This window comes from Mauremys mutica, chromosome 13 (assembly GCF_020497125.1).
Source record: "Mauremys mutica isolate MM-2020 ecotype Southern chromosome 13, ASM2049712v1, whole genome shotgun sequence".
NCBI lineage: Eukaryota > Metazoa > Chordata > Testudines > Geoemydidae > Mauremys > Mauremys mutica.
Window position 1 is genome coordinate 6,753,291 of NC_059084.1, and position 60,948 is coordinate 6,814,238.

The 60,948-nt window shown below is 44.6% G+C and overlaps 1 protein-coding gene across 1 annotated transcript; it reads right to left on the minus strand.

Moving 5' to 3' along the window:
* Nucleotides 1–25,884: 25,884 nt before the first annotated feature.
* On the minus strand, nucleotides 25,885–60,574 carry SLC17A9 (solute carrier family 17 member 9). The gene is made up of 13 exons (XM_044986663.1): nucleotides 60,185–60,574; nucleotides 47,324–47,521; nucleotides 45,070–45,209; nucleotides 43,466–43,565; nucleotides 41,970–42,100; nucleotides 40,481–40,577; nucleotides 39,223–39,319; nucleotides 36,327–36,414; nucleotides 35,799–35,833; nucleotides 33,898–34,013; nucleotides 31,906–31,961; nucleotides 30,329–30,358; nucleotides 25,885–30,207 (listed from the first exon to the last, which is right to left on the minus strand). Exons 1-13 carry the CDS (start codon nucleotides 60,340–60,342, stop codon nucleotides 30,044–30,046), a joined length of 1,410 nt encoding a protein of 469 aa, XP_044842598.1. The 5' UTR covers nucleotides 60,343–60,574; the 3' UTR covers nucleotides 25,885–30,043.
* Between the last annotated feature and the right edge of the window lie 374 nt (nucleotides 60,575–60,948).

A 60,948-nucleotide genomic window follows, 5' to 3' on the forward strand; every position in this document is an offset into this window, starting at 1 on the left:
TATAGGGCAAATTTCTAAGCTAGGATCCAAGGTGCTCAACACAGTGGCTCTTAAAGAGGAGGCTCATGTATGGATCTGTTAGGAGGCCAAATTCTGCATGTGACTGCATATGCCACTGATTTTATATGCTACCAAATATAGATAGATAAACCACCTAGGGGATGGATGATAACCACTGGTATTCTTAGTCCTTATATATATTGGTAAAATTCTAATCCCAGATGTACAAACTGGTTATAAAAAAGAGCTGTGATCACATATCTGAGAACAGAATTGGACCTTTTATTTGCATCAATGCTCGTCATACAACTAAAAGCCAGATTATTTACAAAATTAAGCAGTCACATATGTATGCAATTACATGCCTCATTTGCATACACAACACCTTGAATGTGCATGCAAATCAGGTAATTGAGCATGCAGATGAACAGTTAGATGCATTTGCAATTTCCAATTTGCCCAGTAGACAGTTTAAACTGCAAGCATTTGCGAGATTAGGCAAGCAGATAGATGCTAACTTCCTCAAAACTCCAGCCTTAAGAACAGAATTTGTCTGAAAGGATCTTCAAGTCTTTTGAAAAAGATCTCATTTCACTCTCTGTTTTGTGCCTGAAATTAGTATGGCATAATTAAAATTTTCTATGCCACTTCTTCCAGCTCTGTTTTGAACACTACAGCCATTTAAACAATTGATGCAGCCATTTAAACATCAGGACATATCGTTTTTGTCCTACATAATGAGTGCTTAGACATAAACTGTCCTGCAGCTATACACAGTAAAGTCAGAGTTTCTTTTAGTATCATATTTTTGCACCGAACGTACTTCTGCCTGAACCTGCATAAACATGTACACCCTCCTTGTTGGAAAAATAAGCATCGTTTTCCTATTGAATGTGTGTATTCTAGAAATGAGAAAAAAGACATTATTTTATTTTTGTCTGCCTTTTTACCCCTTTGAAACGTTCTTTTCTGCAGCTGTTTAACAAAGCGATAGTTCCGTCATGATATCTTATCAGAGCATGCCCCTTACAGAAATGCCCCAAGCAGATGTTTGTAAATAAGAGATCCCTATTTTTTAATAAAGATTTATATCCAGTCACTGAAATGTACTCCGTAACACTGTAGGATCTTCATAATGCGTCTCTGTAGTATATGTATGGTACATGGTATCTTGTTACCATCAACACCAGGAAGCTTACTGCATTATTAGAACCAGTCCTACAGAAGTAATACTGAGTAATTGGCAATAAGCACTACCTCCAAGAGGCAATCACGTTTTATGGCATCCCTGAAAAGAAGAGAGAGGCCGGAGAGATAGTGTCCAGAACTGGATCCAGATTAAGTCAGAATTTGGAGTGGATGGAGTGGAAATCCAGTGAGATAATTGATCCCTTCAAGGTGGGAGAAGTAAAATCTTTGATTGGACCAACCTTCTCTCTCGAAATCCATAACTGTAATGCAGTAACTTTTGCCCTTCTTCACCCATCCTTTGCTGATTGTTTGTTACTAGAGCTGGCCAGGAAATGATTTTCTCACCTCCACCCCACATTTTTTTTCCTTTAAAAACAACCAAAAAATAATTGTTGTCGATTTTTTTTTCCCAGCGAAAAATCAAAAACTGACGTTTTTCTACAAACCCAAATTTTTTTCAGGAATGTTTCCACTGAGAAAAATGTATTTTATGGAAATGTTCTGACTAGCTCTACAAGTTACTCTATCGTGTCTAACGCTAGACTGCAAGCTCTTCAAGGCACAGACCGGCTCTTTCTCTTTTCTTCTGTAAATGGTCTAGCATATCGGACCCTGTAATAATGAACACACCCTGTTCAGTATCCCCTGCTGCATCTTGGTGCCCATCTATGTTCTGGGTAGAGCCTGAGAACAATATTCTATGCTGTTAAATACACAGGGCCAGATTAATCCCTAATGTAATTGACTTCTTTGGGGCTACACCAGCCAGGAGCTCGGCCCTTTCTGTCTGACTCATACAATAAGAATGGTGAATTTTGTTCATTTCTGCAATATTTTAAACACGTTGAGTCTAATCCAAACCCCACTAAAGCCAACAGAAGTCTTTCCACTGGCTTCAGTAGGTGTTGGATCAGGCCCGTTGTCACATATATTTAAAACGTGTGCAACTGTTGATGAGGCATAATCAGTGAATAGCACTAAACCTTACGACTGGACTTTCTGAAACAAAAGCTTTAGTTCTCACTGTAGTTGATGGAGACTTTCCATAAAATCACTCAAGGGCCGGGCTGCGTTGTCTAATTGTACCGGGCTGTCATCCTCATAAATATTAAACATTGCTTCCAACTCAACTGTAACTGCAGCTCCTTTTATTGCACAAAGCATGGATATCCCAGCTGAAACCATTCTGCTTCATGGCTGGTGCCTGCTGAAAATGTGACTGTGGTTCAAAATATTTATCAATGCTTTGTTGTATTGGGAGAATGCTCAGTGACAGATGGACACTCTCTTTAAAACCTCAACGTATGCAAATCTCCATACAAAAGAGCCCAGGATGTTTTTAATATCACACAGTTGCCTCAGGACATGTTTTTAAATCCCCATTTACCAAGGGCCCTGGCTTTTTATCAGTCAAACGCCTTAAGCACTATGTCAACTTGGACATCTGGCCGCTTGTTTAAAAAAAATGTTATTTGCTAAAATATTTAGTGATGTGACAGGGGTTTTAACTGGGGACATTAGACCTAATGGCATATGTTTCAACCCAACTGCTCATAGAGGAAAAACTAACAAAGTAGTTATGGTGAGGCAGTTTACCATTTGGTGTATGTAGTAAGCCAAAAACAGCAACTGAGGGGACGGTAACATAGCCAGGCGGTGTCAAGAATGGGGATAAAATACATTGCAATAGCTCGCCATTCTTATTCTGATGCCTTTACGCCATTGTGTTGCTTTGACATGCAAGAAGGAGTCATATGAAATATGTGTGTGTATCAGAAGAACATCCCTGTCCTTTTAATACTGGCAAAGTTATCAAAGAGGGTGGGGTGGGGGAAACTGACCTACCTGAATCTTATTCACACCTGGAAGATCTTATCTTCTAAGATAACAAAGTGTTTGGGGTGGGTTGGTTGGTTTGTTTGGTGGAGGTCTTAATGCGGTGGAAGGCTGCCAACAAATGTGTGCAGGGTTAAGGAAAAGTAACTCCAAAAAAGTGACATGTGACTATATCAAATTTCTTGTAAACAAACAAGAGCAGAAGTTCCACTCCCCATTGCACGGTGGGTTTATCCTCATGCTTTCTGGTGATCTGTTAGAAAGACCACTGTAGTGATCTGTTGGTTTCTTGTATATAAGTTGTCTGTAAGGTTCCATTGTTGAAGTTGAGCATGGTATCCAGGAAGTTGATGTTAGTGTGGGAGTGTTGGATGGGTGGTGGTTGTTGAAGTTGTGGTGGAAATCTATGAGGGAGTTCAGGTTGTCTGTCCAGAGGATGAAAATATTATTGATTTATCTGAGATATATCATCCACCTTGTCTTGCTTATGGTTTTGTGGTACATTTGTTCAGAAATTCTTCCTCAAGACAGCCCGTGAAGAGGTTGGCATACTGGGGAGCCGTCCTAGTACCCATGGTTTGGACAAAGTGTTCATTGCTGAATGTAAAACTGTTATGGTTGAGGATCAAATGGATGAGTTTGGTGATGTGTTTGGGGTGGATATCTGAGTGTTGTCCATTGTCTTGTAAATATTTGAGGCAGGCAGCGATGTTGACATTGTGAGAGATGTTGATGTATAGGGAAGTGACATCCTTCGTGGCAAGGATGGTGTGCTGAGGGAGCTTATAGATGTTGCAGAGTTTTGGGATGAAGTTGTTTGTGTCCAGGAGGAAACTGGCCCCTTGTGTGGTGAGTGGTTTGAGGTTGGTTTCTATAAGTCCCCAGACTCCTACAATAAGAGTGCAATCGCATATGATGGGTCTACCTGAGTTCCCTTGTTTGTATATCTCGAGAAGCATGTAGAAGGTTCCAGTGGTGGGTTCTTGGGAGATGAGTTTGTAGAGTTTCTCTTGGAGTTGTTTGGGAGAAGGAGTTGATGATATCCTTAAATGCCTGGGTAAATTGTGGTGTGAAGTCTTCTCTGAGTTCTTTACGGTAGGTGGTGTCGGAGAGTTGTTGGTTGGCCTTGTTAAAGTAGTCATTAGAGTTGAACGCTTTTCACAAAATTATTGCTCTATATCTGACCTCTTAATCCTCATTCTCAAAGGAAATCTGCACAACGCCTTCAAAAGATGAGTCTGGGAGCTTAAATTTATAACTTTCCTAGACACTAAAAATCATGGACTGAATAGAGAGACTGGATTTATGGCTTATTAGAACAATCTATAACCCATTAACAACCCCCACCCCCAGCTGCCAATTCTTCCTCTCCCTTCCTTTCCCCCCAATGACTGGAGGGGTGTTAACGGGTCATTTCTCCTTAAATGGTCCCTTGAAATAAATGTTAACTACTTATGCTAAACAATCTGTTCCAGCTTGTATTTAGCTGTGACACTCTCTGAGTATGTTTCCCAGACCTGAAGAAGAGCTCTGTGTAAGCTTGAAAGCTTGTCTCTCTCACCAACATAAGTTGGTCCAGTAAAAGAGATTACCTCCCCCACCTTGTCCCACTAAGCTGAGGATCTGTTCTTTTAAAGGTCTCCACCATCCACAGGGGAAATGGAACTGTATCTCTCTTATGTCTTATGCCAAAAGTTTGGCGATGTTGAGATCATGAGGTGACGGTGAAATTAACCAAAAGGTATGCCGGAGGCTTGCCTTTAGAACATATCCCAAGGGGAATTGTTTCCTTGTGATGGGGTGTATACCCCACACAGGCCCTGACAGGGTTAATGTGGGCCTGAGAGGCCAATTAACATGCGTGGCAGCACCTGCGAGATACAAAGTTGGGCTTAACTAATAATGAAGCTGTAGCAGGCTGGTTAACCCGCTCCTGCCCTGAAGGGCTTAAAACAGCCCTGGGACAGGGCTGTGGCTGGGAGAAAGCAGGTACAAGGCTGTTTGGGGAAAGCAGCCTCAGCTGGGGGCCATGCCCCAATCAGGCCACAGCTGGCCTGTATAAAAAGGCTGTGAGCCAGAGGCCCAGAACTCTCTCTCCAGGGTGGGAGAGAGCAGGGCCTGGCTGCCTGCAGGAAGGGTACTGGGAGTGAAGCAGGGCTGGGGAACGGCCAGAGGAGCAGGGGAGCTCCAGGCTGGCAACTCCCCAGGCTGCAGGGCTTGGTCCAAGGCCACAGAGGTACGGGGAGGCAGAGGAAGGCAGCAGGTCTGAACCCCCTTGCCTATGATGAGTGGCTTTTACACTGCAGTCTGCCCCAGGGAGCGGGGGCTTGGTGATGACTGGCAGTAGCCCAGACTGAGGCAAGGTGGGGACTAGAGGGTTGGGGGGGGTTCCCAGAGAGGAGAGACCCATAGAGACTGGTGGGGGTACTGCCAGGGGGCAGCCCCAGGGTAGAGGGGCACCGGGGTCCGGGAGGGACACGGGGCCAGCGACAAGCAGGACACCGACCTGCAGAGGGCCCCCAGGCTGGAAAAGAGCTAATTCCCTGAGACGACCAGCAGGAGGCACTGCAGGGGTGAGTTAGCATCATAGAATCATAGAATATCAGGGTTGGAAGGGACCTCAGGAGATCATCTAGTCCAACCCCCTGCTCAAAGCAGGACAAATCCCCAGACAGTGGGGGGGGTTGTTTTGTTTTGTTTTGTTTTGTTGTTTGTTTGTTTTTTGCCGCACCTTTACAGAAGCCCAGCTCAGTAGGGGCTGGGCAGAGATTATAAAGCCAGGAAGTCTGTAGCAGCAGGGTCTGCAGGGAGAGAATCTGCTGTCACTCACTGGGAGATAGAAGAGGTAGGAAATGGTCCAGAGAGGCAGCACGGACTCTGAGGGAGTAAACGTTCGTGGCCAGCTACAGGATTCCTGGGCTGGCACCCAGAGCAGAGGGAGAGCCTGAGTTTCCCTACCAGCCACTGGGGAAGGTGGGGTGAAAGCCTCTGAGGGGTGTAGGGACCATGGAGCCCAGAAACAGATAGACAACCTGCTGCAAGGTCATTGGACTACAGCTTGATTCAGCTCTCTGTTACCTGAAGGGGTGGACTAAACCATGACCTGACCAGGGGGCCAAGTTGCGAGAAGAGAGACCACCGCAGTGACAGAGCAACCGTCATCAGGAGGTGCCATACGAGGAGACAGCCACTGCGCCATGCCTAACCACAAGGAGGCACTCCTGCAGGGAGTGAGCCCCTTACATTCCCCCAAAAGGGAGAAACGCCGGAGGGATTCTATGAAGTCCACTAGGGACTTTGTCATTGCTCTTGATTTTCCAGGAAAGTTGCCCAGATACTGCAACTTTGGAAGGCAGGATAAACCCCCAAGGTAGATAGAAAATAAACACTCCTCAGACATTCCCAATATTGTAGAAAACTCAGCTGCTTTATTGCATAAAATAAACTGGTAAAAGGAGAACGGCCATAAAGTTCGTCACTTGTCTGGGCAATTCCCTGTTCTGTTCCTTGTTTCTGATCCTTGTGCCTCACACTGCAAACTTCTTCAAAGCCTGCATTTATTCTTTTCTCAAGGAGACGGTCATTTTATTTTTCCTTTTCTGGAAATCCTTTCATGTAGTAGGCAAAATGTCAGAACTAGATCCAAAAAAGATCAAAACAAAGAAACCAACCCATGGTACACAGGAAATGCAATGCTATATTTACTGCTAATTATATTTTCAATATAATAAGTTGTTAAAGCTCTAATGTGGTTGAAAGTTTTTAGTTTGAAACCTAAATTCCCTTAATTTCTTCCTTTTAAAAAAAAAAGTTTATATTTTTTCCATTGCATTCATTATTTTCTTTGTGTCATGTGCTCATCTCTTCTGCATTTCTCCAGAGAGTAGCTGGTCACTCAGTTTCTATGAAGTATTAATACCCCACCAGTGATTTTTATGTACCCAGATCATTTCTTTTTTTTTTACCTTTAGATGTTCAACAGCATGAATATTCTTATTTTTTATTTAAAACTAATTTGGAGTTCTTGGCTCTCCAAGGGGTTTCTAATCACCAAAAAGTGCCTGAGGCTAAAACTGATTGACAGGAACACGTTGTGGCTTCTGAAAAGTAAATTGGCTATTGACAGAGCAGTATACAAAGGAAAATGCTAAATGCTTATTATTTATGAGCTATTAGGGAAAATGTTATTAGCATCTGTTTCCCACATGGGCAAAAACACCTGTCAGACATCAGGAAACTATAAAACGATGCACAGTTAATAGTTACTTTGTTTAAAAAGTCATTAAAAATGAATGTCAGTTAAAACTTAGGAAAACATTATTCTTCAAACAACTTTTAATCTTGCTGTTCAAAAAAAGAAAGGCCTCACCACAATTTCATTTCTGGAAGCCTAGAGGAAATAAGACATTTGATTTGACAATGATGAGGCAAATTGTAGTACACAACAAATAAGCTCTTTTGTTAAACAAAAGGAGAGAGAACTGGAAATGTATAATGAAGACAATATGGAGGGAGGTCAGACATTTTACAATGTTTTTCATTGCAGGGATGTTCATACCCCACTTATATCTGTAAGTGGAATATTTATTTAATTTGCTTTCTTGAGGTGCATTTCCCAGACACACTCAAAGGATATGACAATACCTTCTTCCATTCTGAGCCATTGCCCTCCCTTTCCACCCTCTTCCCCCTTCATCTGATCAGAAAAGAGGAACAGAGATTTCAGGCAGGTGACATACTGATGACTTTGGAAGCTCAAGTCCTTTACACACTTACAGATTAGCTGCAGCACCTGCAGTGGTGTAAGCTCCATCACCTAAAGCCTGTTCTGGAGGGATCACCCAGGCTCATAAGGAGTCTGATCTAAAGCCTATCCAAATCAATGGAAGTCTTTCCATTGACTTCAGTGGATATTAGATCAGGCCCTAAGGTCCTGATCCTTCAAAACTCTTCAGCATGTGCATAACTTTAAGCACATGAGTAGCCTCATTGATGTCAATGTGCTTCGACAGGACTCACATGCTTAAAGTTAGACACACGCTTAACTATTTTCCTTACTTAGGCCCTGATCCAGCAAAGTACTTATGCATGTACTTAACTTCAAGCACCTAAGCAGTCCTTTATGGTGAATTTCCACTGCCAGGGATGTGCGCCCAGGGAACGGATCAACCCCTGTATGTACTTGTACAGCAAATTCTACAATGGCATTGCATTCGAAACAAAAACTCCTGGCTTTCTTCATTTTGTTTGTTTGTTTTTGTTTTATATCTAATTTGATTTTTAACTAATCAACTCTCTCTAACAAACAAACAAATAAAACATTCTCTTAATAGCTAAGTTAAATGCCCACTGGGAATTGTCTTTGTAGCTCTAGTTGAGCTAAATCTCAAGTGTCACTTTATCCCTGGGGCTTCAGATGTTGCAATTTTAGTACTTAGATAGGTGTGCAAAAATATGGAGAACTCATTGAGATTGTTTCTTACATCTACCAGAATCCATTTTAACAGGGTGTTGGGTCCCCGGAAAAAATGAAGCAGGTTTCCCAACATGCCAAGACTCACCTATTCTTGAAAGCAACCTATCAGCTTCACAAGGCAGCAGGGCCCTAGAGACTAGCCAAAACTAGAACCCTTTATCTTGTATCCTTTTGGACCTAAACATGCCCCTATGATTTTTTATTCCAGGTAACATACAAAACCAGAAGGTCCTATTCTCCAATTCTGGCTTTGTTTGTGGTTGAAGTCTCCATAAGACTCCCAAAAGGTTTTGTCCCCAAATGACAGAAATCATGTGAGAACAGCTCAAGAGACTTCAGTGCCATCGTATCTGAACCTGAGCCCAAACCTATCGCTGATTCAGAGTCAAACCCAAACCACAAACTCTAATTTAATAATGTGAATCCACATCCAGATTGTAGTCTGACTGCTATGCCAGCAAGGATTAAAGCAGCCAACCCGGCACAACAGCGACCGTAGATATACTGAGCACTGTCTCCTAATCTCGTGTCTCATTTTAACTATGACCATCATTTTCATTGTAGAAAATTACCCCACCAAAAAGTGCACTGGCAAAAAAAAAGCAATGCAAAGTAATCATCTCTAGGAATATCTCAGTGCTATAAAGTAGATGCAACATAATAGAATTTGTGACAATTCTGATCATCCCACCTGTTACATGTCCAAAATAGTTAGATTCGGTCCCCCAGGACTAGAGCAACTCAGGAAATTACCGCCCACCTCCCCATAAAATTTGTTTACAAAAACAATTTTTTTTCATTTTCATTTCCAAATATTTGTTTAAAAAAAATTTCATCCATTTTTGGTTTTTCAGTTGCCAAAAATCCAAATATTGTTGTGCTTTTGGGTTTGTTTGTTTTTTACAAAAACCTGAATGGTCTTGACAAAAATGGACATTTTTCAACAAAAATTTCTGTTCCGTTGAAAAGCCCTTTTCCATTAAAAATGTTTTGGTGCAAATTTTTCCAGCAGCTCTACTCAGAACCCAGACCAAGTCTTCCTCTATGTTTTGGAGAGAGCTGAGTGCACTCACAATCGAGTAAACAAGAACAGTGGAGTTGAAGGTTTTTATGATAATTATATGTAAATTACATGTCAAGCACCAGGCTGTCCACTGAAGATATGCATCATTATCCTCTCCAAGTGGGCTACAGTATCAGCAAAGGTTATGAAACCAAGCCCAGTAGGAAAATTGAATCTATGTGGAGGTTGGAGATGTGAAAATTGACCCAAAATGTACACCTGATTTGTATTCCATTAGTACATTTGGCCACAGAAATCAGGTAATGGTGAACACAAGTACATTTTAGTGCAATTACCGAGCATGTATATGAAGGTTAGTTTTGCTCATGCAAACATACATTTGTGTGTGCACAGTTTGCACTCTCACTTCACTTGGGATTTAGGCCTGAGATTTTACTTAGTGAAACAGAAGTAAAGAATGTCTTTAAAACAAAGCATAAAAAAGTCCACACGTCATTTTTTCCTTTTAGTAAATAAGATCTTCCTGATATAGCAATCTATTATATGAGGACAAACCCATTGTGCCACCAGTAAAAATGCCAGAGAAATATGATATAAAATATTGCTTATCCATTTAAATTATGTAATGTTATTAACATTAATTACTATACTCCGATACTGTGAGTGAATCACATTTTCCATCCCCCAACTTCCCCAGCAAAGTTTAAGTCTTAATTAAACACACTGTGTTTTTCTCCATTCATTTCCTTAAAGGGACAGTACCAATCTGACAGAATGAAATATCAGCTGGACAAGGGCCTGGAACCAGTTCTTGCATTCTTGACTCTCATCCCACTATTTCAATTGAGTTTACCTAGAACTTTATTTCTCTGTGCAGTTTCCCTCTTCTACAACACAGACAACACAAGCCTGCAGTGGCACCCACAGCCTTACACACGTTATGCACGACGCATACCATTGGCAGAGATGTCAAGTCATCAGTGTTGGGCACTCCCAATGACAGTGTAATGAGGAGCAGTGCTGGCCGCCCTTCTGCCCACTCAGGTTTGACCCAACGGCCCCAAACCTGAGCAGCACTTGGGTGCCACCCCACTTGCTCAATTTTGGTAAGACCTCTTCTGGAATACTGTGTACAATGCTGGTCACTTATGTTCAAGAAAGTTTAATTCAGTCTGGACTAGGTATAGAGAAGAGCTACTAGAATGATTAGGGAACTGGAGGGCCTCTCTTGTGAGAAGAGACTAAAAGAGTTTGTCTTATTTAGCCTAACAAAATTAAGGCTGAGCGGGGGTATGATTGGTCTCTATAAAAACACCCAAGGAGTAAACACCATTGAAGGAGAAAAGCTACTTAAGCTGAAGGATAATGTTGGCACAAGAACAAATGGCAAAGAACAAAAATAAACTGGCCATGAACTAATCAAGACCGGAAATTAGAAAAAGGTTTCTAACCACCACAGGAGTAAAGTTCTGGAACAGCTTCCCACTAGGACTAATGGAGGGAAACAACCAACTAGTTTTAAAATGGAGCTTGCTAAGTTTATGAACAGGATTTTATAATGGGGTTGCCTAAAATAGCAGGGGACTGGACTCAGGGATCCAAGTCCTCAAACCCATATCACACTCACAAGGAACAGCCATCAGATTGTAACAAATGTGGTCACTGTTGAGCTGGGCTGGGTGTGAACTGGAGACCTGGAGACAAATGGTACTAGCCTACCATGAGTTATCTGGACCAGCCATTTCACTGGAATATTGTTATTTTGAATGCATGTTTGCCCTCTGAAGGACTTTGGAAGGGCACACGTAAGATGTTAGAAGGACAGAGATTAAAGTCTAACACTCTTCAAAGGATTCCAGCACTCCTCTATAATAAGAATGACAATATTTTAGTTCCAAAACATGAGTTTCTTAAACCCTTTCAAGCTGGTGGGCTCTGAAACTTGGCAAAAATGTTCATAGTTTCTGGTACAGCACACGGAATAGCAGGACATCGGCTATGTCTGACTACCCTAGAGAGTCGCACATCCCCAGAGTACGACAAGCCCACAAAGGCAGCTCTTATTGTCCGTTTAGTGCCAGCGTTGTGGGGGACAGGCACTATACAATGTACACCAATAAGAAGAAGCTTACAATCTAAAATAGGCTCCCAGAAGACCTCCCGCGAATCCAGAGCTGGGGAGGAAATAGTGGATTCTTCTCTTTGTTTGCAGTTCTAAAATTCGGTTCTAGGGTGGGTCAATATTTTTCAAAATTGTTGAAATTTCAGCAAAAAATGGCAATGACTTTTTTAAAATTTTGGGTTTTTTGGCTATTTTTCAACCAGCGCTGCTCATTTCTTGTGGGAATCCCGGGAGAAGGATATTTGTAAGAGAGGTTTGAATGAGTAGGGGCAGTGGCTTAGTGAAGCAGGGAGAGAAAGGTATTTCATCCACATGTGGTAGTGTGGAAAATATCACAGACACAGGAGTGGGAAAAGGACATGAACAGGGTAACAGGCCTGGTGTGGTTGGTGAGCAGAGGGATCAAGGAGGGGACAGATATGACAATCATCCCAGCACCTTATTGATCTGAATGGGCTGCTGAACCTTCTGGTGAGACCTTGTCTTGGAACCTTGAAATTCGAACATAAGAACGACCATATTGGGTCAGACCAAAGGTCCATCCAGCCCAATACCCTGTCTTCCAACAGTGGCCAATGCCAGGTGCCCCAGAGGGAATGAACAGAACAGGTAATGATCAGGTGATCCATCCCCTGTCGCTCATTCCAGCTTCTGGCAAACAGAGGCTAGGGACACTGTCCCTGCCCATCCTGGCTAATAGCCATTGATAGACCTATTCTCCATGAATTTATCTAGTTCTTTTTTGAACCCTTTTACAGTCTTGGCCTTCACAACATCCTCTGGCAAGGAGTTCCACAGGTTGACTGTGCGTTGTGGGAAAAAATACTTCCTTTTGTTTGTTTTAAACCTGCTGTTTATTAATTTCATTTGGTGATCCCTAGTTCTTGTGTTATGAGAAGGAATAAATAACACTTTCTTATTTACTTTCTCCACACCAGTCATGATTTTATAGAACTCAGTCATATCCCCCCTTACTTGTCTTTTTTCCAAGCTGAAAAGTCCCAGTTTTATTAATCTCTCCTCAGATGGCAGACGCTCCAAACCTCTAGTCATGTTTGTTGCCATTTTCTGAACCTTTTCTAATTCCAATATATCTTTTTTGAGATGGGGTGACCACATCTGCATGCACTATTCAAGATGTGGGCATCCCATGGATTTATATAGAGACAATATGATATTTTCTGTCTTATTATCTATCCCTTTCTTAATGATTCCCAACATTCTCTTCGCTTTTTTGACTGCCGCTGCACATTGTGCATAGTTCTCTGAAAACATCCACTCAGTGGCTCCAAGATCTCTTTCTTGAGTGGTAACAGCTAATTTAGACCTCATCATTTTATACGTATCATTGGGATGATGTTTTCCAATGGGCATTATTGATCAACATTGAATTTCATCTGCTCCTTTGTTGCCCAGTCACCCAGTTTTGAGAGATCCTTTTGTAGCTCTTTGCAGTCTGCCTGGAACTTAACTATCTTGGGTAGTTTTGTATCATCTGCAAATTTTGCCACCTCACTGTTTACCCCTTTTTCCAGATCGTTTATGAATATGTTAAATAGGACTGGGCCCAGTACAGCCCCCCTGGAGGACACCACTATTTACCTCTCCAGTTGTTAATCTGATGGGAAGATCACAAGCACCCAAGGCACTGCAGCCATACATACACACATGGAACTGCAGTGTACTCCAGAGCCCACTGAAGTCAACAGAAAGAGCCTCTATGACTTTGGTGGGCTTTGGATCAGGCTCTAAGCCTCTTCCCCTTCCCCCTCCTCCTTATCCAGACTCAATTCTCGAGGCAGGAGTCCCCCTGGGAGGACATTTCAGCATTGCACTTGAGCTGCATTTGATCTGCTGGTTCCCTTTGAAATACAATGCCTCACTCGTTTAGTCCAGGTCCCATTTGGGAAGCTTCCTCTTGATTCTTTCAAATCAGGGTATCAGGGGAGCAGGTTTGTTGTTTTAAAAAAAAAAAGAAGAAGAAAAAGAAAAAAGAAAAGATGATTTTGAAGTTATTGTTTTAATGTACAAATGCTTTTTCAAGAAATTAAAAAATAGTCCCTTTAGTTGGTTGGTTTTGGTTGGTTTGTTTATTTATTTAATTGCCCCGACAATTTAAATAGTTCTGATAGAGCCATAGCTCTTACATCTGTTTTGCTACACTTCCCCTTGATCTTTATAAAATAGCTAATATAGTTCAGTCTCCAGAACCCGTCTTTCCAGGCATATGTTGGGGACCACTCCAAATATAACCTTAGTTTACAGTGAAGAGAAATCAGAATTGGGCCCAGCCGTGTTGGGGAGTGAACATCCCAACCAGTAAAACCTAGAGAGCGCAAAATCTGCAGCATGCTGAGCATTGACTGCAAACTTTTCTAGTCATTTAGTTGATCAACCATCTCAGCGTCCACCATCAACTGAGATGTGATAGTAACTTAGTATCATGGGAGTTGCCATACTGGATCAGACCTGTGGTCCATCAGGTCCACTACCCTGTGACACTGGCCAGCAGAAGTCCCAGTTGCTTGGTTTTCCATAACCTCAGGGACATAACTGACCCTGATTTCTCCTTCTTGCACCATATCTCTTACGTCTGCAAATCTGCAATGCTACCCATATATGCCAACACCTTGACTCCTTCCGTGCTGAAATCCACATCTGAGCCTTTATATTCTCTTATCTTGACTACTGCACCTCTCCAATCCCAGTTCTCCAGATTTCAAGAAGTACAGAATAGTGATACCCACCGTGACATATGTCCAAAGAAGCATCAGCCCCACACCCCATCCACACGTATCCCCAGCGGCTCCAATATCATGCAAAATTTACCTCTGTGCTTTGCACAACTCTCCAAGGACTCTGCAATCTGCCTTCTTTCTCTAATCCCCGCCACACTTCCTCTGCCCACCTACTGTATTTAGAGCCGCCGTCCCTTCCTACCATAGAGGTTCCAAAGCCACCTGCCAGGCTGCTCTGTCATTACATTCTCATGAAGGTTTCGAACGAGCGCCTCCCGCTGCACTGACTCAGTGAGCCACAAACAAGGCTGGGGCATGAAAAGGAATAAATGAAGCCATCAGCCAGAAGCACTGACAGTGGTTCACCAGCAGAGGTTGGAGGGGATGATGGCACATTGGGCGAGTGCAGAATTGGGTGGCTCACCCTACACACCGTCTCACTCACTGATCCAACCGAATCCTCCCCCAAAAAATGATGGTGGTTATTCTCCCATTAGCAGGCCTTGAACCACAGTCCTGTCATTGCAGCCAGTGTGCTTTCATTTGGAAACCACTGGCACTTAGCCTTTTAAAAAATAAATAAATAAAAAGCCTAACCTTTTCTCCTCTGATTTTTGAAAGTTAGAAACATCTTTTGTATTCCAAAGGCCAAAGGGCCAAACTTGCCTTTAATTAAAATGCATATTCTTTAATTAAAGGCCCCATAACACATGAAGGGCATTCACTGAAATACGATGTGTGACATAGTCATTACCCCGCTGTTAATTACTAATTAATGAAGCTATTTCAATTAATAGCTTCCCCACTGTCACTCTCACTTTGACAGGGCTCCGTGCTGTGAAGCCGTGGCAGAATCACAGACAATCATAACTCCTGGAACACCACCAAAAGGCGTCAGTTGAATATTCATGTCGCATGACTTTAACACTTTTCAATTAAACATAATAAAGTAAAATCGCCGTCAAAAATGTATCTCAAATGTGCGTCAGCTTTTTCCCCTCTCTCTTTCTCTCCCAGCTTGTCAAAAATAACTAGAAAGAAAGAAGGGAAATAGTTGGTTTCTTTTTTCCTTTGACACCTCAGGCTGGAATGTGATTTATCCAGCAGAGCTCTGACCACACTGCGCTGCTAGTTGGAGACAGGATTTACTACATACTGTAGCTGCATTTCAAACATACTCACCCATCTCTTCTTCCTGACGCTTTGGTTTAGGGCCTGATCCTCTTCCTGTTGAAATAACAATGCAATGGGTGCAGACCCTCAAATTGCATTCTTGCCCTGGGGCAGACATTTAATAGCTCAAGACCGACCTGTTTAATCTTCATTTCGAGAGAAGTGATCTCTGAGTGCAGAACCTAATCACCGAGTTGTATTATTACAGAGGCTGCTGTTAATGGCAGATGTAAAGAGCTGCATAAAGGAAGCCATTTGCAAAGCACAAGTTTTATTGGGCCTACAAAACCCAGAAATTACGCTATGTGTTCTTAAGCGCCATCTACTGGTACTTTATCTGTTAATTAACGATGTACTAGAGCGGGTTGAAATTTTTCGTTCAAAACTTTTTGGGGGCAAAAAATGGCTGCTTCGTCCAACTCTAAATTTCTGTAGGAATGTTCATTTTAACAAAAACTTGTGGCCACAAGCTGATGAACTTTTTCAGGTTTTGGAGTTTCTATGAAATATGTCTGTGCAAACAGGAAAATAAATCATTTTCAGCAAAATGTTTTGTGGGGAAACAAAAGACTTTTCCAAACCACCCAATTATTTACACAGAGAGCAACAAAGGGCAATCTCGTAACAGTTGTGAAAGTAGCAAAGGTTAGTGTGATTTGGCATGGAGATTCTTCTACCTCTGGAGAAACAGTTGAAATAGTCCTTCCTGTAGCAGGGTTTGCTGTAGGAGGGGTAGAGACGCCATTGTGATTCATCAAGGTGTCTTTATTAAAGTAATAACTTAGCCACAAAGGCGATAGGGCCTCTAATGAGATTTTTTCAATCTCTTTACCAGCTTGTACCCCCTATTTGAAGGCAAACAAACCAATAATCAATGCTACATTTGTCTGTTATCAGAGTGTTTTTAAATAAATTAGCTCAGGGCACTTCATCTGATGATGAGTACAATAAATAAATCATGGGCTTTTTGTTTACTCTGCATCTCTAATCATACTTCTGCATTCCAGCATCCAGCCTGTTTCAGGGTGTTTGTGTGTGTTTCATTGTTGTAGCTTTCCTCCTCCTCAGCACCATTCTCCTGGGAGTAGCGAGAAAATCAACATCAAATTTTTTTTTGGTTGCCAAAAGACAGAAATGAAATGAAACTTCATTTACTAAACGTTGCTTGCAGCCATCTATAATTTTGCTCAGGAAGTTTGTGCGTAGGAGAGTTACACAAAAGAAACCACTGTCTTTCTGTTTAGACATCAGAGCACAATGCTGTGTATAGCACTGATGAGGATGATTGGATAATGTGGTCTTATCATTTCTGGAGGTGACAAAATGTCAACCAGTTATTTTACCACTGCACTCCAGTTTAATGACAGGCTGTTTCTGGGGCATCTTATAAGAAAAGGTGGGAGGGATCGGTTACTGGTTTGAGCATTGGCCTTTTAACCCCAGGGTTGTGAGTTCAATCCTTGAAGGGGCCATGTAGGGATCTGGGGCAAAAATCTGTCTGGGAATTGGTCCTGCTTTGAGCAGGGGGTTGGACTTAGTGACTTCCTGAGGTCCCTTCCAACCCTGATAATCTATGAACAGCAATGTTGCTGTGTGTGTGGGTCCCTGAATAGCACTATCTGCTCTGATAGCCAGAGTTAAGCAAAGCAGGGGTGTGCACAAGAATTTAAATTGGACTGCTTTGGGGGGGAGAGGGCACATTAAATACACACGTATTATACACATTAAACCATATCAACACATGCACATTCACCAGATGTGTAGAAATAAACAGCAGTACACTCACCATTTCAACAAAAATCCATGCACCATGGAACCATCTGAATGAATGTATCCACAAGTACTTGGCTGTGGTGGGGTCACCGAGCTCCCCCAAGGCCAAGGTCGGGAATGAGAGCTTCTCCGACTCCTCCGCAGGCTGGAGAAGTTCTGTGCCCCTGCTGATTACTGGGGGGGGGAGGCCATGCCCCTGTTTGCCCCCCTCTTGCGCATCCCCCTGAAGCAAAGAGAAATATACATTGGCGTTCGGGGCAGGCTCCAGGATAAATTCTGCTCTCAGTCACACGAGTGTAAATCAGGAGTCACTGTAGTGAAGTCAGTGAAGCTACACCAAAGTAGACCTGCTGTAAGAGAGCTTAGAACCAGGGACACCGAGTTCAGTATGGAGAAGAGCCTAAAAGTTAGATATTTATCCTATTAGGCTCATTCATGTCTCAAAACCCTTCACCACGGTTTCCACACACCTCCCTTTCCCCAGTGTACTGTGGGGCACTTCCTGCACAGCTCCCACACAACCCCCTCATGCCAGTTACCTGGGGGCAGTTCTTGTGGCTACCACCTCCTACTCCAATAACTGGCGCTGTTCCAGGGGCTGACCGGGCGATCATTCCAGGGTACCCAGGATGCCAGGCACTGGACCTGTTCTCCCTGAATCCAGCCTCCAGGAGCAATTAACTAGTCCATCAGGGGCTTTCAGGTATACCCAGGCAACCAATCTCCATTTCTATTGCCCAATGGAGTGAGGCAGTCGCCCTATTCCCCCTAATCCACCTTCCCAGAGAAACAGACATGCTTGATCATGGCTACAAATGCTGCAAAATTGCCTTTCTATGGTATTTCAGTCCTTCCTGCTCGAGGATCGGGGAAAAACAGACACTTGGCCAATTGTTTCAAAACCTCAAGAAGCACTCTGAGAGCCTAGAAAGGGCTGTTTCAATGCAAACGTATATTATTACTGTTATTAAGCCTACCTCCTATAATATTTCTTATCAGCAGATCTCAAACTGCTTCACAATCTTGCAATGCATTTATTCTCACAACACCCCTGTGAGGTAGGGCAGTGCTATTATCCCCATGGTACAGCTGGGGAAGTGAGGCCCAGAAAGGCTAAGTGATGAGCCCAGGGTCACACACAAAGCCTGTGGCAGAGCTGAGAATTAAAACCCATCTCCAAAGTCCTAGGCTGCTGCGCTAACCACTGGACCCACCTATAATAGAGACTACTCATTCCATACCCTTTGGCCTTCAATGGTGGTAGGTGGAGGCAATTCTACCTGCAGATCAAGGGCACAGTATGACCCAGTAGGCTATTTTTATAATATTTACTGTATATTTAGCTGTATAGAGAAGCTACTATAGTAACATATGCCATTACAAGATGATTAGATAGATAGATTAGATGAGTGTGCACAAGGATGGATGGACAGACGGATAGATATCATTCCTCTGAGTGCTTTTTAATCAAACAGCTTTCTTTTAATTTTATTTTTTTGTTTGTGGTCACCAGCTCGAACACAGTAAAGGCAGGGATTCAGCGGAACTCCATGTGATGGGTCCAAGCGCGTGACTGAGGAACAATCATTTTTCGTCTGGCTGGCTGGCATCTAAAGACTGGTCTCTGAGGTCTCAATTAGGGTCCATTGTTGACTCAGCACATCCTCTCCTGGGAAGTAGTTTGCCCATTCTGCTCAATTATACATGGTGATTTTACCATGCAGAGGACAGATCATGAGGGCTGCAGCTTTAGTGTCTACTTTAGCTGTTAACCTCAGAAGCATGATTCAGAACCACACAGCGCTAAAACAGCATCACAGATTGCTCTTATGATGTAATAGGCCCTTGATCTGGTACACATGTGCAGGAAGCGAAGGCCAAATTAATTAACTTGACAGGTCCCGATTTTGTTTTAATGCCATGCCCCCGCTCTGAAAGGCTTCTTTTGGTAGCCAGTGATATTATATGGAAGACTTATATTAGACCTCAGTGATCCTGGGAGCTGAGTTGAAATCTTTAGTGGGCTGTTCATTTAGCATTAGCGGAATAAAGCATAGTCTATACTCCACAGAAAAGATTTCTCATATGTTTGCATGAAAGACTCCAGACTGAAATAGCCTGTGTTGCAAAAGACCCTAGACTGAATTAGCTTGTGTCACAAACTGCTGTTGTGGTTTCATCTCATTGCAGACGCTCATTCTTTCTCCGGAAGTGAGGGATGTTTCGGCAAATTTTTAGAGAAGTATTGGTTGAGATATGAGATGCCCTCCCCAGAAAATATTAATCCACCGGAGACAGATGAATCTATGGGAATAATCTGCTTTAATACACATTCAGCAATTCAATTCTGCACGCTATTCTTTAATCCAAATATCTGCAAGAAGGAGGAGAAGGAGGAGGATGCACAGGCACCATCAGAGCAGAATAAAAACTGATACTGGATTGAAGGAAAAGAGAAATCATCATCAATGTGTATGGTGATATTTTCTTACACACCTGGACCTGAATATTCTGCCAACAAATGCTGAAGCCCTTTCTTCAAACTCATTTCTAGCTCTGCCTAGACCCTGGCGTAAAATGGCATGGGCCAGAATTGAAATCCAAGCTGCAAAAAACAAAGTTGGTAGAAAATGCTATTGGCTTTGTGCCGACACCCATGTAAAGTCACAAGAGGTTTTTCATTTCACTAAAAGCAAGAGTTTTGATGCTTCTTCAAGAACTGGAACAATCATTTCCATTTTGTTTTACACAATAACCCTAGCCTTTTCCATAGCTTATTCTTCCCTTTCAGCAGACATTCAGGCTCATGGTATACTCTGATAGACCTTTAAGAAATAGTCTATATTAGATTTGCCATCCGGAGGGCTTCTCTACAGACTCTAGGTGCAAAAACATTCTAGGGATGCTCTGAGTACTGCTAACTTCCAGCAATCTGGCTGGGATTGCATTTACGAACCAGATATTCAAATTAACTAGCTGCACAATTACATATCTAATTTATATGCATATTAACTGGAATTGCGTGTACAAATGCCAGTTGCACAGGCATGGTTATTTGATTTGCATGTGCGGCCTTGCCAATTGCACTTGCAAATTTGGCACATAATTGTGCGTGTATTCACATTCCTAACTTGTTGGAAAATCTGGCTCCCGGCTTTCATTCTAAATAGCATCAGCCATGTCCTGCATGAATTCTTTCAGCCAGGGTCTCCATCTAAAACCCTTTTAAAATATAACCTCTTCAAAACATGTTGGTCCTTTAACCCTGGATTTCAAAGCTCCCACTACGGGGATATGAGCCTTGTACTGCACAGCACCCATTAGAAGGACCTAATGTATGTGAGTCACATACTGCTCTCAAAAAGCGACAGAGTCCTGTGGCACCTTATAGACTAACAGACGTATTGGAGCATAAGCTTTCTGGGAATACCCACTTCATCAGATGCACGTAATGGAAATTTCCAGAATTTCCAGACTTTCCAGAATACTGCTCTCATTTGCTCCTATTCTGGGAAAGAGACAGAGAACCATCTGCCATCTTGGAGATGAGCAAAGGTGTCTGGGACTGGCCTGCTGCTGCTCAGGCACAGAACAGAGCATTCTCTCCATAGAACACTGAATACTCAGTCTTGCTTTGAAGGCGGCCTGGGTGATGCTGTCTAATAGGGATGAATGAACCTTAGTTACCTCTCTATGTCTCTCTCTCTCTGCTTCGTTTTTCACCCTGTGTTTTCATTCGATATGTTTTCTCTCTCCCCTTCTCTGCTCCTTTTTTTAATAGTCACTCATGAGCAGAATGCAAAGCAGATAACATGCAAGTACGAGTCAAACTTTCAAACCCATGTTAGAAAATCACCTTGAGGGGTCGTGTTAACTAATATGTCAAACATGACTTTGCAATCACAGAATTGCCAACTTCAAAAGTTCAAACGTCATGAGTCAACAAACCCCCCTTAAAGCTTTTGCTTAAAATTGGCTTAAAAATAGGAGACTAGAAAAATAATAATACATTTTGTGTCCTTTTTATTTGCCTTCTGCTGTTTGAGCCTTTTGGAGTCACAGTTTCAAGCTATTCTCCACAACCATCACTGCCAGAAACTGATCGAGGGGGCCTAATTCCTATACCCTCCTGCTCAAAGCCCGGTGAGAAGGTTGCCCAGGGCTGCTGCAGGCACATCTCTCATGGCAGAGGGCTCTCTGCACACCCTGCACACTCCAACAGGGGTCTCTGCACAGGTCCCAAACAGGCCAACGCCTAGATGAGTGCAGGCCAGGGATCCATGACCCCATGGCTACACTGGCGCTATCTCCCTGCTGGAAGGGTGTGGAGTGGTAGCAGCCATTGTTCCAGAATATGGATTGCACTAGTGGCCTGAGCGTTTGTGCAACTTCCCATCTCCAGCCCCTCGTACAGCAGGCTTTGTGCTTCGTAGCACTGAGCCCATTTGGAAGGCGAACGTCTGGGTGTTCACTTGCCAGCTTCTATTAGATCTGGTTGTTATTGGTCACCAAAAGTGAGGGGCAGGACAGTTTCACCTGTTTTAGAACCACCAGGCTCCGAATATTGCGATTTAGGGCCTCGTTCTGGTGCTGTGGAAGCCAGTGGAATTTTGCAGTTGACATCCGGGGAGCAGGCCCCGTGTACACTCATCAGCTACCGACTGACAATGAATGGATGCGGGATCTGGGAAGGGGACAGACTGGAGGTCCATTGGGAAGGAACAGACAGAGAAGGTGTTGAGAGGGGGGGATGGAACAGCTGGGCATGGGAGTGGTCTATGAAGAGCCTGGAGGTAGTTAGAACCATATTTAAATTGGCTGCCTAGCTGCATCCATTTTTATCTGACTTTGTTTCCAGGAGCAAAATCACAGGAAGGGGATTGCAACAAAACTGCCGGGAACCACACAAGATTCAGCTCAAGACCAGGGAACCATCCTGTCACTGGCATGGAACTGGGATGATTCTCAGAGCAAGAAATAACGGCCTGTTTGACATGACTAGGGAATGCAGGATAAGCAACCCTGTAGGGAGGCAAGCAAAGAATCAACAGCCTAAGGCAACACAATGTGTCAGGAAGAGACAGCAGCAGTGCTGGAAGATTTGAAAGGCAGAATTTATGGGCATGATTTTCCTCCAATGTTTCCTGCTGCAAATCAAGAGTGACCACATTGAGGTCACTGGAGTTAGGTGGGGATAGGAGCAGCACCAGAAACAGCAGAATCGAGCTCTTTAGGGCAACCGGGCAGTCCATGGAACCCAATAGTTTTGAATGGGGAATTGTCACTCCTCACGGCAAAGGTGCACTGCTGGTACAGTTTGTTCTGATTAGTCTCGTGACAGGCCCCGAGCCAGGCCTTTCAGCGGCCCAAGGATCATTTTTATGAAAGTGTTCACCTCACTCCAGCTCACGCGTGCACACATGAGAGATTATAAATTAGTGGTTTTATAGGAAACTTGGTAGGGGAGAAAAAATATGAAAGGAAGTTAACAGCTGCAATGAGCCCAATGGTTTCACTGGAAAATCCCCTGTCAACTGCTGACTGTTTTCCATTAATGAGAATGCAGGATATGCTCTGGTAGGTTTACAATTCTTTGTATAAAATTTGTACACAATCTCAGATAATTGCAACACATGTACCATTCCACTCTCTCTCATGAAATTGGAATTCTTTTTTCCTTGAGAGCTGAAATTAAAAACAATTTATTAGAGAATAGTTAATGAAAAAGCACTGGGAGATTACGCAAAGTTTTGAGTTGAATGCCTAACAGGGGCTTGTCAGTAAATTGCCTTGGTGGCCAATTATGCAAAATGGGAGACAGAGGTTTGGGAAGGGATTCCAATGATTAGTTAAAGCTTTTCCAGCATTCACTTGCACAATCAAACATAGATCATTACTTTTTTTTGTAATCCGTTACAACAATATGGAGAGCTGAGTAAAATTTTTTAAAGCACTTAAGTAATGATTTAGGTGCTTAAAGCCCATCAGGTTTTAATAGAATTTAGGTATCTAAGTCACAGAGGCACTTAGCAAAGGAAACCCCATATACAAAGAGACAATATTTTAAGGTTCGTTCTAAGGACTAACAGTAAAATTTTCCATTCATTTTTGGAATAAAAATTACCATATACCCAATCCTGCAATGTGATCTGAGTGGCCGGAGAGCTGTGCCCATGTGGAAGCTCATTGAAGTCTATTTCTTAAATATGATTTTTATTATTTGCATGTTGTATTATTATTTGCACTGTTATCTGCATGTTGCATTAATATATACTATTGTTATCTCCTGCAGCTAACAGCCAAGATCAAGGCCCCATTGTCCTAGGACACACGCATAGTACACACACACAGTCTCTGCCCTGAAGAGCTAACCAGCTAAATAGATAAAACAGAAGAAGGGTTTGAGGGGAAACAGACTACAGAAAGAGAAAGTGATTTCCATGGCCATTTGTGCATGCAAGTACCTGATTTGCACATGCAGTCAAATGTCTTAACAGTGACAGTCTCTAAAGTCTTTAAAAATATTTAAAGGCTGCAGGAATTTACTTTTTTTTAACTGAAGTTTTTTTTTTCCCTGAAGAGGTTGATGTCTATTTAAAGTAAAACTGAAAGATGCAGAATTGTTTCATTTTAAGTCTGCACATCCAGTCCAAAGCTGGATATTGAGAATTATTGTCTCTGTGTGGATAACTGAGCAATTCAGATTGTCAAATTTAAATTATTTCCATTCCGCACCCCTAAAATGACTGCACACTTTAGTGTATTATTACATAGCTGTTGTGATTGGGGTTTTTTTTAATGAAAGTTAATACTTAGAAACAGAGATGAGAGTTATATTCCTGTTTAAAAGGACACCTGTTGCTGATAAATACATTTGTAATACAGGTGTATATTTTCTATAGTATTTTGAGTCTGCTTTTGCTTATAATTATTCTAATAAATGAACAATATTACATGTTCCAAGAGTCTATGGGAAGAATTATCAACTAAACCCTCTTGAGAGTTCCAGTTCAGAAGTGTTGCATCTCTGTGATGTCATAAATTAACACCCGAATTTTAATCTTTTCACTCCAGTACTTCCCCTGCTGCCTCAGTTAAATTGTTCCAGGGTTCAGGACACATCAGCACCCCTTAATTTTTATGAGACAATTACACTTCTATCCATCTCTATATAACGTCACTTTTAAAAAACCATATGTATAGAGCCAAGCTCCAGCATCTCAGCTATCCTTGACACTGCAATTCATGCAGCACCTGGCTGAAATATGCATTTCTTTAAGGAGAGGATATTATGCAGAGACATCATCAGCATCGCCAAGCCCAAGCGTTAGGCCACAATAAATTAGGAGATTGGCTAAGCACAAAAAACGTTGGGTTTGTTTTATTTGCCGTTTGGTTTGAGCATGTAGGTGGCAGTCGAGTCACGTTTTCAAGTTTTTCTCCTCAACAGTGAGGGACAGAAACTCACTCTTTTTATTTTTTTAATGCAAGTTGAGATTCTCCCCTCCTCACACACCTCCAGGAGCTAGAGCTTTAAGAAAATCACCAAATATTACCAGACAAAATCGTGAGAATTGGCGTCACTGCATCATTCTAATCTAGCAAATGCTTTGGAATTCAAAGGACAGCTTCCTAAAACTCCTGCAAGGTCTTCTCATTCCTCTCTCTAGTGCAGGGGTCAGCAACCTTTCAGAAGTGGTGTGGCGAGTCTTCATTTACTCACTCTACTTTAAGGTTTCGCGTGCCAGTAATACATTTTAATGTTTTTCGAAGGTCTCTTTCTATAAGTCTATAATATATAACTAAACTATTGTTGTATGTAAGGTTTTTAAAATGTTTAAGAAGCTTCATTTAAAATTAAATTAAAATGCAGAGCCCCCCGGACTGGTGGCCAGGACCCGGGCAGTGTGAGTGCCACTGAAAATCAGCTTGCGTGCCGCCTTTGGCACGCGTGCCATAGGTTGCCTACCTCTGGTCTAGTGACTGTTTCAATTTCTTAAATTGACTGATCCCACCTCCACACTTTAGCACTCTGGTTAGCATGGTAAAAACCCCAGTATTCACCCTAGATGATAGCAGGTGATAGGCTTTTTGTTTTGTGTCCAATCTTAATCTCCTTAATTAACATTTTGCTTTGGAGTGGGGAGGGTGGAGTGCCTTCAGTGAGAAGTCCTTGCCCAAGTCCACTTTAAATTCTGGCTCTACTCTTAAGAGTTTTACTACCATAGCTGTGTCAGTTAGAGGTGTGGTTTTTACCGATAGAGCTATGATGGTAAAAGCCCTGGTTGCAGACACAGTTATATTGGTAAAACTGTCCTTATACTGGTAGAGCAGGAGTTAGGCATCTAGTGGAATTTTCAAAGCATCTATCTACCTCTTTACCTTTGAAAATCTGGTCCTGAGAATGTAAATTAAAGCGGATGAGTCAGCTGAATAAATTGCTACTTTAATACTTAATCACACTAAGTATAATTTGGATCTGGCTCTCCCTTATTAGCCTTATCACGTTGCACCTATGTATTTAAATGAAAACAAGGCTTTGTTCATCTGATTGGTTTCCTTTATTTTTGGCACGTCTTTCTGACTGCAACAACCATCGTCACACAAGCAAGGTTAGGCAAGATTTGCTCTTAAAAAAAATACAGCCATGTACAATGGTCTCAATACCTTATCAAAATGCATAAAACACATGGAAAAAAGCATCAAACACGCATCACATATATAAGATACCAGCCCGTGCTAGATTGACAGAGACAGATAACCAAGACCATGTACCAAAATGTTAGCTGCCAATGGGATTACAAAAGTAGGCGCAACCAGCAGTGCTGCTTTGGTTTTTCTGGGCTTGACTTCACTTGAACAGTCGGATTGAGTTATTCCAGTAGAGCTAGCCTACAGTACGTCCACACTGCAATCGGACTGAGTGACTGTAGACACACCTCAGCTAGCTTCGTTGCTATTGTGACTTGAGCTAACTTTGATTTAGCTCGATCAAAGCAAGCTCAGGTATGTCTACATGTGCTGCAATCACACCTCCAATTGCAATGCAGATATACCCCCAGTGAGAGCAACTACACTGCAAAACCACACTCGAGCTCCATAGAGCAGGTGGGTTAGCAGCTGAGTTGTTGTGAGTTGGATTCAGGGGTAATTTAACAGACTAACCGGTACGCTGGGTGGCCAGGATCCTGGGCAAGGTGGGGGGGCAGCTGTGGGCCCCCGGAAGGGGCGGGACCTCAGGTGGAAGGGGCAGGGCTGTGGCCAGACTCTCCCAGCCAGCCCTTCAGCGTTGCCCAGCCCGTGCCGCCACCGGCGATTTAAAGGGCCAGGGGCTCCGGCCGCTGCTGGGAGCCCTGGGCCCTTTTAAATCGCTGGGCCTGGGGCAGCTGCCCCTTTTGCCGGCCTCCCGCCATCAGCGGCCCTGCCAGTACGATTGACTGTGTACCGGCTTTCTTACCAGTACACCGTACCGGATCGGCTATTTTCCCCTTTGGTTGGGTTGCTGCCTTCCCCTGCATTAAACAGCTCAAGCATCAGCAGCACTCAAACTTCAAGCCACTACTCTTGATGCACCAGCTAGCTCAATCTTAAAAGCACTGCTGAATTTGAGCTAGAGATTTTTGTGTGTGGACAGGAGTTCGATTAGACACACAACTCAAGTTACACCTTGAGTTAACGGCTAGGGTGACCAGATGTCCCGATTTTATAGGAACAGTCCCACTAGTCAGAGATTTTTCTTATATAGGCACCTGTTACCCTCCAACCCATCCCAATTTTTCACACTTGCTATCTGGTCACCCTGCTAACAGCAGTGAAGACAAGCCCTTCGTGTTTGTTTTTTTTTAAGGTCTCGGCTTAAGAATCTCCTGCAGCTAGGAAGGGTTTACCGACATGCAGGTTTGCACTGGTATGAATATGTGATTTTAAACTGATTTAGTTAAACCAGTGCCAAAGACTGTGTGTTTCATTTTTAAACCAGGCTTGTTTCAATTAATTTAAATAGCTTGGGAACAGGTTTAACCTAAACTGAAATAAGCCACTCTTACACTGAAATGAGTGTAGAAAACACAGGAGTTTGCACCAGTTTAACTAATTAGTGTGCAAATTTGTATGCGGGCACCCCCAATTGTCTTATAAACCCTCTCACATCTTCCCAGTTCCACCACTCCCTCTCTCTAAGGCAGTGGTCTCAATCTATTTACCATTGTGAGCCACATCCAATACTACCTGTATGGCCCTGAGGATGTCACATGGCACAGCTGTGTGCTGATTGGGCCTCAAGTGGCCCACGGGCCGCAGGTTGAGAACCACTGCTCTAAGTAGATAATCCCTGACACCACTTTTTACTTAAATATAGACTCACGGTCCACCAAGGGCCAGTTTCAGCTCTGGATTCTGGCCAGTGGAATTCCTGATTGACTTCAAATAAAACAAAAAATGTGAAGTTCTCCTTGTTAAAACTCTGAACAGCACCATCGTCTGGATTCCTCTTGAATGCTGCAGGACTCAGGGTGACCAGATCTGTCATCACGGAGGGTCCAACAATCGTTACGCTCTGTGGTTTCCTGCATCATTTTCACCAATATGGAGTGTGGCTGATGGAGGGAAACGTGAACCCAAAGACATAGCCTTGTGTTCTCTTCTGCAAGTCCTGTTTATAGCATCTACACCTTCATTTTCCTGAGTTTTAAAACACTTCCCAGCAGTGTCATCTGGTCACGTTCAGGATGTGGGGCAGTGACCTGTAACCGCAAGTCCGCTGCCAGCTACTAACAGAGAAAAAGCACACAAGAAGGAGAGTTCGGCTCCTCTCTCTGGTCCCAGGCCACACACATGCTGTAAACTCTTGTCAAGCCATTGGACAGGATCACCATGACCTATTAATATCTCAGTATGCATTAAAGTTCAACGCATATTAGTAGAGCTCATTAGCACCTCTGCAGTTAAAAGGTCCGTCAATATTTTCATTATGAACCTGTGCACTCAGAAGTTTATGACTTGGTTGTAAATATGTTCTGAGCTGAAATTTGGCACCAAAAAAAAAGGGGGGGGGACACACATTTTCAAAGAATCTGGGCATTAAATCTGAGCCTGCAAATTTCACACCCACAACTTTTTGGTGAGTGTGGGTTTGGCAGCAGGTGTAAATTGTAAATGTCTCCACTATGCACCAACAATAATTTATATCAGTTTAGGGCCTGGCCCTGAAATGCCCTAAGCCATGCTCCAAACTGATTCATATGTCCTGGCAACCATCTGCCTCAACAGATGACAGTGTAAGTGCCAAAGCAGATCAGTTGCTAGGTGTCATGAGGCAGCATCGCGAGTGGGTAAAAAGGCCAATTCTCGAGTGACAGTCCTTGCCACGGACTGGAGCACAGAACTGAAGCTTAAAACCAAGATGCCAGGTTGAGGCCCCTTTGAAAATGTGTCCCCTGCTCATTCGCTCCACAAGTACAATTTTTTAAAACACAAATGCTGAACAGAACCAAACAGATTTTGCATAAGCTATTAGAATGGGTGTAGGGAGAAGAAGTTTTATGATTTTACATGAACCTCCATAATTAAAATAGCCCTAACAAAATAAAATTGCAGGCTGTTAAATCCTTCCTTTCACGGAACGCTCATTGATTGCAGCGAGAGGTCCACATGAGACAGCTTGCAGAATCACCTCTTTAGAGCATAAAGTGGACTAAGCCTTTTTGGTATTTAAAGTAAAAAATTATAAATAACTTAACACAATCAGGCGCCAAAGCATGTGTTGCAGCGGCATGGTAACTCCTTTGGTGAGCATTCAGCAGTATGGATCCATAACACAGAAACAAGCCCTACAATTAATGTAAATACATAACACGCACTTTTTAGGCTCTTTTGAATGTCTCCTGTAGTCCTGCATTCCTTTCAATGCATACTGGAAACAGACCTAGTGAAGCAGAAAACACTTGGTATTATGGATCCATAGTCCAGTATGTGAGCCATCCTTCATATACATTCACAGCATATGGCAAAACAACTCTGAACCCATTCCTTTGTACACCCTGATTGTACCTGTTATATATATGGCAATACTGAGGCACACAAGGGCAAATTAAGGACAGTCCTTGGTATTATTAAGTTCATTTAGTGTTGATGAAAGGAACTGATTGACAGCCCTGGAGAGGGGAGTAATCTTCTCAGCCATAGAACAGGTAGAACATGGACACCTGCAATGCATGATTCCCGCACTGCTCAGATGTCTCATCTCTGTCCCGGAGGGAGCATCTCTTAGGATGAAAGAGGCATTCACTCTCAATGAGCCGTTCAGTCCTTGGCATCTCTGCTGAGACTCTCAGCTAAGGTACCATTTAGTGTCAGCTGGGATGGCATTTCCTGCACTAGGAACTTGACTGCAGGTACCAACTGATTTCACATAGGCCATGAGCTGCTTCGTTCAGGCACTAGTCAATTCAAATTCAAACTGGTGACCTAGAGCTGAAAGGCTCTATAACCCATCAGCCATCCCCTGAGCAAAGTTTTAACTCTGGATTTCCTCCCTCCTCTGGGTTTAGTTCAGGCCCGTAATAGTCTTGCAATAGATTTTTTTCTATTTAAATTCTACAAAATAATAATATTCTCTTCTGCAAACAACCATTTGCACAACCGCTATCAATAGAAGTTACAGTCCTAAACCCTTCAACAGATTTCATTTGCTGAACTAATCTTTACAGCGACTATAGATCTACATATGCAGAGTCTGTGTCCATCCTTTGGGCCTCTCCAAAGATCAGGAATGTACAGAGCCCCAGGGCATTAACTGTAGCCACAAGGTTGAAAACAGAAACCCAAGAACCAGTGGTTTCAATCAGATGCCCGGCTAGATACACACAAACGACACCTGTGTATAGAGAGAGAGAGCAGAAATGAATCAAATGGAACTTGGCCAGGTCCTCGCCCTGTAATGTCAGCTCAGCCGGAGGATCCCCCAAATGAGGGACAATTCCAGGAAAATCCCTTACCTAATAGGGCTCCACCTGTATTTCCAACGCCTGTAAAGAGAAGAAGGAAACCACTGCATCACATCAATTTGCACATGAAGCTTCTAACCATAAGATACTTACTAGGAATCTGGAAATTTCAACACTGGCATGCGCCCTTTCGATAGCCTGACTCCTGTGTGGGCACGAGCCTTAGGCTCGTTAAAGGGGATGCACGTGCAGTTATTTGCACCTGCCGAGGGCAGGGGAAAGCACATGAATAAGCACAGGGAGAGGCTGAGCGTTGACAATCTAGCTCTGAATGTGCACAGTGCTACTCCCAAGACTTTTCACTCGCTTTGGGTTCGCTCGCGCTGGTGAGGCACAGCCCCACTGTGTGGGTGTCAGGGTAGAGCTGCAGCTCCCCATGGGGTAGAATGGGGGAGAGCTCTGGGAAATAGACTTCCTCCCAGAGCTCCCAGAAAGAGCTTATCCCCTGCTACCCCTTTCAGGCAGTGCAGCATATACTTTCCCTAAGGTGCACCTAAGTCGCTCAGCTGCCCGGAGTGTGCAGGGCAGGGTCCACCTCCTCCCCATCCCCCTTCAGGGTGTCTTGCTCTCCCAGGGGGATGCAGAGACTGCCTGCGAGTCTGGCTGCTGTGTAGGAGAGAGGACTCCTAGCACACTCCCTATGCACCCATAAGGCCACTCAGTTTCATAAGTGGGGCCCTACCAAATTCACAGCCATGAAAAATGCATCACAGACCAAGAAAATTGGTCTTTTGTGCGCTTGTACCCTATGCTATACAGATTCCATGGGGGAGACCAGCGTTTCTCAAATTGGGGGTCCTGACTCAAAAGGGGCAGTTGCAGGGGGGGGGTCACAATGTTATTGTAGGGGAGGTTGTGGTAGTGCTACTCTTATTTCTGCGCTGCTGCTGGCGGTGGTGCTGCCTTCAGAGCTGGGCAGCCGGAGAGTGGCGGCTGCTGGCCGCGAGCCCAGCTCTGCAGGCAGTGCCCTGCCAGCAGCAGCGCAGAAGAAGGGGTGGAAATACCACGCCATGCCATCCTTACTTCTGCGCTGCTGCTGGCAGCGGCTCTGTCTTCAGAGCTGGGCTCCCGGCCTGCAGCCGCCGCTCTTCGGTTGCCCAGCTCTGAAGGCAGCACCACCCAGGGGCAGCGCAGAAATAGGAGAAGCTGTACCACAATCCCCCCTACAATAACACTGTGACCCGCCACACACAACTCCTTCTTGGATCAGGACCCCTACAGTTACACCACCGTGAAATTTCAGCTTTAAATAGCTGAAATCATGAAATTTACAATTTTTAAAATCCTATGACCATGAAATTGACCAAACTGGACCGTGAATTTGGTAGGGCCCTATTTTCATAAGCACCCACAGCGCATTTGTTCCGACATGCAGAGCTGGGTCATGGATGTTAGCAATCTCTACCTTCTGCTACATCTCTGCAACCCTAATCAAGTCAAAAGGCTGCCTGGATTGAGCCACGTTCCACCCTCAGTTACTTGTGTTTACATGTAGTTCCCTGGGAACTATCCCCCATACATGGGTATATTTTCTGTGCAAATAAAAATTGTTAAAAATGCCCCCTTACCAAACAACAAGCCAGCACACGATGGAGCCAGATCCTGAACGTTGACTGAAATGCCACTGTTCACAAAGAGAAGAGAAATTAAAGGCTTTTTATTTTTAAACAGGCTTTGATTGTTTTTCAGAATTTACACAAGATAAGCAGGCTGTTGCTCAGTGAAGGGAACCAATCTGAACCAGCCCCGTGGGGAGAAGAAGGAGGGAACTGAGAACCAAAATATGGTTGAAATTGAACCAAGATGGGAAAATAACTGAATGGAAAGACTTCAAAATAAGAAGCAAAGAGCTTCAGTATTAGCAGGAAAGTACAATAGATACAGTGGTGGTTAGACGGCTGCAGTTACATTTATAAAGTGTTAGGTGGGGCCAGAATGAAATTTGAATTCTCTTGGGTGTGTCCATCATTAACCTGCTAGAACGTGCCAGCTTCACTGTGGCAAGTCTCAGACACTTTTCCCTGCTAGACTAGGACTAGGTGTTGCTGTACCAGTTCAGACCCACTGGTCTATGAAGCCCAACTTCCTGCAGGGACCAAAATCTGATGCTTCGATTAATAGCTTTTAAGGCAAGAAGGAACCATTAGATCAACTAGTCTATCCTCCTTCTGGGCTGAAGCCCTGAGCCCCAGCATCTCCACCGGACCCCCATGGGGCTGAAGCCCTGACCCCTGGTGTCCCCCCTTCCCATGAGGCTCAAGCCCCATGACTCCTCTCCCCATAGCTTAAGCCAGGAGCTCTGCCACTCCGCAGGGCAGAAGCCCCAAGCTCCTCCCCCAACCCCAGCCCAGTGGTTGAAGTCCAGAGCGTCGCCTTCCCTTCCCTTCCCCTGCTGCTGGGCCCTGGAGTTTTTATATCTTGTTGGGGGGGGGAGAATCAGAAATAAAAATGTAAAGAACCCCTGCATTACATCATCCTCCTGCATGTCACAGGCCGTAGAATATCACCCAGTTACTCCTGTATGGAGTCCAGTAACTTGTGTTTGACTAAAGCATGCCTTCCAGAAAGGCTTCCCATCTTGAACTGAAGCCATCAAGAGATGGGGAATCTACCACTCCCCTTGGTAGTTAGTTCCAATGGTTAACAGCCCTCACTGTTGAAAAAAAATGCCTTATTTCCCATTTGAATTTGTCTGGCTTTAACTTCTAGCCATAGGTTCTTCTTCTGCCTTTCTTTGCTTCTATGAAAACTCAAATTTAGAGGCAGAAAGAAAACCAAACTAACAGTTGTGCTAAAATTGGGAAGAAATCCCCAGTTCTAAGTGGACAATAAGACCGAAGTAAATAACAGTTTAAAAAGGATGGGGTGAATTTGCCAATGACTTCGCTAGAGGCTGGCATATGTAGGCAGGTGCTGTGGAAACTCCTGTCGTGAAAACCTCATAATGCATCTCAGACCTGATCTGCAGCAACCTGGCTGCCCCATCTGCTAAGCAGCGTATTCATCCATTACCCCCAGTCTGGCCCTGTGCTGGGCTGTTTCAAGACTAAGCTGAGGTAATGGGAAGGTGGTGAGAGAAATCCTTGAATTTGAATCGTGTCATATATTTAATATTTCCCAACCGTGGGTATTTACAAGGATTGAGCTGGCTGTCTTGAGTTACTGACACTTACAGGGCTCATGTTCTGGACACTTCATCTTTATGTACAGTCATTGCTCAATAAAGGCAGGATAAATCCTCAAGCCTTCGATCTTAGATTAGAACTCTTCACGTTGTTGGGGTTCGAGACCAGGCAACAACGTGTAACAAATAAAACATTGGTTCAATTTGTCTGCTAGGTGTTTGACATAAACTGCCTCTATAAAGGCAGCATGGCTTATTGAACGGGGCACTAGGATAAGACCTGGGTTCTATTCTTGGCTCTCCCATTGGCCAGGTGGGTGACGTTGGGCAAGTCACTTAATCTCTTTGTGCCTCAGTTTCCCAGTGGGGATAATGACATCTGCCTCCTGAAAAGTACTCTGTCAGAGCTATGCGTTACTCCTATGATTATTATTACCTGTGGTTAAAGGTCTGAAGTCCAATTGAGACAGATGCAAATACTATAGCTTTGCAAAAACTGGATGTCTGACCCATGCACAAGGCAAAAATGCTTGATACGCCTGATCCGATGACCTGAAGGAAAAAGAAAATTAAAGACATCTGCAACAGATTCACAGCGAGTTGCAGGGAACAAAAGTAGCTCCTATTGCAGATGGGCTGTCCCTTTTTGAAATATGAAGGGCTCATTATGGTTCTGTACACAGAGCTGGGTGGTTCTTACGACTTGCTTTCCTCTGTATGGCACCTTCACGTTCCTAAGGCAACAGCCTATGGGCACATACAAGTGCCCTTTTGTGAGGCAGAGGCAATGGCGCATGTTATAGAGCAGCGTTTCCCAAATGATGGGTCCTGACCAGTGTTCCCTCTAATTTCTTACATCCACGTGCGGAATGAATTTTGTTATGTGCACCAAGCTGGAGGTGGTGTGTGATACATCACCTTCATATTGGTGTAAATAACAAAATGAATGTGGTGGGGGTGGGGCCGATGGGTTCAGAGTGTGGGAGCGGGGCTCAGGGCTGCAGCAGAGGGTTGGAGTGCAGGGTGGGTGTGGGCTCTGGGGTGAGGCCAGGGATTAGGGGTTTGGGCCGCAGGCTTTCCCAGCCCTCTCTCCCCGCAGGAGCTCAGGGCCGGGGAAGAGGCGCCTCTCCCCGGTCACGGCAGCTCTGGAGCAGGTCCGTGCTGGGTCCTGCAGGGAGGGCTGCCTCTCCCCACCGCAGCCCTGAGCCCCTGTGTGGGGCTTAATAGGCAGCCGCGCAGCTTGGAGGGAACGTAGGTCCTGACCCACTAGTGCAGGGGTAGTCAATTACTTTTTGTCACGGTCCAAATTTCTTGGTCAATGGTATAGTCACGATCCAGCCTCCAGAGAAAATAATAATAATAACCCCCGCCAACAATAATGATAATAAGTAAATGAAAAGATATCGGGGTCTGTTCAAAAGCGGTCCAGACTATTGACTACCCATGCACTAGTGGGTCGTGGGAAGGGTCTAAGTGGGTTGCCAGTCACTGCCCCCCCATGCCACTCTCCCCCTCCCCCCATGCTCTTTTCTGCCCGGCCGGGGAAGCAGGCAGCAGCACGGGGAGCGGGATCCAGGCAGCAGCAGTGCGGAGGGAGCAGCCGGAGCCAGCGAGCTGGCTGATAGCGACTGCGGCCTGGTCGTAGGGCGAGAAGGGCTGACTGGATGCAGCAGGGGGCAGAGCTGGGAGCGTGAGGGCAAGGGGCCGGGGGGAGCTGAGCCGGGGTGTTAGCAAGGCTAGTGAGGGGAGGGCAGGGGCTGAGAAGGGGAATGGGGAGCAGAAGGCTGAGAACAAACTCAGAATGGCTGTTGTACACTCACAGGATTTTAGCAATAGTCATTCCTGTACATCTCTATATAACGGGGGCTCCTCATAAGAGACCAAACACAGTTGGGGGGCCACCTTAGTAAAATGTTTGGGAGCCGCTGTTCTACAGAAGGAACGCGCTGCTCTCGCATGGGGATTTTATTCTTGTTCATTCTTTTGCTGTTTCCCTTCATCTAAAATCTGAGGAGTCATTTGGTGTAAAAGAACACGCTTGCTCTGCGGGGCTGACAAAAACCCTCCATATCGCTCACAAAATCGCCACTCCCAGGCAAACTGTTAAAATATCCGGGTTTGTCAAAGCCCCATGAGCAGGTCAGGGCCTTTCTCTGTATCCTTCCCACAGATGCTGGTTACCAGCTATCTGCCTAGCTATAAAAGCTCTTTTTTTGCAACCAAGCTCATGAGCGAAGCTTCCCAAGAACTCAAATCTGATTTCCACTGTTAGACTAACATGCAAAATCGGCGCAAACAGATAACTGATGTTTCACTCGCAGGCTTTCGTCTTCTTACCTGCATGAACTTACGAACGGTGATCGTTTTATAGCCTGAAAGGGAAAAGGAAGACGATTGGAGGCATTTAAACTAGACCCCTCTCAATGAAGCTGGGACTAATGTTTCAGTCTAGAAGAGTTCAACACCCATAGTTTGGGCTTATGTCAGGAGAGTGAGTATAAGGTAAACTTAACACACAGGGTCAGATTCTGTTCTCAGACAGGTGCTTACAACTCCCATACAAGACAAAGGGTATGGCTACACCATGAGAGCACTCCTGCCGACAAAGCACTGTTCACACCGGTGCTTTTTGTCGGTAAAACTTTTGTTAACAAAATGACAAACGTTTTGCTGCTGAAGTGCCAGTGTAGACAACCCCAAAGGGCGTTACAAATATGTAGAGGCCGTGTAGAGGACAGTATTTATCCAAGTTCCAGGCCAGAAGCTCGGCTTCCCCTTTCTCCCATCAAACCCGTCTCCTCCCATCCAGACTTTTCTTTGCATTATGAAAAGACAGAGCTGATGAACAACCCAAGGATCTCTTACCCTGATTGATCAGGTGATCAGACAGGAATCCGCTAAACAAACTTGTTGGGATTGCAACCAGCCATGGCACTACGTTAAACACCCAGCCCTGAAAGGGAGAAAAATCCTCACAGGAAAAGTGAAGAGAACCAACATTCACATCCTGCCAATGGAGCAGGGTTTGTTTGCAGCTAATGGATTTTATACTGCAGGGGCGTCCCATGGGACATTAGGGTTTACCCTTTCCTGGTGCTTTTGCTCACCTAACATAGGAGCTTTAAGCTACTTTCTCACAACACTCTGCCCAATGCTCGACAGAGTTCTGTGCATTCCAGCATGGGGCCTCAGGTCTGTAATAAGAGAATTGTTAAAGACCATAAAGTCTGACTGGATTTACACCCATGACAGAGAGGCAGAAATTTCTCTCTGCAGTAGTAAGGAAGGATTAAAAGTGGCAGAGTTTACTGGCAAACAAGATTCTGCAGCACAGAGCCAATATGCAAACTGTGTATTCTTATCCAGTCTCATGGGTCACCAGCAAAACTGCAGACTAAATTCAGACTTCAGCCGCTATGTTATTAGCTAGCATTTCTATGCAGCTGAGGGAACACAGCTGGGTTTTCTGATGCCAGGGTTGAGCTTTCAAGACTGGTAAAGAGGAAAATCTTGCTTTGTCTTTTCAACTGAGAAAATGTATTATGGATGTAACTGAAGACGACTAATGGAAACATTTTCAAAAGCACCTAAGTAATGTAGGAGTCTATATCCCACTGGCTTTCAGTGAGATTTGCAGAGGTATTAGGGTGTCCAGTGGGATTTTCAAAAGCACTAAAAGAGGTTAAGCCCCTAACTGACTTCAGTGGGTGTTAGGAACCTAACCTGTTCAGATGCTTTTGTCAACCTCACTAGGCACATATCTGCATTGTTAGGAATGTAAATACCTTTGAAAATCTAGCCCTTCATCGCGTTTGAAAAAGGAACTTAGGCTCCTAAATTGCATTGGCAGTTTGCAAAACAAGAGCCTGATTTTCAGAAGCGCAGAACACTTGCAGCTCCCAATGATGCCAGCTGGAGCTGTTCTCACTCAGCACCTCTAAGCTTGTGGCCAAAATATACAAGAAGAACATAAGGACATGGAACAATGTCACGTAGTTCTTTTATAGGGTCCATTTTCAAATCATAGCACACTTCACGGCATGGGCCAAAGGTGCAGGATTCTCTTCATTGAATTGGACATTAGCAGAGGGAGAAAAACAACTCACCTGCAGCATGTATGTTTGGCCAGTAGGTGACATAGTTTTACCACATTAAGGATTATTGTTAACCCTTTCAATTTCCATCGAATGAATCCACGTTTTATTAACATTTATGAAGCAATGGCCAGATGCAGGAATATTATATAGAGCATCTTACATAAGGGCACAGGAATTAAATATGTAACAGATGGCTAAATTACCAAATCACTGCTACCCAAGCGTATTACAAGAGGTGCTACAAATCTTGTTATAACAATATGTTTGCTGGTTTAATACATGATTTTAATATAAATATCAAGTATGTCATAAAGCCCCTCGTTAATGTAATAAATGTAAGGGGCCCTGGGAAATTCCAGAAACACACAACAGAGCCACCATAGAAAAGACAATCTCGGGGTTTCTGTGGGCAGAATGAATTGCAAAAATACAAGATCTCAGCCTGGAAGAATTTTAACCAAGTTTCAGAAAAACGGGTGATTTATTTGTGCAGAGTGGAGAGGGGCCTTTCTTCAGAGCTTTGCAAATAAAAAATGTGTATTAATTAGTAATGAAAATGTTTATCATTGTAACAACTAACAATATCACGCCTCTAAGCTCAGCTATGCCAGTACAGTAACAAAGGCCCATGGTGGTTGTCTGAAATTGCTTGCAGCTATGAGCTCTGTGCCATCCTCACCCACACAACAGGGCAGCCTAGAGACCACAGAGAACTCTGTGAGAAAGGGATTCATGACGGGGAGCTGCTGATGGGGGCGGGAGTGCAGTATGTTGACACTGCTGGAAAGGATCAGAGCAGGCAATGCTATCTCTTGGCACTGCTGGTGCATTTGGATAGTTAAACAATATGGCCACATCCTGCAATCAGATCCTGTGATATCAATGTGCAGGTGCAAGGGGGGGATTTGATGGCATGGATCAGGGCCTGTATTTGAAGCTTTGTTTTAGAAGGGACGTGTGGGAGGTATAAGTTTCTATTCCCCTATTATTAAATAGCTGGACTCCTGCATATATCAAGCATATACTCCCTGATTGCCAACACCTTCACGTAAGAATCAGGGGTAAAGGCAACAGGCCACCACCATGGATCTAAGGTTACAGCACATCCATATGGGGAAGAAATCATTCCTCCTTCTTCCCCCTTCTCTCCCTCTCAGCAATGCTTGATCCCAAGCAAAAGCTTTTCTCCTGTACTGACACCGTCTTCCTGTCTCATCCAAAACCCACGGTCCAGTTACCAGCTGTGTGTTTTGGGGGAGTTGCATTAGATCTCATGGGCTACAAAGGAAGCCTTGGACAGTGCAGGAGCAGCTTCTTCTTGAGAGCTTGACATTATGGAGCGACCGAGATTGTTGCTCCTTGACATATTCTCAGAGGGGACCCTGCGGCAAGACAGGGCAAGCGACAAAATGTGAGTGAACCTGTCAGAACAATGCGGATGGAGTAGACCAATCAAAATCAAATGCAGGGGCGAAGGGGACTAAAATCAACCTCCTAGTGTTATTGGCCCAGATACCGAAAGGGCCGTTCTGATCCAGAGCCTGCTGAAGTCAATGCAAAGCTTCCCAATGTTAACGGGAGCTATGTAAACACATGGAGAATACTCCATCTGTTTGCTTGTACTGAGCTTTCAGAGTCTCCACTTTGCTGTGGTGTCAGCCTACCTTAGACTCGGGAAAGGTGTCCTTAAAGAAAGTTGGCAACCAGGAGAGGAGGGTGAAAAATGTGCTGCCCGTGGAAAGCTGAGCTACTATGACAGCCCTGTAAATATACAATGGGAAAAAGAATCAATCAAGATGACAGATCACACTGGATTAAAAAAGGGGGATTCTAGCTACCCACTACTTCAAGGCAGTGGTGTCAGGCATATAGCACTGAAGTCGCTTCCCGTGATTTATTGGAGATACCTAACCCCACCTGACTGCCAGAGCAAGAGGAGAGAGCAATGCACCAGTGAATTCCCATGATGCTTTCACCATAGGCAGCTCTGAATGGGGCCTTGATATCTTGACAACTTATGATACAATCAGTGCTGATAACCATCATACTCATGGAGTGCGTCTCAGTATGAAAGATCCCATCAGCTCCTTATTTGAAGCTTGTGAGAGAGACAAGCTTTCGAACTACACAGAGCTCTTCTTCAGGTTTTTCCAAGACCTGTGACTCGAAAGGTAGTGTACTACCTAATCCAACCTAAACCTCCCCCACTGCAACTTGAGACCATTACTCCTTGTTCTGTCATCTGCTACCACTGAGAACAGTCTAGATCCATCCTCTTTGGAACCCCCTTTCAGGTAGTTGAAATCAAATCCCCCCTCATTCTTCTCTTCTGCAGACTAAACAATCCCAGTTCCCTCAGCCTCTCCTCATAAGTCATGTGCTCCAGCCCCCTAATCATTTTTGTTGCCCTCCGCTGGACTCTCTCCAATTTTTCCACATCCTTCTTGTAGTGTAGGGGCCCAAACTGGACACTGTACTCCAAATGAGGCCTCACCAGTGCTGAATAGAGGGGAATGATCACATCCCTCGATCTGCTGGCAATGCCCCTACTTATACAGCCCAAAATGCCGTTAGCCTTCTTGGCAGCAAGGGCACACAGTTGACTCATATCCAGCTTCTCGTCCACTGTAACCCCTAGGTCCTTTTCTGCAGAACTGCTGCTTAGCCATTCAGTCCCTAGTGTGTAGCAGTGCATGGGATTCTTCCGTCCTAAGTGTAGGACTCTGCACTTGTCCTTGATAAGCTCATTGGTGTAATTATTATTGTTTTGATTCGGACATTTACATGGCAGTGAATTGTAAACCTGTTAAAAATTCCTAAATAAATAAATAGCTATCAAATAAAAGTAGCAACAAGAAAACCAGACTCTGCATGAGAGAGGGGCTGACATGCACAACACACATGGCCGTGACATTTACTCACCAGATAGGGGCCTTTTTAAATAACTGCTTCCAGGGAACTTTGGTCTGTTTGGATAACGAGAGGCCCTTTGCTAAATGTTCTAAGCGAATGATGAGTTCTGCAGGGAAGAAATATATCAAATCAAAGCTATGTTTTCCAATAGTCTATACAGACATGCTGGATCTGTTTTATCCTAGGGCTTAACCACATGGTTTAAGAACTGCTTAAAATGTGCATTCAGAAGGATAACCCTGGAACATCTCTGCATTAAACCATAAAAACTTCTTTAAGTAGCCGTGGTCTTCTAACTGAACTTCCTCCAAACCCCCACCCCATGCACACACACACACGCACTCCTCCAGACACAGCAAATCAAGAGTTAATGCTGAACCTCTGTCCTGAAAGGACCCTGGTGCGGTCTCAATTACTGCCACTGGCCTTGACAAATGCAACCCCACCCTGCTCACGTCCACTCAGAAGGCTGTTGCAAAGATCATTTTCCTAACCCATCACTTTGCCCACATCACCCTTCTCTTTGCATCCCTCCACTGGTTGTCCTTCTCTATTGCATCAAACATGGGCAACTTGTCTTCACTTCCAAGTCCCTTAATGGCCTGTCCCCCACCCTACCTATCATCTCCCCTTCACTGTCGACTCCTGCCTCCCTCCATTGCTCCATTTTCAAACAAGCACCTTTGTGCTTCTCCGATGCTGCCCCTTACACTCAGGAGACGCTCCGCACAGGGGCGCTGGAACGGCGGGGCCAGGAGGCCATGCCCCGTCACTTTTTACCTGCCTTAAGGGCAAGTGACGGGGAGGAGGGGGCAGAGAGGAGCACGCGGGGGTGGAGCCTTGGGGGAAGAGGCATAGGGAGGGTGGGGCTTCAGGGGACGAGGCGGAGTGAGGGCAGGGACTCAGGGGAAGAGGTGGAGCAGGGGTAGGATCGTGGTTCAGGTGCCGGTGCCCCACCCCACTTCTAAGGAGCTTCTGGTGCTCCTGGCTCCCCGAAAACATCCAAAACCCAGCTAATTATGCTCCTTAAAACTCTCATTTTCTGTAAAACTTACAAAAAATTAACAACAGCCAGGCTCCAATCCATGAAGCTACTTAGGTGCCTAAAGTCCAGGCTTGGGGGCCCAAGTCAGAGGCTTAAGGACCTAAGTCCCAGTTCTGGCTCCCCTGCCATCCATGAATCTCCTGCCAAACCCTGTAGGCGCCTAAGCTCAGTCAGCACCCAAGTTTTTGCAGTAAAAGTTCTCTACGCACCTACGTTTCTGCCTAAGCCTCAGAGAGATTCACAAACCAGGAAGAGCCAGTCATATGTGAGGTTGATCCAGTATGTTTGCTCAGAGGCGGCCTACCAGGTCAGGTGCCACTCAGAATCCAGCCAGAGGAGGAGGTGGTAGTGCCACCTGCCATTTGCCCCAGGGTTAACAATTGCCATACATCACTTTCCTGTCATTTCCACAGCACAGCCTAGTGAATAGCTATTGCCAGTATGGGAGGTTACCTTTTTCATTCAGGAGGTATTTGCACATGCAGTAAACCCAGAGCAAAGTGAGTAAACCAGAGAAATAGAAGACACTTTCCCAGCCATACCAGTCCAGAAGGAGGGATCCTGCCCCACCAATCACCAGCGTCCTGGAAGGAAAAGCCAGAGAGATCACGAGACTGATAAGAGTGTTCTTTGGGCAAACTCACAATCCATGCATCAGCGGTAATGAGTCAACACTATGGTTTATTAGATGCTATTTATCCAGCCCTCAAGAGCTGTTCACCTTATCAAACATTTGCACTGGCTAATCATTCCTACCCCAATAATGCTGAGAGGAGAGGTTGCCTGGTTATTAAAAACCACTCCACTGTACTATAGACCATTCTAGTGCCACTGCACTGGAGAAGAACCTGCTCTATTTCTTAATTTGACACTTTGGGTCAAATCCTCAGCTGGTATAAGTCAGCGTAGTTCTACTGAAGTTGTTGGAACATGGTCAATTTACACCAGTTGCAAACCCAGGCCTTTGTTTCCTACTGATGTCTGAAATCCCTGCCAATCAAAGGATGCCACAGAGCATTCTGAGATACACTTTGATTGTAGGCACTGAGACAAGGACATTTTAGCCCACTTAGGTATGTCTACACAGCAATTAAGCAGCCATGGCTGGCTTGTGTCAGCTGACTCGGGCTTGCGGGGCTCGGACTCTGGGTCTGTACAACTGCAGTGTAGACATTTTGGCTCAAGCTCCAGCCCACGCCTGGATGTCTACAATGCAATTTTATAGCCCCGCAGCCTGAGCTCCATAAGCCCAAGTCAGCTGACTAGGGCCAGCCGTGGGTGTTTAATTGCTGTGTAGACATACCTTAGTCCTTCAAGCAAGATCACCATTTATATCCCGGAATACATCTATCCGCAAAAGAAAGTCACAGGATGGAACTGAGTGATAAATAAATATGGTGTGTAAAATACTACTGCTGCTTTGCAGCTCTATAGCCCTTTCTATCAGAGGTTCTCCAAGAACTTTACAAAGGTGGGAAAGTATTATTAATCCCCATTTAACGGAGAGTGAAACTGAGGCACAGGGAGGTTAAATGACATGCCCAGGATCATGCAGCAAGTCAGTGGAAGGGTCAGAAACAGAATTCAGGACCCTAGATGGTCTGTCTTGCTCTTCCTGCTGGACCATGCCACCTCCTGTTGGAAACCAAATGTAATAGCAACTCCTTCAAGCCACTTACTCAAAAGAAAAGATAAAATCCCATTAATCCTCAACACAGTTGAGAGAACAATATATTGTAAAGGACTCAAAGACTTCAGTAATGAGTGTGTATATGCTATAGCAACTGTCTGAGCCTTCTTCAACTGGAACGGATACCCTCCAGGATCCAGGGTTCCAGATGTACTTTGTGGGTGGGTGTTTTTGCCTATAGAAGTTTAATGGCACTTTCTCTCCTCGGGCATCCCTCTGAGACTCTGTCACTCACCACCCAAAGCCAATGGGAACTTACCCAAACTGAGAGCCAGTCCCCACTGTGCTGCACGTGAACGCTCGCTCGCTCTCCCGGACCTTCTGAGAAAAGAGGCTGGCCAAGGCAGGAAAGTACACTCCTAGCAACAATGGAAATGAAAGCGTCAGCCGTTGCCAGTCAGGGTACACAGCAGTCAAACTTGCACTCGCGTGTTTGACTCAAAACGAGTCAACAAAGCAATGACCTCCCGGTGTCACACACCAGTCTGACCTATGGCAGCCCACGGTTCCCCTTGATATACCACATGGCCACTTGGAAGCTCATTTGTGCCTTCTCTGTATCTGCTGCCATGCCTCCCTTTACTGTAATATTTGAGCCCCTCCCAAGTGTGAATGCATTTATCCTCACAACTTCCAGTGCGATAGGGCAGGGCCGTTATCCCCATTTTACAGCTGGGGAACTGATGCACAAATTCAGTGACTTGCTAAAAATTACACGAGGAGTCTGAGCAGAGCTGGGAACTGACCCCAGCTTTCCTGACTCCCAGGCTGGGGAACCTTAACCACCAGGCCAGCACTCCACCGCTACCCAAGAGCTGAGCCACACCAAAACTGATCCTTTTTCTCCCCCAGGGTTGAAAAAGCTTTAGTAACTTTTAATCCTTATTAAATAGTTGCCAGCTTTTTCTTATGTGATTCATCCTGGTTCTGGTGATGATAACATCATGTGCTCTGCTGAGTGCCAGGGTCACATGGGATAGCATCCCAAGACTTTGCACAGAAATGGCACCAGATGGTTTCAGTGGGGGGTTGGCATTCATGACACTATGGAGATAGATGTGGAGAGGATGTGAAACTCCCAGGGTGGGAGCCGGGGAAGAGTTGAATTCTAGGATGGGTCAGCTGTTGCAGTGATTAAAATACGGGCTAATTTGCACATGGTTAAAATCGGATTGGATGCTACCTAGTGTTAATCTAGTCCTTGGTAGACATGTGGCCCCGAAATAGTAAACTCTTACATAGAAAAAGAGGAGTACAAAGAAAGACGGGGGAAAGGAGTAAGCAGAAGAAAAGGCTCTCACTGAGAAGCTATGTTGCCCTGGTAGCTTACAAAAACGTAGTTATTTATAATGATGTATCAGGCACCCAGTCTGTGGAGGCAGAAGCCCAGAAACGAAACAGTGAAAATAACCCAGAGTTTCTTATTGATTAACCAGAAAAAGTCACCCAACCAACTTTTGGGTAGCACTTGCCAGGCTTCTACAGTTCCAAGACCTCGTTCAGCAAGTGGAAGAGAAAATCATCCGACATTATCAAAGCTCAGGAGAAAGGCCAAAGAACCCCTCAAATTGCAGGTGCTTTGAAGCACGTTTACCATTTCAGAGGCAGACACAGAGATTAAAGCTTTTTATAGTGACAGCACCTTTCTCAGAGACAAATTTCTCAATTTGGTAGCCACTCTGCACCCAGCCACGGCAGTTTTTATAACAGGAGTTCCAGATGTGGGGGCAGCTCAGAAACAGCCTGCTCTAACCAGCATTGCAATTTACATATTGCAGTTATGACTTTCATTTGAATCCATCATATATGGAGTTGCAGTATAAGCATGGGTGGAATGAACATACCCACAATTTTTTGTCTCACCTTGCAGTAGTCCCATGAGGAATCGAGCAATTGTCATGAAAATCAGGTGGGCAGAACTGATATAGGTGAGCAGCGGAGTGATTGCGGTGATGAAACCCCAGGCAGATGCAGAGAGGAGGAGGACTTTTTCTCCTCCGATCCTGAAAGATAAGCATGAATTATGCAAAGGGGGAACTGTGGGTAGGGTATGGGGTTGGCGCATGGACTAGGAATCAGGACTTTAGGCGTCTCTTCCTAGCTGTTTAATAATGAAAGTCAGCCAGGCCTCTCCACCTGACCTTCCCATCCCACAAATGTCTTCAGGGGTGGCCAGCTGACCTGCGCCCTTCACCTGCTTCCTTCAGGGAGGTGAGCAGCAGACCCTTCCCGATCTCAATTGCACGTGTCCTGTACCATCATGTAGCAGCAGAACACGGCATCATTCCTACCATTTAACTGCAGGTCTGAGAGGCCCTAGAATGCACTGAGAGTGAAGGGGTACCCAAGGGAAATCCCCACTTGCTCCCCAACAGCAGCAGACAGTGGGGATGAGTGACTGAATCCCAGCCACATTCATACTGTTTGGGATGGAAACTGATTACCCATTCCACCTGTCCATACAGTTACATCTTCAGTGACGCGCGGGCACTCACGGGGAAGTAAGCAAAAGCAGGAGCATGTTAATTACAAGCCCACCTTAGAAACACAAGGTGAACACAGGTAAAAGAGGGTGACGTCGGCAGGGAGAGAAACCTGATTTTAAAGCAACAGAGAAAGTTTTACAAACAACAGAGAGGGCGTAGTTCTCAGCCTGTTCAGCACTGGGATCCCCTTTTCTATCCTGGGAGCTTACCTCCATCCCAAATAGCCAGGATCCCCATCCCCATTCAATCAGCAATGCGGAACGACAGGCTGGTCGTGAGCTTGGAGCTGAGAGAATCCCTGATGCAGGGGAAGTTTTAACAACAAGCAGTTAGCAGTGCTGTACTCTTTTTCTCAAACCATGATGGCATTTTCTGTTCCATCCGCTCTTTAGCATTAGCTCTGCTTGCTTGTAACCTTTCGTGTCCTGTGTGCACTTTGCTTGCAGAGTCTATTAAAGACCACAGTGCGATGGCACAGCCCGCTGCACAGACAATGTGCGACTCCGAGACTGTGTTTCTTATACAAGATTTTACAGGAAAGCCGTGTCCCCTTAGGACACTGCAGTCTGGGGGATGAACTCCAGCAGGTAATTACTGGGGTTTCCACAAAACCGCTGACTGTGGTTTTTTTGGTTGTTTTTTTTTAATTCATACAATCAAACTGTGCAGCACATGCTTTTCCCAAGCACGACTAGAGGCTGCAAAGGGGAATAAATTCGGGAGGAACTGCTTAGAAACGTGGGCATGGAGTGAAGAGAGAGAAAACAGATTCCGCGGATGAGACGAAGAAACGAAGAGTTGATTTCCCTGCAGACCAGGGAACGGTGCCCCTCACTGGTTGTCCATTGCTTGAATAACCAGTCTGAAAGTTGCCATCCACGAAAGGACGGCGTTTAGCTTTTGTTAATAAATAGATCGTGCTGGATGTGAGCTGTTGGCTAATGCTGGCTATGGGAAGAGCATTGCAAGGATCACCATCCCATAATAATACAGCCTGGTCTACACACAAGTTTTGTACTGGTATAACTATTTTGGCTAGGGCTGTGATTCTCTATGGCAATAGTTATACCAGTACAACCCCTAACGTGGATGCAATTCTAAAGGTGCCTGATACTTACCTAGCTTACTCCTCTTCCTATCCGGGGGTAAGCGGTTCTAGTACAAATGCCAATTGATGTAATTGCGGTCACGCTAGTGGGGATTGACCAGCTTGAACTATACCGGTATAGTTTAAAACACAACAACTTTTGCAGGTAGGTAATTCCTGAACTGCACATAGGCCACACTCCAGCAAAGCTCCTCAGTACTTGTGTAACTTTAAGATCAGTGACAACTTAGAAACCAGTGGGGACGACTCACATACTTAAGTTTAGGCATGTGCTTAAGTGCTTTGCTGGATCAGAGCCATAGAGCCTGATACAAAACTTACTGAAGTCAATGGAAAGGCTCCCATTGACTTCAATGGACTTTGGATCAGGCCCACAGTGCTTTTCCTCCAGAGATATCGATGTACTTCTCAGATAGTTTATCAATCCTCATCCCCTTGGGGTGGAGGTTAGATACCAGGTAACTTTGCCAAAAAAATTGATTGCAAAAACGGAGCAAGGGATAATATAAGAAAGTTCCAGTACCGATCGCTGAGGTGCCCTCCGATGATCTGAGTTAAGCAATAGCCCCAGAAAAAGCTGCTCAGAACAATGCCGGACTGTTTCTTGTCCCAGTCGAAGTGACTGCTCATGGCCACAGCACAGATAGGCATGGTCACCCTGGCACAGTAGAGTAAACACGTCCCAAGCAGTAACATCACAGTCCAGAGTCGAGATTCGGGCCTGCAAGGATGAAGAAAGAGATGGGGAACAAACAAGCATTGATACAAACCCGGATACCAACTTGTGATTCAGACCACACAATGCTGCCACGCTAGTCAGGCAGGTTTCCCTGAGTGCGTTCACAAGCCAGCCAAATCTATCTTTAAAGAGCTAAATGTCACAGCAATGCCAGCTTTACACCCTGTCACGCACATTCAACGAGTGCTTCATCCACCTGCCTTTATGTCCTGCACTGGTTCTTTAATTGTAAACACTGCTTCGATCCCAGCTGTGAAACAGGTTTCAGAGTAGCAGCCGTGTTAGTCTGTATCTGCAAAAAGAACGAGGAATACTTGTGGCACCTTAGAGACTAACAAATTTATTTGAGCATAAGCTTTTGTGGGCTAAAACCCACTTCACTATGCATCCGATGAAGTGAGCTGTAGCCCATGAAAGCTTATGCTCAAATAAATTTGTTAGTCTCTAAGCCCTGGTCTACACACAGCCCCGGGGTCGAACTAGGGTACGTGAATTCAGCTACGTGAATAACGTAGCTGAATTCGAACTACCCTAGTTCGAATGACTTACCCATCCAGATGCCGCGGAAGCAAACTCCGCAGCTCCAAGGTCGACTCCGCCAACTCCTCCTGCCGCGGTGGAGTACCGGAGTCGACCGCGGCGCTTCCGGAGTTCGAACTATCGCGTCTAGATCAGACGCGATAGTTCGAACTCCGAGAAGTCGAACTCGCCGCGTCGACCCGCGCGGTAAGTATAAACGTACCCTAAGGTGCCACAAGTACTACTTGTTCTTTTAGCTGTGAAACAGTTAGCAATGCTGATATTCCAATTGCAGTTTTTAGGTTTCCGATTTTTTAGGTTTCTGCAGATTAGGGCATAGGTCACTGCATTGCTTACTCTTGGTCCATGTTTGGAAGAGTTACTTGCTGTTGTTTTTATAACCAAACGGATTAGAAACTAACCTTTTTTTAAATATAAACAACAAATGTAAGGTTAGTGTAACAGGTTGGCAGCGTTAGCCTGAGACACCTTTTCTTGATAGCAAGTGTTGATTAGGCTGAGAAAGGGCTAAGTGGGTTCTGCTGACTCAGAGGCGGGTGATTTGTTACCACCCAAATATCAGGGAAGTAGGAGACGCTCTCTATAGAGGGAGGATCTAAGGTGTGGACTCATCTGTCCAGAGGGAGGATCCCTAAGAAAAGACAAGGCCAGAAAGGTTTGAGCTAAACTTTACTAACATATTATTGCTAGGTTTTGTATTAAGAAAATCAAATCCCAGGGAGGAGATGAAGTAGATTGTGTACAGGATGCACACTGTGTTTGAGAGTAGGTAGGAGATGGCACCTGCTTCTACTTTGATTCTGGAGAACAATTCTGCAGCAAAGACAAATGTTCTGCGGTAAATTTAGGTCCTGATGCTGCAATGTACTGTATGTGGGTGCACCCCAGTTCCTGTGTAGAGCCCTGCTGACCTCGGTGTGGATGCAGTCGTCCCCCTGTGCACTGTACATTTCAGAATAAGGGCCGTGGTGACTGGGGAATTAACTATTATTTATTTTTACAGTAGACGACAGGGCCCCATGTGCTAGGTGCTGTACAAATATATAACAAAGAGGCAGTCCTGATCACGGAATACATGGACTCATGGAACTAACCCCCTGCATCTTCCATCCTCCTTTGGACATCTTTTGTACAGAAAATGAATATTTGTTTTTCTTTGTTACAGTTAATTATGATAGATGTCAGAGTCCAGTTATCCCAAGATAACACAAGCCACTTACAAACATATCAAGGGGCCCTGTCACAGACTGGAATAAAACACAATGAGTGGTAAAAACATGCCAGGCTGTTGTGCCCATTAGAAATTAATTTATTGCCATCTCCTGAAAGGAAGGGCAAAGGATTCAATGCCAAGGTTTAGCAGGATGTATTGGGACTTTTCATTCTGTGCTTTGAAGCTTTCCTCCCTCTCCCTTCACGCACACAATAACTAACTCAAAAAAATTACATGTTCTGGCCTGAAGAATAATTAACCACATTTCACCTTGCCTGGCTAATGTAACAAACAGCGACTGTGACAGATGCTCTTCAAATGCCCTTCGAAGGTTATGTTAAACGGAGACATTACAGCAGTGGAAGTTTAATTCACTCTGAAGCTGAAAATGATCTTTTTTTTTTCAAACCTGCAAATGGAAACGCCCTCCCCCACCCTCCTCAGAGCTCCGGTGTTACTTGGGAACTCTCGGCCGGAAACGGCCCTGACCTAGTTTTGTTTAATGTGGTCAGCTGGTCCCAGTAAAATTAAAAATGCAGGTGTGCAAATTCTGAACCTTTGGGCTGACCTAAGAAGGGCAGAGGAGCCAGGCCGGGTCTACCAGACATGATGCTTTTAACTCACATTATTTTAATTTGTGATGTAAAATGTTATGAAAAGTTCTTTACATTTTTTTCTGTTCTTCCTTATGATTAAGGCTACGTTTTAGTCTTGGGTATTTTTAGTAAAAGTCATGGACAGGTCACAGCCCATGACCTGTCCATGACTTGTACTATATACTCCTGACTAAATCTTGGGGGAGGGGGTGGCCCGGGTGGTGCTGTGGGTGCTCTGGGGGGGACACGTTCCGAGGGAGCAGCCTGGGACCCCTGCTGGTGCTGGGGGGCTGGGTTGCTGGGACTGGCAGGCTCCCTACCTGGCTCCTTGCAGCACGCTCCGGAAGCGGCAACATGTCCCTCCCTCCCTCAGCTCATAGCTCCAAATGCTGCCCCCCGCCCCAAGCGCCGGCTCCACAGCTCCCATTGGCGGGGAACTGTGGCCAATGGGAGCTGCGGGGGTGGTGCCTGCAGGTGGAGGCAGTGCGCGGAGCTAGGAGCTGAGGGATGGACATGTCACTGCTTCCGGGGAGCTCCCCAAGGTAAGCGCCGCCTGGAGTCCTCACCCCCCCCACCACCACACTCTTCCCCTCCAGCCCTGAGCTCCCCCTCCCACACCCCAACTCCTGCTGCTGGGGACAGTGGCCTGAGACTGCCCCAGCAGCGGCTGCTGCAGAGGACCTGGATGTCCCAGAAAGTCATGGAATCCTTGACTTCTTTGATGTCCATGACAAACTCGCAGCCTTACTTATGATCAGAAAAGAGGCCTGATTCCCTCCTGTCGGGAAAGAGGCTGAGCAAAGGGGATGTAGGATGCTACCGTGCTGAGGCAGCACACGGGTGTGAATGTCTGCGTGGAGGTGCAAGGCAAGAGAGACTCAAGCCCACTCAGTTCAATTGTTCTTTATAATATTGCCTGGCACTGCTTGATCCGGTGGGTCTTTGCAGGGGCAAGTACAGAGGCCCAGATCCCCAAAGGAAATGAAAAGGAAACTCTGAGTGAGGGTAAATATTTTTTGCTGGAGGAAGATACCACCTCCTGGCCCTACATACCTTTGAGGATCGGTTTGCAGTGTTGTTTTAGCCGTGTTGGGCCCAGGATATGAGCAAGACAAGGGGGCCGGGGAGAAGTAATACCTTTTACTGGACCAACTACTGTTGGTGGAAGGGACCAGCTTTGGAGCTTCATAGATAGGGTGACCAGATGTCCCGATTTTATAGGGACAGTCCTGATTTTTTGGGCTTTTTCTTATATAGGCTCCTATTACCCCCCATCCCCTGTCCTGATTTTTCACACTTGCTGTCTGGTCACCCTATTCATAGAGCTCTTCTTCAGGTCTGGGGAAGCTAACCAGAGCTAAATCCAAGTTGGGACAGATTGTTAAGCATCAAGGGTTCACACATTTATAAGGTGCCACAGGACTCTTTGCCACTTAAATGAAGTGGGCAATTAAGGGTTAGCAGGCAGAGGTGTTACAAATTGTTATAATGAGCCATAAAACCAGTCCATGGTTTTTAGTGTTCTGTAGAGTTATCCATTTCAGTTCCCAGGCCTGTGTTTTGAAGGGGTGGTGCAGGTTTCTTTTCAGGATGAGGACTGAGAGGTCAGAGACTCGCTTTGGGGAAAGTGTTTGCCCCTGGGTGAGAGGGTATTTTTGCCTTTTATCATTTTTCTGTGTGAGTTCATTTGAGAGCGTAGTGAGTGTCTGGGCCAAAGTCCTTACACCCTAATGCAAGTGCGACTAGAAGGCAGGCACACGAGTCAAGTAAGGGTAGGTGCTAGTGCCCCCAAACTCAAGGCAGTCAGTGGATATGCTCCCTTGGCTCCAGTGGGCTTTACGTCAGGCCCTCAGCAGAGGTTAGGGTGACCAGACAGCAAATGTTAAAAATCAGGATAGGGGATGGGGGGTAATAGGAGCCTATATAAGAAAAAGCCCCAAAAATCAGGACTGTCCCTATAAAATCGGGCCATCTGGTCACCCTAGCAGAGGTGAGGGGCTTACGCCTTGTATCAAATCAATATAGTATCATTTTTAAACCTACATTTCACCGGTGTCCATGATTTCACAAGGCAGTGGGAGAGTCAGGCCCAGGATGTTGACAAGGAGTGGCTGGGTCTAGAGAGACAGGAGTGTGTTTGATCGTCAACAGGCAGGAGTTGCTTAACTCACACTCCCAGCCGGTGTGACTCCTACAGAAGTAACTGGGCTGCGGCACAGGCGGCGCTCTCATTAACACTGAATCAGGTTCCCCTTACCTTGTGCATATGCATGGAACACGCTGCACCCACACTGTGTAGGATCAAGGCCTACGGCATTTTAAGTAGGGGTAGAAGAAAAGAGGAAAGACTGTGGTGTGGTGAAAGCACTAGCCTGGGATTCAAGACCATTGCTTCTATTCCCAGCTCTGTCACAGACCCTTTGACAAGCCACTTAATCTCTCGGTTTCCTATGGAGATAATCAGCCTTCCTTTGTCCGTCTTGTCTTTTTAGATGGTAAGCATTTTGGGGCAGGGACTATCGCTTACTGTGTGGCTGCATGGTGCTTTGCATAATGTTACCCTAATCTTGCTTGCAGCCTGTAGGCTCTACTGTAATAAAAATAATAAATAATATACAGAAACCACAACGCCCAGGGTGATCGGAAAACAGAAAACGGTTTTCTCCCCACCTGGTTTTTGACAAAATTTCTGTGGAAATTTTCCAACGAGCTTTAGTTTTTCATCTTTTTTTTCCTAAAGGGTGGCAGATTATTTCACATGGCCTGAATATTCTCTTTGATTACTGTTCTGTTCTATTTATTTCTATTGTTTTGATTTTTTAAAAAGTCTAGCTATAGCTATAAGCATAAACCAAGTGGAGAAGTATGAAGAAGACTCCAGGACAATACAAGCTTTTTAGGCGGCATTTCCAGCCCGAAAATCTACTAAAACAATGCTAAATGCTGCATCCACACCAAACCATTGAAAGAATTAATCCTGTGCAAGGATACTGATGTGCTTACATCAGAGGAAAGAGCCTCAGTTGTGGAAGCACTTTCCTCTAATTATAGTTATCGCTGTAACTGCCGATGAGTCACTCTTCTGCCTAGCTCAAAACAACAACATACAGGGTTATTAGGCAAGTCTTTACAGACACTGGGGCGGGGAAAGAAAATATATGACCCTATCTCAAGAACTAAATATTAATAAATACAAATATTTTGCATGTCTATAACACTCTCAATCTGAGCTCAATATGCTTTACTGGGTGAGGCTCTGTGGCCTGCAGTGAGCAGGAGGTCAGACTAGTTGAACATGATGGTCCCTTCTGGCCTTAAAGTCTATGAGATGTTAATAAATTCAGCCTAATAACCTCCCTCCTGAAGGGAGAAAACATAATCTGTCTGTTACCGATATGGAAACTGAGTAAAAAAACACAGGTCTAAGTGACTTGCTCAAAATTTCACATAGCAGTGGCCAAGTTGGGAACGAACTCAATTTCCTGATGTCGAGTCCTAATGCTCTGTTGAGTTTGCACTCCCAGTCTCTCTTCAGCTCTCCACTACCCTGGAGACTTGGGATCAAGAACTAGTCCTGCTGACTATGGGCTGGGAGCCCTGGAGAGACAATAGGCCAGATCCTCAGCTGTCAGACGGGGCTCTCCAATCTCCATAATCAGGGGTTCTCAAACTGGGGGTTGTGACCTCTGAGGTGGTCACAATGTTATTACATGGGGGTTGCAAGGTGTCAGCCTCCATCCCCAAAACCCGCTTCACCTCCAGCATTTATAATAGTGTATCATATAAAAAATGGTGGTTTTAATTTATAAAGGGGGGGGCAGCACTCAGAGGCTTGCTATGTGAAAGGGGTCACGCATACAAAAGTTTGAGAACTGAGACTAGCAGCTGTCCCTCAGCAAAACAAGTGGAAGATATGTCTGCCCCTGCAGGGAACTGAATACACATCAGCTCTCAAACTAATGCTCCCACTTCTTACCTTCACAAAAGCTTCACAACCCCCCAAGCTCCACAGGAAATCATAAAGATGAAATAGAAACCTGTGGTTCCATCCTTTTCCCGCAGCATCTGGGGCACATGTGTGTGATGGGGGAAGTTCATTACCTAGAACATAACCTTTGTTTTATCAAGCACTCGCCAACACTGGGACACACCTATAATCAGCTCCTGTGTTTGAGCCACAGTAATCCACATAGGCTTGGGTTTGGTTTGTTTATTGACAGCTGTATCTGACGCTGTCGTTTTTTCTTCTTGTATGGCCGTGCTGAGCTCCATGTCTCCATCAAAGTAGACGCAGCTCTCTGGCTGTTCACTGCAGCTCTGCTTTGAAGCGTCCCTGCGTAACAATCCCCAGGGACTGTGCTCATACAAGCTGAATAGCTCAGGTGAAAGCAAATATCACTCTCTAAAATTTTGTAGCAGTTGAGGACGGTTATGACTAATTTCCTAGGATGCTGCAGCCCCCAGAGGCAAAATAAATAAACAACCTAAGCCTCCCTCTAGCCCAGGGAAAGCCAGCAGCATAGTGTTCCTTTATTTGCAATGTGTTTTCACGCTGGAGGAATTTCTCCAGTAGCTGCCACAGAGCAAATATTTGTTCAACTTCATTTCTCTTGACTCAGTCTTACCCCTTTCCCTCTGCTTGTGGTTCTGTCTGTTCACAGCCATTTCGGCTGACTTTTCAAACGGCTTCACTGGAGCTCAGGCTATCATTAGATTTTAGTTTAAGGCTGGCTTTCAGGCTGGACTGAGGATGGTCATATAGGCGTGTATTTTAAGGAGGGATACGGGAGATGTTCAGACAGCAAGGCTAAGAACAGTCTCATCCAACCACATGGCCAGCAGCTCCAGCTGTTTGTTGTTGTTTTTCTGAAGGGAGTTTCCTATGGCAGGAAGAAGTTATAGGTTCATATCCTGGTCCCTGTTAATGCTGGTTTGTGTGGCTCCAGACAAGGGCGGGTGGCGACGGTGAACCTGCACTCTGGTGATTCTACACTGGGGCAATGGGCCACAGGGGCCAGTGCAGACAGACAGCAAGTTAGGGCGGTGCTCAGAACTACCTTGTGGCAGCCCTGGAAGAGGAGAGGTGCAAGCTGCCTTCTCCCCGTTTCGGACGAATCCACCCCACTGTCTCTGTAGCTCAGTTTCCTTCTCTTTAAAAAAGGGACAAGAATGCTCCCTCCCTCGTAAAGTGCTGTGAGATCTTGGGATGCAGGTGGCTGCCGGTGTGCAGAGTGTTGTCGCACACCTCATGCATGTCTTCACAGGGACTAAAGCAAAAGTGTTGTTAGCCCAGAATTAGACCTGGCTGCTGCAGGTTTTCACTGCACAGAAACTTACCAGAGAATTCCCTTTCCTGCTCTGATGTCTCAAAACATCAGGTGTTCTGCAGCAGTCAATGGTAATTAAGGAAGTACTTCAAAATCCTAACTCTCTCCTGTATCATAGGTCACTTTATTTTTTCTTCAGGGATTGCTGAAAGCGTCAGAGCCATAACCCTGTTCCCAGTCGTGTTTGATAATCCTCCCTGCTTGATTGTCCTATTCCTGTGACTTTTTGCAGCTCACCCGTCCATTGTTTTAATTTACAGCATGTTTGTGGCATCTTTTGATGTGAAGTAAACACAGCACAGTCACACAAATAACACTATACGGAAGCAAGTTAAATCAGAGATACTGCCAAGGGTGCTGGGTAGTTATTTTTAACTCCGCTTGATGGTTGTCTTCCCTGCATTTGTTTTTTCTCAAAAAATGATTGCTCCACCATTGAAAACCCGAGTGCTTCTCTATGTTAAACCCTTCCCTGCCCTGTGTCTGCCTTGCCTAATTAGATTGTATGCTCTTCAATACATGGACCTGCTATTGCTCTGCCTGTGCAGTGCCTAACACAATGAGGCCCCATTCTTGGTTGGCCTGTAGACACTGCCGTAACAAACGTGACTAATAACTGTCGAGAGAGAGAATCCGTTTTTCCCCCTGATTGCAACATGTCATACATCAGCAGACACCTTGCGATATGTAGCCATCAAAGGTAGATTTGATTTCTCAAACCAATCAGCTAATGACCATCTAGAATGACCTAGAGGGGAGGGTTTTTTCCCACTGGGAAGACAAGTTTGTTTACTTCATGCATCTCTCCTGAGCATGGATTTCCTTAGCAGATCTCTCCTGAGCATGGATTTCCTTAGCAGAGCCACACATGGGAACAAGCACCATTTAAGCAAGAGCAACTTTCTGCTCATTCCCTCTTTTCATTTTTTGCTTTTGGCAGAATAAAGATAGAAAATGATTCTAGCTAGTAGTATGAGCAGAAAAAAAACCCTACTAAATCAGCATGGAGGAGGTGGAAAGGTGCAACGATAATCACACACAGACATGCTGGTCACTGAAGCAGAGAAATAACACTTGACAATGCTGAATAACCACAACTGGCAGCTGGTTTCTTGATTATACCTCCTCAAAGAAGGAAGTCTTAGCAAGTATGTTATTTAATAATAAGATGAGTGACTTGTACAGTAAAAGAAACTAATAGGACTTGAATTGTGATAATCAGAAAGCTGTGAACAGAATAGTGTAGTTGGTGGAATTGGGCCCAGGACTAGCAGTTAAGTGGACAGATTCCAGCCCCTGTCACAGCTCCTTTACACTTCCTCTGCAGAAAGCAACTTCTCTAGCTTATGCCATATGCCCACATTGGCCCCTGGTGTAGCTCAGAATCTAGAAGCCACATGGCCTTCAATCCCTACTGAGTCTTTTGTGCTGCATCACCTGAGAGAAACAGCCCAGAATCTGCCCCCTAGACTCCACCTTCTGATCCTGAATCTGCCCAGGACTTTGTGTGTGACATTGGGCAAGGCATTTCACTTCTCTGTGCCTTAGTTTCCCATCTGTAAACTGGGGATGATGATATTTACATACCTCCTGGGGGCCCTTGCTTGTAAAGCACTTCGAGATCTATGGATGAAAAGTGCTCTCCAAGTGCTAGGTTTTATTAGTTAATTGATTATTGTTGTTACTCAAAGTAGGGTGACCAGATGACCCGATTTTATAGGGACAGTCCTGATTTTTGGGTCTTTTTCTTATATAGGCTCCTATAACCCCCCACCCCCGTCCTGATTTTTCACACTTGCTGTCTGATCACCCAAACTCAAAATGACATCCTTTTCCTGTACAGCTATTCAAGCATCCTAATCAGAATTTTTGGAGTGTTGTTCCTTGGAAGAGAAGGGATGGTATGGGATAACGGAACCACTGGAGAGTTCCTCAGAAGTTTGGGAATGGCAGCTGGAGAGGGTAGGATAAGATGTATAAGAAAAACAATAGAAGGGAAAGTGAAAAGTGAGCTGAAGAAATGGAGAATAGAGAAAGCAGAATAAACCAGGGAGAACAAAGACAGAAAAACAAGCGTGCAACGATAAGTGGTGATCTGTCTCACTGCACCAAGGGGGCACGGAGGATCTGGAAGGCTGCCTGGCGTGTCTTTTGTTTCTGTATGAAAATGGATTCTATGTCATTTCTCCATATTGATGAATCCTTGTTTCTGTGACAGTAGCTCATTAGCTTGAATGAAGAGTAAAGTAAAGTTCATCTGGAAATATTGATATTTATTTATGTCTATTATTTTAAATATATAATTGATTAGAAAGCATCCATCTGCTCAGATCGTTAGCTTATATAACTGCATAAACCTGCCCCTCAGCTGCTGTGTGACCTTAGGCAAATCACTTCCCTTTTCTGTACCTGTATTTCCCTTCCCACTCTTTGACGGTCTTGTTCACGGGGGCAGGGACTTGATCTCTATGTTTGCATGTGCAGTGCATAACACAATAAGGCTCGGTTGTAGCTGGAGCCTCTACGTGCAACAGCAATACAAATGATAATCTTATTGACATTCCCAATATCCTCCGCCCTGTTCCTTCATAAGGTTTGTTACAACCACTTGTTGATGGAGCCAGTTGGACACAGGACTGGCAGCAACTACATTTTCATCAAAAATTAGGGGTTCAGCAATTGTTTTTCTGGAAGAAATTTGGAATGAAATCTGCCAACATTTCCCTTTGCAGCAGTGGGGCAAATTCTCTCACTTTTTTTTTTTACTCCCCCCCACCCTTTTTTAATGGGAAAAAGTAAACAAATCCGAGAAACACGGTTGGGGGGGGCACACAAATTTGAAACAAAGTTTTCCAAAATGAAACTTTCATTTAGATTTTTTGTATTGGCCCATCTACCCTCTCTCCCTCCCTACAAACAAGTGAAAAGGCTGACCACTACAAAAACTGTACTTTGGTTTTTAAAAAAATTACAACCAGCTCTACAGATTGCAACTTCTCTTAAATTAGACTGTAAACTCTTTGGGGCTGCATGTCTAGCCTTTACTCTCTGCTACTCAGAATTGCACAGTGCTGCACTAATTCTGCTTGGAGTGTCTGGGTCAGGCCACAACATAAATGATCGCTAAGAACATTCGTTAAAAATGACTGCTAACTTTTCATCAGCATAGTTTTCAATGCAAATAAAAAAAAAATCAAATAAGTTTTCACAGATTGATTCTATTTTCTTACCACCTCTCCTGGGGGTCTTATCCAATGCCCACAAAATCCACTGGATTCATTGGCTTCAATGGGTATTTGATCAGAAGACTTTCTATAACATATGTGGTGATGGTGATGGGAGGTTCTGGGCTACAGCCATACTTGGCAGACTAGAGGATCAGGATTAGTCTCGTCAGCCATCAATGTAATAGTTATTTGTTATGAAGCACACATCATTTTAAAGTAAGAATAAGAATTTTCCCCATGGTGAGCTTTCAGTTTTGCAAGGCTTCTTCCAGTTAGTCACGGTCCTTATCTATCCCCATCTCCAAAGCATTTCACCAACATTAACCAGTTAATTCCTGACAGCACCCTTGTGCATTATTAGAGTGGCTGCAAACTGACACCTAAAGGTTAAGTGATTTGCCCGAGGCCACAGAGAAGAGTCAGTTTTAGAGAGATTAAAAATTGATAATTCTTAGGTTCCTACAGAACACAAGACAACCCTGAATTTACACATGCCACCACTGCCAAAGGCAGTACATTTTGGCTTAATAACCTGGAGACTCGGCTATCCTCAGAAAACATCAATTTTTTATTATTTGTATTGTGGTAGCACCGAGAGGCACCAATCAGGAATTGGGCCCCCATCATCGTACTAAGCACTGTACTCACGTGTAATGAAAATGGGAAGAGTGTAGCAATTTTACACGTCACCCAATCACTTAGCATGTGCCATAGACTTGTACAACTAAGTTCATACACAAGGTTTGAGACTGTTTTCAATATTACATTTACACACACAGTGGAGAATACAAAATGAGCTAGGAAATCATTCCCGGATCAACTCATATTACAATAAAATCACATACACTGCTGCACCCTCTAATAGTTAAGACTGGGCAGATAAACTATTTTAGAATATGATTTTTCACAATGCACATTGTAATTGATGCATATAGTAATAGCTGAGGTTACCATACTCATAATCAGCATAAAGGCAGTGTGGATCCACATTTTTGGCTGAAATTTTTTTTGTCTTAATTATTGAACTTGGAAAAACTATTACTGAGAAGTCTAGCTACCTTTAATCTTAATTAGTTATTATCTGCAGTGCAAACATAACTGCTCTGACCTTTTAATAAAAAGCTCTTAATGTTTCAAATGGCATGTTTGAATAACCAACTACAGGGCAGATACAAGCTCAACTGTCTTGCATTTTAAAAAAGTGTTTTGTATTTTATGTAGTGGTTACCTTTTCTTTCTCTGCGGTGCAGCTTTGTGCTATTGTTATTAAAACAGTCCTGGTTGGAATAGCAGAGATTTACAAGGAAGACAGTTTGTATAGTATCTATCTATAGGTGGGTTCTTCTTTGGTCTCCATTGCCATAGTATCACTTCATAGTCTTAATGTAATTATCCTCACAACACCCCTGTGAGGTCAGGAAGTGCTGTAATCTCTATTTTACAGCTGGGAAACTGAGACACAAAGAGAGTAAGTAATTTGCCGGAGGGTCCACAGGAAGCCTGTGGCAAAGCAATGCATTGAACTCAGTTCTCTGTGTGTCCTAGCCCAGGATGGATCCCCAACCACTGGACCATCCTTACAAAATGGCACTGTCATTCAGACACCCTCATGTGTTTTATCTACAGATTAAAGAGCCATTAAACTGGAAAGAAAACTCTGCCTATCAAAACTACATAGCAGGGCTTTGTGCACAAGGAAAAGAATAAAAATATTTACAAAGACTGAGACTGTATAGTCTTACCTGGACCAATAGGAATCCACTGTCCCATCTTTTTTCGAGCCTTCCTTACATGTATTCTTTACAGGCTGCTGCTGCTGGTAGTGGTGGCTATGATGATGTAGCGAGACCAGGTCAGAACTATACACCTGAACACCATTCCTACCGATACTTGAGGCCATTCAGTATTTTTTTTTTACAAAAGGGGGACGACTCACTAAGTAAAATGACACTGATAGAGCGCGCGGTTGTGGCACTTATTGCAAGGATGCTGGAGTGATTGCAAAAAGAGCAGACAGCAATGACAGGAAAAATCCCCAGAACGGGGTTACATGTCCTACTCTCCTAGAAGGTGTTTGCTTAAAGGAAAGATGCAAATGGCAAAGCCGGGCTCATTCCCAGGGAGTGAATGGAAGTGCCCGCCTGTCACCGCAGCCCTGCCTGTTACTTTGCGAAAGCCGAGCTGATCTGGTTTGAGATTCAGAGGGGAGTTTGTCTCTTTGCAATACAAAGGCCACGTGTCAGTTTTCAACTTCTCTTCCTGTTGGAGCTTTTCCAGGAAGCAAGTCTGGCAGCGGCTAGTACAGACTGCGATCAGCCCGGGGGAACTTGGCAGGCTGGATTGAGCTTCCGACGTTATGCACCGGGCCGGAACGCACTGTAAAAAGCCTTAGCCCCCGGGTACCAGAACCACGGCAGCGTTTGAATGGGTCCCCTAAGGGGTGGTGATAAGCAGAGCTGCCACCAAATCCCCCCCCCTTCAACTCTTCCAGCCAGAGATGACGTGG

Excerpts from the sequence above, each read along its gene's own strand:
- SLC17A9 (XM_044986663.1), bottom strand. The coding sequence starts at position 60,342 with ATGGCCTCAAGTATCGGTAGGAATGGTGTTCAGGTGTATAGTTCTGAC. Across the intron at positions 47,522-60,184 it reads GTGGATTCCTATTGGTCCAG|GCCCGAATCTCGACTCTGGA; the intron begins GTAAGACTATAC and ends TCATCCTTGCAG. Across the intron at positions 30,208-30,328 it reads TACAGGTGGAGCCCTATTAG|GTGTCGTTTGTGTGTATCTA; the intron begins GTAAGGGATTTT and ends CTCTATACACAG.